Below are 50,784 nucleotides of genomic sequence, written 5' to 3' on the forward strand. Positions count from 1 at the left end.
GGATAAGAATAGGGTTTGAGAGAGTTATACACAAAATCAATATTAAATCCATTGCAAACAACATTGACTACATAGAAAAAACGACAGAAAACCTGAAAATAATAGATCATCTCAGAAGGACCCTTGATTACAAAATCCAATACGCAAGAGGAAAATTGTTGAGTTTATATCCCCGCAGAAATAGAAGAGCATTAGTTAACGCTTTAGGATCAGTAATTAAACTTATTGCAGGCAATCCAGATAACGATGATATGGAAATTATAAATCATAATTTAGAAACGTTAGAAAAGCAGGGAAACTTACTCTCTCAATCTTTATCAAGGCAAATAATTATAAACGAAAGAATTCAGAATAAACTGAATAATATTACAGATATTCTCAAGAAAATAAACAAACAAATTGTAGACCAAAATAATAACTCACTTACGACCAATACGGACTTGGAATACATTAATCTTATTATGAACCTTGACATGTTAATTCAAATTCTCACTAGCGTAGAAGAACAAATCGAATTTGCAAAGCTAAACATTTTGAATAGAAACTTATTTTCATTAGATGATAAATTGTACATTTATAACAGACTTAAAGCACAAAAATTGAATCTGGATTACTTAGATCAAATATTCCAATACAGCTCAGGAAGCGTAATTGTAAAAGGCGACGAAATCCTAATTTTGGCGAAAATACCCATCCTAGAAGACAACGAGTTCGATCTGATCAACATCCAGACGCTCAACTTAAACAACACACGAATCAGTACAGACATAAAGCTGGTGGCAAAGCACAGAGACATTATCTATAAACAAGAGCACATTTGTGACATCTGCGAAGCAACAACTCTTATCGAAGACGACTGTATCAACAACCTTTTGAATCATTTGACACCAAAATGTGTCCTAAAACCCGTCAGGCAACATATCAGAATACAAGAAATCAAAAAAGGAATCATACTATTGGATACGAATCAACAAGTATTGATTTCAGACTCATGTAATAACTCGAGATTAGTCAACACCCCGACTATTGTCGAAACAGACAATTGTACGATTAAGGTGATGAATCTCACATTTAATCGTCAAAAGCATCTAACAGACCACGAAGAATACCTCATACCAATCTATGGAAGGAAATTCATTCAACTCAACTACTCGGAAGAGCGGAATGAGATCACCCACATCAAACTGGAACACTTAAACAGTCTTCAAGAGATAAAGTTGGACCTGCATCGCTCGAAGAGGACAACAACCATCGGAGGAGGAATTCTCCTCACACTAACCTTTTTCTGCTCTTTTGCAATTTATATCATCAACAGAAGAACCAAATCTAAGGAAGATACCATCCTGAAAATCCATAAGCATGCTGAAACCACCACGGAACCTAAAGGAACCATTGGAAAAAGAGAACCCGCAACCTTACCGAGGCTCGTCCTTTTCAAAAAAATCGTCCGAGGACGGACGACAATCTAAGGGGGGAGACGTTACTCCACGACCGACCGGCCTAGGCGCACCCGGAGCCGAGACGTCAGCAAAAACCCAGCTGAGGCCCGTAGCAACAAGCGGAGGAACCAAACCAGCAACGAAACCATAAATTGACAATCGATGACGACTGCAGGATTCGATCGAACCACGCGGACAAAGGCTGCATCAGAATTGAACCACCGGAGGAACGACGAGTCAGCGGATTTAGTTTATTTAAGCTTTCTAGATTTAATTTTCAATTCAGTCTTGTGTGTAATTCAGTAAGTGATCGGACATTAAAGTGTTAATCGTAGTAATAAAGTTTTTTTTAGTTCCCGCGATAAATCACGGCATAATTTATATATATATATATTATATATATATATATATATATATATATATATATATATATATATATATATATATATATATATATATATATATATATATATATATATATATATATATATATATATATATATATATATATATATATATATATATATATATATTTGTATGCTTTTTTATATTATTGATTGTTATTAGCTTTCGCAGTTAAGTTAATGTAATTGTAGAAAAATTATTAAACCTACTTGTGAAGGAAAAAAAGTCATGAAACAAAACTTGAATTAACTTAAAACTATCTTACTGACTATAAAGTGAGCTGATCGTTGCAAATGAGGATTGCAACCAGGAAGCTCTAGAAGCTTCAGTCGAATAGCCTTCTGACTTATTAGTTCGAATCATATTTGTTACTCTGAGTAACTGATGAGTAGTGGAATGTCCATGGCGAAAACCAAACTGCTCATTTGCAAAAATAGAGTTCTCATTAAAATATGTTATCATTCTATTAAGAATTATTCTTTCAAAGGTTTGCTAATAGAGGAAAGTAAACTAATTGGTCGATAACTTGATGCCTCAGCTGGATTCTTTTCGGGTTTTAAAATTGGACTGACTTTGGCATTTTCCCATTTTGTAGGAAAATGTGCTAGTGCAAAGCATCTGTTAAAAATTTTTACCAAGAAATTTAAAGAGTTTTCGGGAAGTCTTTTGATGAGGATATAGAAAATCCCATCATCTCCTGGTGCTTTCATGTTTTTGAATTTTTTGAGAATAGTTCGCACCTCATTCAAGTTTGTTTCCAATACCTCTTCGGAAAGAAATTCTTGGGTTGATCTGATCATACTTTTGGTTTACTTCATTTTCAATAGGACTCATTACGTTTAAATTGAAATTTTTGTTCATTCGTAAGAAATATGCGGTCACCGTTTTTGAGGACTGGAATGGGCTTCGAAGGTTTCTTAAGAACCTTCGAAAGCTTTCAGAAAGGTTTTAGTTGTTTAACTTAACTCATGAAATTCTCATTTCGCAAGACAGTGAATATTTGTTTAATTTCCTTTTGTAATTCTTGAAAAATAATTTTCAAAGCAGAATCACGAGATCTTTGGTATTTACGTCTCCGTATGTTCTTCAAACTTATAAGAAGTTAAAGTTCACTGTCAATAATTGGTGCATTCAATTTCACTCGAGCCTTAGGAACTGATAAATTTCGGGCATTGAGAATTAAGCTGCTAAAATTATCTAATGCTCTGTCAATGTCAGCACTGTTTTGTAAAATAAAATCATCATTCAAATTTTCTTCGATCGTAGAACGATATCTATCCCAATTAGTCTTGTGATAATTTAACACAGATCTAGTGGGATTTGAAATAGTAAATGCTTTTCTTGATAATGGCCTGCACTGTTATATCCGAGACACGAGCACATTTTAAAGGCGAATCTACGCAAATTGTTATTAATCAAACCTTCCAGTCATATTTGTGGTGGCTTTATTCTGCTGAGAATGCAAAATTCGTAAACTTCATTAAAAAATCTAAACATATAAAAATGCAGCTCTGTCTGTCTGTCTGTCTGATCCATATAGGCTTGGAAACTACAGAACCGATCGGCGTGAAATTTTGTATATAGGGGTTTTAGAGGCCGAGAAAGGTGACTAAGATAGTTCGAGTTAAAAATAACTCGAAAACCGATGCCTTTAGAATGTTTACTACCAAGAGCTTTTTGATTTAAAATGACTCTCTGCATCTTTTAAAATCATCAGAATACAAATATTTTGAAAAACGTTTGAATTAGAATTTTCATAAAAAAATAAATCTACCATAAAAAAATATTTTTCATTACTCCATCCTGGACTTTTTTTCAAAAGTTGCGTATTAACGTCAAGTTTCTTTAAAAAAAAAAAAAAATTAAAAAAATTCAACTCTTTTTTTTTTAATTGAAATTTAATGTTTATTTTTTTTTTGGTCAAAAAATTTTTTTTTGTATGGTGTATATTTTTTTTATAGTGCATTTTTAATCCCCTACAACTCATTCTCTGACAGTTTTTCTATACAACCAACGGTTTCTGGGCTAAAACGCTTTGAATAAAACCTATGCCAAAAGGCATACGCCCTTTTAGAATGTAACTCATGGGTGTAAAAAATCTCTCCATCTATGAAAAATGCTCAGTTTGCTAAGCCAAATACGTGTGCAAAAGTTTCATTCAAATCAAAAATGGTCGATATTCGACCATAGGTCATTTCGCGCGATCTTGCTCTTATGCGTATATTTGTTGCTTAAACGATAAAAATGCTTTTCTGCGAAAGTTATTTTTAGAACGTATGTTTCATTCAAAGAACGTTAAATTGTCTTAATTGTTCATTTTCGGGGTGATTTTTTGTGCTGCTCCAAATATTTTGGTTTAAAAAAGTGTTCAGCCGACTTTCGAAATTATTCACGTGTGATTTTTTACCGTTTCAAGGTTACTACCCAAACCCTTACCTCCCCCCCCCTCCCCCCTCCTCTCCGACCGAAGCATAATTACATAGGTGTGTCCCGTATTGGAGCTTTGACTATCTGGTCGCTTTAATGTAAGAGAAACTTGTATATGTCAAGTTTGGTGGAAATTGGTTCAGACATTCAAGAATTATGTTGGAAAATACATACAAACATTGTCTACTTTTATATAAATAGATAGTTACAAATATAGATATCTCTGAAATTTGTTATTAAACCCTCTACAAACAACATGTTCTTTCAAAGAGGTAAGTTAAAGTTTGATATCCGAGACACGAGCACGTTATGAGAATGCAAATTCATAAAATATACTCATTAAACTTCATTAAAAAATAACAGATAATTTTCAATGCCACTTCATGCAGTTTTTTTCCGAAAAGACTCTATGTGTTCCAAAAAAAATCGATGTTCAAAAAGTCGAGGGGCTCAACCCTAAATAGAAAGATAATGTTATTTATAGTATTTTTGTAGAACATTTCGACTTTCTAAAAAAATGTCAGGTTGCTCTAACGTGATTTATGAAAAAAGTAGTTTTTAAGCTACTAAACCACTGTGAATTTTTATTATAATTTTTAGATAAAACTCTCTTAACACATATAAAAAAATCGGTCAAAAAATGAAGTTTTTGCTGCAAAGCAGGATTCATGACGAAAATTTACATTTAAAAAGATCCTTGATATTTTATCGGGGGGCTGAGATATTCGCATTTTTACATGGGACGGGAAGCATTTTCGAAAATACCACCAAAGCTCAATATCTCAGTGTTTTATTATGCCATTTTTGTGCGATAAATGAAATAGTGATTCAAATCTTGAAGTTTCAGATATTCAAAAATGCATCTTTCAATGTAGACATATGGGTGATCAATCCATCAATAAGTGAGATAGAAAATTTTAATCAGATTGAGATAGACACTAGGTGTTTTTGACCAAATTTTAGGTTATTTGAAAACAAGAAACTTTACCCAAGACGTCATCTTTCTAACTCTTACATGTTACGAACGACACAAAGTTTTCTATGATGAGGCACTAATAATCACAATTTTCGTTCTAACTTCTTCCTCAGATTTTTCAGAAATTTTAAATCTTCGACTCAATTATCAGGCATCCAAAACTGCATTTTTTCTGAACAATGTTATTTTTTATCTCCCAAAATAAAAAAGTTATATGACATGTTTATAAAAATGTTTAGTTTTCCATCACATACAAAAATGCCAATATCTTAGCCCCCCGATAAGATATCCACGTTCTTTTCATATGTAAATTTTTGTCACGAATCCCGTTTGTAGTAGAAATTTCAATTTTTGACCGTTTTTTTTTTTGAGGGTTTTATTTCAAAATTATGGTGAAATTCACTCTTTTGCGATGTTTAATGGGCTCTATGATTCAAATAACTGAATACGATACCGAACTAAACAATGTAAAGTATTTATAAATAACCCTACAACAATAAAAAAGAAATACATGGAAAAATGTGGGAATCGAATAGAGTTGCAAAAAGCGCCAAAGAGTGTGTTTGTAACTTAAAAAAGTCATTCTTTTCATAAATCACGTTTGGGCAACCTGAAGACAATTTTTTAGAAAGTCTTCATAAGGAACACCTAGAAAAGTTTGTATTAGTATCCTGTTACCCAGAATCAGAATTATTTTTGATAAGTTGCATAAATTTAGAATGATAATATCAAAATTTGTGTAGAATGTAATCCTCATGTCTCTTACACACATCTATGCCCCCCCCATAGAATATTTTTCAGCAACAACAATCACTCTCATCAACCAAACGGTTAAAAAAATCTATTTGCTGTTTTATGTCCAGACTAATGATAACCGCAGCATATTCATGGCAGTAGGTACATGCTATAACATCATATCTTGAAAGCAATCTCTGCCGGAAAACAAAAATATTCTACGCTGCGGTTTCGCATCAGCACATTAGCCAAAATAACATCGAACCGCGCTTTATCGGAGTGAAGTTCGTTCACCAAGATTCACTAGTGAAATATTACATTGTGTGAACAACTACTAATTTAATTTAATAAGCTCTTTTTTGTCTGGTTCGAAGCGATACATAATGGATCAAATGGAAAAACGATTCACCATGATCACACAGTACAAAGCAATAGATTATATTTTAACGGTAGTTTTAACGGCGTGTTAGTTAAAACAATACTTACCAAAACTAGATTCCATAGGAACAAGATTACGGATTGTTCGCTACCCGTGATATAGCAAATAGTCTACCTATTGTGCTTTCGAAAGTAGAAGAAAGGTAGGTAATAGTTTCTCTTCGCACTTCGGCAACGCGTGGAAGATTCAAATAGTTCGCCGGCTAAAAGTTCCCCGCTTTGTGGACCTATGTTTGCTACACTTCATCTTAAGCGGCAGTGTACGTTCATATGTTGAAAATACTAACTGTAATCCGAGATTATGCGCATTCTTTTCATTCGTTTCAACGTTGGAATAAATTGATCTTTTACCCATTTCTACAGTACAGGTATTACCGAACAAATGGTTACTTGTCGCTTTTATTTCGAGAGAGGAAACAGAACCTTTCCGGTTTGCTCGCTTACTCTCGCTCTCTTTATTTTTCAAATACCAACCAAGAGAGTGAGAGCAACTAGCACGTTGCGTTTGTGCGTCCCTGTTCGTCCTGTACTCTCCACTAGAGGCGGTGAGTGAAAGGCAAGTATAAACAAACCGCGGGCGGTCGCTCTTTATTCTCGCGCTGCATAATAGAGAGTGAGCGAGTTGAAGTTCGCTCCTCGTTTGCTCATCTAATTCCATTCACAACAAAAATTCAATCACCCATCCATCCTCGAATGAGCTTCTTTTAGTGTGTATCGAGATCTCAAAGCAAGTCAGACGTGTAAATGGAGTGCTGTGAAGTGTGATTACAAATATTTTTTTTTTATTTCAATTTATATTTTCCTTTCCTCTTCACCGCTCGATGACTGCTCCGAAATTCGTATTGTGCATCAGTGTGCGCGCTTAGATCGAGCGGGGTTTGTCCGTACTGCTATTGCTAGTGGTGGTGATTGTGTGTGTGCTCGGTACGCTGCCGTCTGTCAGCTGCCGCCGTGGAATACTGTATCTTATCCGGGAGGTATTACGGAAATTTACTCTCGCAGCGATTGAAATTAAAGCGAATCACGAAAGCGGCAAATCATAAATATGGATAACTACGTCAAGAACTTACTCAACGGCTGGAATATGTCAGAGCTGATCAAAATTTTCCAAGGTTTGTGTGCTGTATTTTCAATAGTGTACTACCGGAAGTTAGCTACATAGAATTTTATTTGGGTTATTGCAATCGAAGGCAAAAAAAAACAGATTCATGAGGGAGTAGGAAATTTATGCTACTATGTATGTTATTTAGTATCTATTGTGCAGAAAACTAAACGGGGTGGTAAACGTAGGAAAACTAAACGGGGTGGTAAACGTAGACACATGTTGAAGTAAGGGGAGCTGATTTTCCATGGTTGGTTATTACGAGTTCCTTCGACTTAATGGTTGACTTACTGGTTGGTTGGCTGACTTTGGTTACCTCGGTTGCTTCGGCTTAAGTCGGTGGGTTGCTAGTTAGGCCCGCTGGCTTTCTGCTGTTGGCACGGTGCTCCATTGTACGGTGTGTATGTGTGTGGCTGTGTGCGCCAGAGAGCGAATGCTAGTCTGGTTACGAACAGTGTTGTGCAGTATAAATATTATGGTTTTATACTAGAGCTTATTCGCCGAGTCGCTTGGCATGTACCGTAATATTTTCAGCGATTTAAGAGCGATTGTAGGAAATATGCTGTTGTAACACAAAGTTTCTTTCGTGTTTCGCTTTGAGCTACAGGAAAATGATTGCGTTTACTTTTTTTTCCACCGCGCACCGAAGCAACTCGGAGCCCCTCGAATCGAGCTTTACAGGGCCAACGATATTCAGACTGCTGACGGTTTTAAGCGATTATAAAAATGTGGTACTTCGTAACGGTTTTGTAATGCAGATGGCTCGAAGGTGGGACACATAATCGGTCGTGATTCAATATTAAATTGAGGGTTTTTTTTTTTAAATTGGATGATTTATAATCGAGCATTATATTTTCGTGATTCATTCCACCAGTTTGTGTTGAAAAGAAGGAATCCCCAGCGCCATAAGGATATGTAATCCACTTGTTTTTTCCGCTTTTTAAACAGACAACAATCTATTTCCGCTTGTTGTTCCGCTTGCACATGATTATAGATGGTAGGACAGGTGCATCATAAATGGCACTATTCCATTAGCGCTGGAATTAAATTGCACTGAATTTGATTCAGCCCAATTGAAACCATAACCAATGAAGTACTGTAATAAAAAACTCGTTCGATTTACTTGTCAAACTCAGACACTAGTCTGAGGCACTTCACTTTGGTGAAAATGCCATCCAATACCAAACGTACTCTTCCTCTTATTAGAGCAACAACCTGTTAGCACTGCATCGCAAAGGTCCCTCAATTACAAAATATTTTCCGATAGAAATCAAGTTTAATTTCTGCACTTTTTGATTTAATTTATTATAAGTTATGTAGAAATTAAGATTTTTTATGTTCATTCTTGAACATTCTTTTTCGAAATTCTTCTACAATTGTGTTACAATAATCGCTACAGAAAAGGCAAATTTGGCAATGCTACCAATCCATAAATCCATAAATTTGCTAACTACTATCGAAACCTTACAAAATATCGCTGAATATGTTCTGCACATTATTTCCGGGATACCTGAAGGGTTTGCTCTCGTTCTTTTGTATTCTTAAAATTCAATTGTGGTGTATTTTATCTTCAATCTATGAACTGATATACCAAAATTTGTTGAATTATCCTACCTGTGCAATGTTTACAGACTTTTACAGAAAAAGTTTGTTTCGTCAATTGAAAGTCTAAAAATACTTATTTTATCTTATGGAACTGCCACTTGCGAAGGATTTCACAATTTGGAGATCGTTAAGATGAAAGTATCCCCGAATATATCAAAATATGTCAAATTACTTTTTATTTTAAAGAACAAAAAATAATGTGTAGCAGAAACATGCATTTTTGGATAACTGATAGTTTTGCATGAGGTTAAAAATTAAGAAAAATCTGGGAAAAAAGTTAGTCTGGGACAAAAGTTTCTCGTTTTAGAATCACCTAAAACTTTGCCGAAGACACCACGCGTCTGTCTCAATTTGATGAAAAAGTGAATTTTCTATCTCACTTTTAGGTGGATTGATCACCCATATTTTTACATCAAAAGATACGTGTTTAAATATGCGGAAATTTCTCCGAGCATACGTTATGGCTGTAGTCAACATTTGAATTACTATTTAATCATTCGCCCAAAAAAACGGCAAAAACCGTGCGATGGTTGAATTTATAATGTAAACTTTATCCAGAATTGTGTTATCCTACATAGAGTTGAACAAAAGTACTTAAACAATGAATCTAAATAGAAAATCAGTTCAACCTGAATTTTTTTGATTGGAATTAAATGGTGAAAAAATTGGGTGGAAAAAGTTATGAAATCGTGGGCAGACAAAATCGAGGCGTGGTATAATCGGATGATTCCTGTATATCAAACACGTCAAAAATATTAAAAATGTCTGAAAATGTGCTTTGTTGGCTCCAGTCATATCTAACAAATCGCAAACAAATAGTACACTGCACAGGTCCCAAAATATTTTCCTATAGAAATCAAGTTTAATTTCTGCACTTTTTTTAGAATTTATATGGACAGTTGTCCACGGAGGGGGAGGGGGGGAGTCAAAATCGCTAAAAATCTGTCCACGTGGTATGTGGATGGCCCCTTATAAGTTATGTAGAAATTAAGTTTTTTTATGTTCATTCTTGAACATTCTTTTTCGAAATTCTTCTACAATTGTGTTACAATAATCGCTACAGAAAAGGCAAATTTTGGCAATGCTACCAATCCATAAATCCATAAATTTGCTAACTACTATCGAAACCTTACAAATATCGCTGAATATGTTCTGCACATTATTTCCGGGATACCTGAAGGGTTTGCTCTCGTTCTTTTGTATTCTTAAAATTCAATTGTGGTGTATTTTATCTTCAATCTATGAACTGATATACCAAAATTTGTTGAATTATCCTACCTGTGCAATGTTTACAGACTTTTACAGAAAAAGTTTGTTTCGTCAATTGAAAGTCTAAAAATACTTATTTTATCTTATGGAACTGCCACTTGCGAAGGATTTCACAATTTGGAGATCGTTAAGATGAAAGTATCCCCGAATATATCAAAATATGTCAAATTACTTTTTATTTTAAAGAACAAAAAATAATGTGTAGCAGAAACATGCATTTTTGGATAACTGATAGTTTTGCATGAGGTTAAAAATTAAGAAAAATCTGGGAAAAAAGTTAGTCTGGGACAAAAGTTTCTCGTTTTAGAATCACCTAAAACTTTGCCGAAGACACCACGCGTCTGTCTCAATTTGATGAAAAAGTGAATTTTCTATCTCACTTTTAGGTGGATTGATCACCCATATTTTTACATCAAAAGATACGTGTTTAAATATGCGGAAATTTCTCCGAGCATACGTTATGGCTGTAGTCAACATTTGAATTACTATTTAATCATTCGCCCAAAAAAACGGCAAAAACCGTGCGATGGTTGAATTTATAATGTAAACTTTATCCAGAATTGTGTTATCCTACATAGAGTTGAACAAAAGTACTTAAACAATGAATCTAAATAGAAAATCAGTTCAACCTGAATTTTTTTGATTGGAATTAAATGGTGAAAAAATTGGGTGGAAAAAGTTATGAAATCGTGGGCAGACAAAATCGAGGCGTGGTATAATCGGATGATTCCTGTATATCAAACACGTCAAAAATATTAAAAATGTCTGAAAATGTGCTTTGTTGGCTCCAGTCATATCTAACAAATCGCAAACAAATAGTACGCTTTAAAAAAACTCAAAACCCGCTGTGCCTCAGGATTCGCATTTGTGTCCACTTCTTCTCATTTTGGCTTTTCTCTCCTTCTTAAAGAAATAAAAATATTAATTTACGCAGACGACATGAAACTCTTTATGGAAATTAGCTACACTAGCGACAAAGGAGAATTCCAGAAAGAAGTCAATTCATTCTACATATGATGCAATAAAAGCCTATTCCAACTCAATGTCAAAAAATGTAACGTAATAACACAGACAAACAGACGTGCCACTCGATTTTTCAAGATTTTTCTTCGAAGAGGCACGTCTATTTGTCTGTGGTAATAATATTTAGTCGAAAAGTTGAAACGCCACATATTGTAACATTTCTAAGAAATCAAACTTTACAAAGATGCAAGATTTTCAAGGACCAAGGAGTGATTCTAGACAGCAAGCTAACTTTTGCAGAACACTATAATTCCATCATAAGTAAAGCAAATAGTATTTGTTTAGGGCTTTATGAAGCGGTTCTCGATCAGTCAGAAATATTAGGATTTTACCAAATCTTGATATTTCGTTACAAACTTTTTGTATCAACTTGTGTTCTAAACTTGGTCTCGTTAATAGTTAATATATCAAAATTCATTTTAAAACTACTTATTGATTATTGCAAATTATAACAAGTTTTGTAAGATTTTTAGCAAAAAAGGATCAGAATTAGTTAGAATGTACAATAATTTGTTAATTGAATAACAAATTTTGTTTTAAATATGCTCTAAAAACACACTTTTGAACATTCAAGTGTATGATAACAGAATTTGATATAATTCTGTACTTTTTATCATTCTGGCATATCAAAAATATTACAGACTTTGTTATTTATATCAAGTTCAGATATATTTGTGTTACCCATTTGTTATAATCATTTGATCGGTTTAAATCACAATTTTCAAGACCCGTACAAACTGTTGTATATATCATGATCTATTGTGGAATATTGTGATCGCATCCTTATGGCGCCGCACACAACAATTCCTTTATACCTACGCGCCTTGCAACTTGAATTGGACTACATTTTCTTGCCATCGTATGAAGCTCGTTTCATGCTTATTAATCTTTAAACAATCAAACAACTCCGTGGATTTGCAATGCTATTCTTCATCAATGGCATTATTTCAAATTGTATAGATTTGGAACACCCTTACGGCATCTTATAAAAAGAATTTTTTTTCCGAAAATCAGTGCAGAACAAACTATGCCAAAAATGGTCCCATGAATCGCATGATGCGTCAGCATAATCTACATTGCAAAACCATTGGCATAACAATGTCAAAATAACTAATAAAAACTGTCTGAAATACACTAGAATAATAAAAATCAGAACTGCGAAATTCAGAAATTTAAAAAAATGCTCAAAATATTCCCTGTAATGAAAATATTAATATATGAAGCATTTCAAAACAATAAAAAATAATACAATTATCCAAAGTATCAAAAATTTTTTAAATAACGGAAGAAAAAAATGTCCAACTTTTCAACAATTAAAATTTAATAAAATAGTTATAAATAATTATCATATCACAAATGTCGCGAATATTGAATGTTACAAGAATGACAAAAAATCAAAGCTGTAGGTATTGGTGAAAATGAAAAAAGTATCAAAAATTCGAACGAAATTGATTATATGCAAAATAGTCAAGTATTTGGAAGGTCAAAATTTTCAATACGATAATACGAAAAATGTCAATGAATTAATCATGAGCATGAGCATTGACGACCGCATACATCGTAGTTGCACCTCCGTGATTAACCTAAGCTAGTGAAGTTGCACAGGGAACCACAACGATAGCTTTTGGGTTATTAAACCATCCTCAATGTGAAACAGTTCAGTAGCTTCCTCTACATAAAGATCAATAACGGCGCCGGCCACGTTCTTACGGTCGTTAGGGACTGTTAGGAGAAGGATTGTTAATTCGACATACGCTTTCACGAGACCGAGTTTCCCTCTGCAACTCTACGTATGTCACGTGATGGTTTGTGTTAGTATGGTAGGGTAAGAGAAGATCTGGATTCGCGATGCGATCAGAGAAGGAAAAGCAAAATATACATATATGATCATACATACATACATACACATACATACATTCACATTCACATGTATATCGGTAGTATCGATTGTGGAGATCGATTCAAATAATCGAAACGATAATACAACCTTTATAATAACTGCAAACGTCATTATGTGTAGGGGGCTCAATAACGCTTTCTTTGAGTCCCCCTACAAATAATAACGTTTGCACTTATTAATAACGGATCAATAAAATTTTCTTTATGGGAGCTCTATAGCCGCAAGGTTACAGAGTCCACTTTGATAAGCGGGTGGTCGTGGGTTCGAATCTCAGTAGAATCAGGCCATTTTGGTTGTCAAAGGACTTTAGCATGGGTTTATTCTCAGGCTTCCCACCACGTATCCTTCCTTTAATCTGAATTCTACAGTATCCCTATTTAATCTCTCCTTCTAACAACAAAAAAGTACCTATTATAATAGAACTGGTGTTGAGTAACGGATGAAAGTTTCCTACAGGAAATTATTAATTGGGCGATATTGTTAGGATTGACAGAGGCTCAGTATAGTAGTGAGCAGTAAGCTTGAAACGGAAAGGTAAAACTTACACACAAGCACTATGATAATATGAATGATAAGCGTATCACTTACTTCAACAGTGATACTGTCAATAATATGAAGTGCGGTGTACAGAAAATACCTGGGCAATATCACAATAGATCTAATCTCTGGTCGCAGTGATGAGTCCACACAGAAAAAAAACGTTTTCTTAGTAGTCAAAGTTTGTATAGCTTTATGCAAGATCGTATATATATATATATATATATATATATATGTATATATATATATATATATATATATATATATATATATATATATATATATATATATATATATATATATATATATATCTTTTTATCTTGGATTATAGCTTAATGTGTATGTTTTGAACTTAAAATCAGTTATTCATTGAATTATTATTATCAAGTTAGTTATTATTAAAGTTATACTTAAAAAAGTAAAAAAAAATTGATCGCCTCTCTTAAGCTTCGAGCTCAAACTTCAATATTCTTCAAATCGTTTAGAATCCCGTCGAGAGGCTTCCACTCCATTCCCCACGTCCAGTAATTTGCTTCGTACACTTATTCCACAATGCTGAATTAATTCAATTTTGAAATTTAAAATCTCAGTTTCCAGGACAAATGCCTCAGCCATTGTTCGGTAACAGCGTTGCCAGTCTCGAAAAATATCAATAAAATAATCAATGAGAAAAATAACACATACGCCGAGAACATCAGAAATGCTACAAACGTTAGAAATGCCAAATTACAAAACTCAAAAATCGTGATATTGATAAAAATATCAAATATGTGAAAAATGAATATATCGAAAATTGTAAAAAATATCGAAAATGTCAAAATTGAATATAAGAAATGTTTAAAACTTCCAATATCACAAATTAAAGTAATATAAGTCTAAAATCGAAATCTATCGTGACATTACTTGGCTGAGTGCTAGCTCAAAGGGAACACTTTTTATATATGTAGATTATTAAAAACATTTTTTTCTTACCAGTAGCCATCCACTATATCTCCAGTGATCAAATAGGATTCTTTCCGAAGCGATCTCCTTCCTCTCCACGCATTTCATAATCATGGATGCTGGTACCCAAATTGACGCTGTTTACTTGGATCTCAAAGCTGCGCTTGATCGAGTGAATTAGGCATTTTCGAAGCAAGCAAGATTGGAGAAAATCGACATGCTCCCCGCTTCCGCACAATCTCAGGGATTTTCCAATCTTTCTAGGGTACCCCAAGGAAGTAATCTTGAACCATTGCCGTTTGTACTTTTATCAATTAAAACAACATAATGGTGCTTATTACGGGTTCACTTCACAGTGAAATTAGAGTGAAGTGCATACAGTCCTATTATGGAACTTACGTAAGTGAGAAAAACATCGAAAAGTGACATCTGCCGTGAAATCTGGGTTATTATAAGTGTCATATCCCTGAAGTGAAAACGGAATAAGCGACGTTTCGCGTGGTACTATTTCACGATCATTCTGAACAGTGAAATGATTCCAGGAAGATGGGATAAGTATCGAAAATTGATTACTTTGTGATCTAATGGTAAATATTGGATTTATTTTCTAGTAACGAAACGAATCAGAGTTCAATCCGTACCTTAAAGCGGTCAAAGCTTCAACTTCTTGACCGATGAAAATGCACAGTAGTTAGTGAAATTTTTGATACCAAAAATAAAATTTTTATGCCAAATGTCTGAGAAATGCAGTAAACAGTAAATCAACTTTCTGGGACTTAGAAACTTTTAAGCTGGGAAACATTCTCATTTCACTTGTCCTATTCTCAATTCCACCTTACAGTCAATCTCACTTCACGGAGGTTCTTTTTGTCACCTCACTTGAGGTGGAAACAAGAATAGGTTAGGCCAACATCGTACCTCGAAACCAGCTGGGAGGGTTAAAATTCAATTCATTTTATACATGATGCAATACAAGGCTATTCCAACTCAATGTCAAAAAATGTAACGTAATAATATTTAGTCAAAAAGTTGAAATGCCACATACAACACATACAAACTTTACTAAAATTCAAGATTATTAAGGACCTAGTAGTGATTCTAGATAGCAAGCTAACTTTTGCAGAACACTATAACTCCATCATAAGTAAAGCAAATAGTATGCTGGACTCTATGAACCGGCTCAGCCATAATTCTCAAGACCCGTACACTATAAAACTTTTGTATATTGCATATGCAAAACCTATTAAGGAATATTTTAATCTCATCCTTATGCCGCCGCGAAGAACGCGTAGAATCAGTTGCAATTTGAATTGGACTACAATTCCTCTGCCATCGTATGAAGCACGTTGCATGCCTATTAACCTGCAAACAGTCAATAAACGACCCGAATTTGCAATGCTATTCTTCGTCATGGACATTATTTTAAATCGCTTTAAACTTTTATAAACCCTTACGGCATCTTAAGGGGTTATATACCTTTTTGGTCAAGAAAAATGGGGGAAGTGTGAATATATTTTTAAGTGCATAGCATAATTGCATCAAAGTGGTATTTTTCTGAAAGCACAGTTTGGCAACAACAAAAAAATACGCAAGATATTGGAGTAATGCCGTTTCCCCGAAACGCTGTTTTTTGATCCTGATAGAGACTCAGCGGATCAACCTAATCAAAAAACTCATATTATTTCATTAGTTTAGAAGTGTGCCGGGTCCTTGAACGATCGCTTTTATGAGTATTTTGTTTTCAGTGCAACGGGAATGTTTTTCCCATAAAACGTTTTGAGCGCAAAAAATTGCATTGAAAAGTTTTTTGCGGCAAAATGTAACTGTATGTTTCAAAAAGCGATCGTTCAAGGACCGGCGAATTTTATAACGAAAATTAAAAAAAAAAAGATGAAGGGAATCGGTTCAGTAGTTTTCCCTCAATCAGGATCACGGCAAAGTCATTTTCCGGAAAAAACTATTCCGAGATAGTCGCGTGTAAAGTTTCAAGTTTAGCTTAGGCGGCCGTGGCGAGGCGCGTTGCAAATCGCTCTAACTTTCTTCCTATTGCTCAGATCTTTATGAAAATTTGAGGAAATATTCTCATTCTATATTGCGAAACCATTGACATAATAATGTCGAAAAAACCAATTAAAAACTGTCTGAAATACGCTGGAATTAATGCTTAGTACGTAAGAAAAACATTGTAAACAATATAAGTAACAACTCTAATAAATTATTTTATATAGTCTACATTGGCTTGATGAAATAAATGAATGAATAAATAAAAACCATAAATTGTCTAAACTGTAACAGTTGTCAAAAATACCAAAACTATCAAAAATTCAAATTATGAATGTAGAGATTATGCTAAATATATTGAAAATTTAAACATCGAAAATACCAAAAATATCAGAAATGTCAAAATTATCTAAAAGGACAGAAATGCAACAAATTGTAAAAATAAATGTAAAATATTTTCCAAGTTAGCACTAGCAACAAAAATGTTGAAAATGCCAAAAATTTCAAGCTTCTCAAAAATATTCAAAATGCCAAAAATCACAACAGCGAAATTTAGAAATTTCAAAAAATGCTGAAAATATACAATGTACTAAAAATATTAAAATTGTCAAATATTTCAAAACAATCAAAAATACTAAAAATATTCAAAGTATCAAAGATCTTCAAAATAACCAATGACCAAATTTTCAAAAATTAAAATTTAATTAAATAGTTAAAAATAATTGACATATCACTAATGTCGCAAATATTGAATGTTACAAGAAAGAGAAGGGCTGCAGATAATGGCATAAATGACAAAAGTATCAGGAATTCAAACGAAATCAATTATCTAAGAAATATTCAAGTGTTGGCTGACTCGGCAAACTTCGTCCCGCTCATTTTTTTCTTTATTAAAATAATTTTGTACATTCCAAATTGATTGATTCTATACGATTTATTTATGGTCTGCAAATGCATGACGAATCGAATATTGAATACGATCATGATTGAAACACAAATCGTTTGAAACGATTGGTTTTATAGGAATGACAACATCATCGTCTTTTGGCTTCTGTAAATCACCTGGATTCTGGAAATATCCATATTGAATAGTATTCGGTCATTTCCTGCTATTTTTTTCAGAAACCGAAACCACCATGAAACAACAGCCAAAATGGTGCCTGAGGTCGATTTGTGGCTTCAGTGTAGTTTTTGCTCACTTCCGGCTGTTTTTCAGAAAGCGGAAGTCGCCATTTTGGATTCCTGAATAGCATTTGGAGATAATTTCTGGCCTTTGAGCGTCATTATGGTTCCAGAAACACCCATATATGGTGGTATTCGGTCATGTTCAGCTGTTTTCCAGAAACCGAAAGTTTCCATCTTAAACTAAAAAATGGCGTCTGGAGTCGATTTTTGGCTCCTGTGCATTATCCCGTGTAACCCGCTTCCGCCCAATTTCAAGAATTTTCCAATTCTTCTGGAGTGCCCCAAGGAAGTAATCTTGGACCATTACTGTTTGTACTTTTATCAATGAAATCGTCATAATCTTTCCAGTTGGCTGTCGAGGGTTTTACGCGGATGATTTCAAAAGTTACACGAATTAACGGATACGAAAATTCTCGCAGAAATCTATCTCTACGCGTCTAAAGAAATATTTTGAAAAAGCAATTCTAATCCGATGATTCCTGCTGGTAATATCAAATAGAGTTGATTGATTGAACGAGTTAAGACGACAATATTGTTATCCGATGCGAGTAAAGCTTTGCTGGCTTGCTTCACGTTATCAATGATTTTTCGCCTGAAATGTATATCAAATGGGTCGTTGACTACCTCATTATTGAGAAGTTGTAACACCAAATTAAAAAAAACTCCGGAATTATTGAAAGGCAAAATGACTGATTTTGTGATTTTTTTCTGATCCTTCATGTTTTAAAAAAAAACCAATATTTAAGAAAACCGGTCTTCAGTTATTTCGCAAAATTTATATATTTTTTTATATATTTTTTGGTATTAACTTTTCATAAAAAAAAAACTAATAAAAGATGAATGTTTGATTTTTTTAATAACATTTAATTGTATTGAGCAAATATAATTTCCAGATCAACATTCCCAATTACTGGAAGCAATTTAAAATATGATATTCTGTTGAGTATAATTAATATGATTTTAATATAATATTTTTAGAGAATAAAAAAAAATTGTTTAAATAGTTTCAACATCCGTGAAACACTTTTTGTTTATTTTAGAGTAATTCTTTTACTCATCTTCAAAAATCGAATGTTTGTACCAATTTCGACATTCAGTTGACAATTAGTGAGTCCTTACTTTTAGTGATCATTTTCCTGTTCTCAATATTTTGCTTTATTTTTTTAATCATTCGAAAAGGGTTTGAAAGTGAATAATGAGTAACATTTTTTTGCATTATAAACTAAAAAGGTTTCTAACAATTGAAAAGCAGGTTTAAGTAACGGTAATAAAGCAATTGAATGAGGTTAGTAGTACGAAAAATACTACCAAATTTCCAGTTCTGCAGTTTTTTAGTTATACCTTTAAACCTATTAGATAATCGCTGACAAATTGCAAGCTTTTCGTGAAAATTATAAATTGTTTAGTTTTGTGGAATATATTTTATTGAAAAAAAAATCGCTTAAACTTCAAGCACTTCTCAATTTTGGCTAACACACTTCTTTGAGAATAAAGTGACCATGGATGCATTTTTAATTTTTTTTTTGTACAGCAATAATAATTCTTGACTTGAAGAAAAGGAAGACCACGTGGCCTTTTTGTTAACCTTCCAACCCCCCCCCCCCGCCTGCGTGGCATTTCATGGTCTTTTGACAAAACTCCCCGACTCCCCTCTCAATCACCACGTGGTTCAGAAACGGGCCCCAAATAATAATATTGAAAATGTTAAAAATCTCCGCAATATGAACATTCCAAAAAGTTTCCTATGTAGAATATGTGAAATATAATATCAAAAGTATTTCAAGTATTGTATGTGACATGTTAAATATCATCAAAATGTGAAATATTAAAAATATCAAAAAATTTCAACAATTGTGAAGAAAAAAAAAATTCAGCAATTTACAAAATGTCAAAAATACCTCCAATGTTGAAAAAAGCAAAATCGTCAGAAATTTCAGAAATGTTCAAAATGCTACAAATTTTAGGAATTATTTGACAAACGGTAATGTTGGTTGTATATTACAATAAATATAACATCGGATTTCTTGAATGAGTTTTACTATTCTTCTTTGGTTCACGCAGCTTACTAAAGGTTTTTAAAACAAGCATTTGTACCTTGGTGTTAACATGCGAATAAAGTGGGAAAATTTCGATAACGACATGGAGGAATCCATAATTTTACGAAGTGCCAAGCTAATGGTTATGGAACATGTAACTGCCATATGGTAGCAAAATGTATGATTGGTGGTGACTCTCACACAAAGGACATCTGTTCTTTGAAAGAGGCCACGGGTAGTTTCAAATGTGTAAATTGTAAGGGTAAACACTTATCTGTTTTTTCTATTGTCCTGTTAGGTAAAAAATATTACATCTAGACAACGGAGGTATTCAAAATAGCCTGCTCTCAACACTTATCACGTGAGATATCAAAAGACTTCTATTACTGTTCAGGAAAAACCAGTATTTCCTAAAGCTGATTGCAGGTATTATTTCGAATTGAAATTAGTTGAAGACAATTAATTCTATCAAAACAAAATGTACTCACACATTTGTGTCATGTCATAATTTACAAAAGCGCACGAGAAATAATTCAAAATATTTTAACAATCAGTGATTTTAATAGCATATTCATATACTTACCTACATGTTTTTCTTCTATGAGGAATCCATGCATAACTGTTTTGGTACTAACAAACTAAGGTGATTCACGCAATGATTTATTAACCTCATGCTGATTTTAATTCCGATCATCTTCCTATATTTTTCAATATCTAGTCAAATTGTTTTGAATTGCACTAGTTCTGTGTTTAATTATCACAAGAAAAATTGGGATAGGTACTGTTTTACAATTGGGGAAAACTTTCTTTATTTTAATTCTGAGTGGAGAAAACTATTTGATGTTATGAAGCAGTCAGTAGATGAACTTAGTCTGAAGAAGTGTTGTAATGTGCGCCTGTGCAGCTTAAAAGAAATAAAACAAACTTGAATATTAGTGTAATATTTATTGAAATCGATAATATTGCAGATTAAATTTTTTTTTTCTGATTAACATATTGTAAAACGACATTGATAAAGCAATAGGCACACTGTAATAATGCGCGAAGACAAATCCAGCGCTATAAAATACCATCACTGTTTTAAATGTTAACGTTGCATTCAATTAAATTAGGGTTAGACGAATCCTATTGATATTCGTGTCACCGAAAAATCGATATTCTGTTCCAAAAGCAAACCGTCAACCGTCAGCTGCCCCTAGTCCCTCCGGCACAGTTGGTATTCGAAATGGAATTATTCCCCACTAGGGAAAATCCTCGCCGAATTCTCCAAGGAAAGTTTCTTCGATCAATCTCACCGCTGCTCGGGACGAATGCGCAGACGCTCTGCCATAATATTACTGCTATTCCAATTGATTATAAAATATCACTGCTCCGTATTTTTTCACAACTCGACATGATTCTCCGGTCTTGCGTAATACCACCATCGGCTGTTCTCTAGTGATGACCGAACGAGGGCACCAGCACCGGGACGAGGGGTACTCTATACAGATATACATAAATGCTTTGATGAATGTTCTGATGATTCACATAAAAGAGGAAACCTTCGAACAATTGGCTTTTGAACTGCCAGAGTCCATAGTAACCAAGTTCCAACACCCCTCCGTACTTCTTCACTTCCCTGCTTGCTTGCTTGTAGAGTACCGAAAAGAATCCAGTGGAAAAAAGTTTCCATTTCAACGGCAAGCATGAGAGCATAAAAACTTTGTCTTATTACGAGAAATTCTGCTGCGCTCGAAAAGATATTCGTCGTCTTGCTTCAGCATTACGTGTTTTTATGCAATATAAATTTTTCTTATGTTGCTTTATTCTTTCAGAGGAGGAAATCGATGAAAGTGCATTCAAGTGTCTGAAATACGACATGATTAAGGAGATAATCCCGAAGGTGGGCAAACGGGCCAAGTTTGTCCAAAAGTACGAGGAATATAAAGAGAATCTAACGGAACGGCCGGCATTTAGCGAGCTGCAGCTGGATGAGAAGGTATTATACATTTTATGATCTTTAATTCTTTCGTTTCTTTTATTGCACTTCGCTACAATGAAGCATTGAAATGTTGATGAAACTGGAAGTCTCTCTAGACAAAAAAAATAACGTAAATCCATACATACACACTTATTTGAAACAGTAATGGGAAGTTGTAGCCTCGTGGTTCACTTCAAACGGAAAAGGGCACCTAAACATATTGTTGCTGTTGCTGTTGCTGCTGCTGCTGATGTTGATGATATTGACGAGAGTAGCGAAAGCAGTAACTGGGAGAAACTTCGAGGAATACATAATTCGAGATAGTACCAACAGATGAATATCTTGGCGGTTGGTGTGCGGAACGGAAAAATAAGCGGGTTCGAAAACTCAGCCCAGGCAGAGTCTCTGGTGCCGTGAGCGCAAAATAGAAGGGGGAATGGAAAAACGAAATTCTCCGTTTCGCTTGTATTTCTCATGAAACGTACAATGACGATGGTATTCCGAAGTTCATTAGACTTGAATATATGTTATTTACGTTGTTTTTGCTGCTATTCACGATGACGCTAGATGTGGTGTTATAGACCGGCAAGCCCAGTTTTAGGGGTGTTTGAATTTTCACACTGGCTGGCCGCTTGTCACGCTGCCTGCTACCGGACTGTTTTTTTTGGAGAAACATTAAAAATCATTTCTAATGCTTGCGAGTGTGTGAGTGCCGCCGCAAAGACAAGACTGTCTAATCGGTTTAGTGTTACTTATGTATGTAATTGCGTGTAGCATATTTACAACGTCATTGGCACAATTTATATTTATCATACTAGCTACGAGGGTACGTTATTTTGAAACAAAATGTTTTGTTTATTCCGCAACGTTTTGCTTCAGCGGGTATTCGAAACCAACCACTGGATAGACAGGTTTTCAACTACAATGTCAATTAGAGTGAAAATACATCTTGCCTGTTTCTTTTAATTATCAGGTAAGATAGCAAAGTGCTGCTGGTAGATATTTCACGAACAAGTTTCTTCTTGCTTGTTGACTCAGCACAAAATTGGCTTTATTTCGATCTTCTATTTTTTATTCGATACAAAAGTAAAATGAAGACTTGGTAATTATTTCTGATCAGAACCTTTTATAGAAATTGTTTCAAGTTTGTAGAAGATTCTGATCTTGGAATATTTCTATATTTACTTCGAACTTCAGAACAAAAAAATCGAAAGGATTTAAATATGTATCATCTAATAGGACCAAAATTATTATATTCTCCGAATACAAACTCCAGTCAAAAACTTACGTTTTTTAGAAATTCGGTAAATACGACCAGCTTCGACATAGGGTGACCATAAAAACGGTGTTATTCGATACATGTTATTTTCAAAAATTCATAACATTTGAACCAGTTGATTGATTTTCGATATTTTCAGATTCAATTGAAGGTAATTGCTCTCAGTTTTGCGAAAAAATATCGAATTAAATCCATGTGCTTACGAAGGCAAAATGTATGACATTATTACAATTTTTGTTATGTTTTCAAATTAAATTTACTCAAATATACTGCCTAAAATCGCATAATTGTAACATTTGCAAAATTGGTTGTTCGAGCAAATGACACTTTTATATTTTGACCTTAAATGCTTTGTATATTCTTACAAATAGATGGTTCAGTTAAACTAAGTATCATGAAGAAAGCACTACTGTACACTACGTAAACATTGAACATTACCAGGACCGGATTCAGGATTGTGAGAGCCCGGGGCTCAAGTATTTTGTGGGGGCCCATTTTTCAGTTTCCGAAATTTCAATAATAGAATATGTTATACAAAAATATAAGTTAAAGAAATATTATAGAAGGATTGCGCAATTTGTTTTCAAATTTTCAATTATTTTAAAGTGTCACGCAATTTCATGGATTTTTATTTTACTATATACAAATTTAGTCATGAGTCATGAGAAGTGAACTATTGTAGGGGCTTTCAGAGTGTGGTGCCCCGGAGGCCATGGGCTCCCTGGACCCTCACCCTCCAAATCGGACTGTGGTGATGCTAATTGCTGTCAACTTTTTTTGTGTAAAAAATGCTGTGGCAGCGGTTATACTTCCGTGCTAAGACAGAAATTAGATATTTTTGACTTTTAACTAGGTCTTTAAACAAGCTTCTAAGGAAGGGTGTAGAATTAACTTTTGAAATCATAAAATGAAATAATTTTCGTCCAATATCAAATGCTTATAACTCGGTTAGTTTTCAGTGGATTTCCTTCGTATTTACAACAACCGGTTGCCAAATTAGTTACGCTTCCACCAGAATGCGGAAAATTGTAATTTTATAATGCTAACTATTGTGCTATAAAAAACTGTGGAGCCTTTGTTTGAACAAACATTTCGACCAATCTTAGATGCTACCAACAAAGTCGAATATAACCAAATATGTGTGTTTTCGAAACCGGAATCCGGAAATTGATCCCAGATGTCATATTTAATTCCAAGATGACTATTTCCGGAAACGCGATGATGCCCAGAGGCCAGAAATCCACTCCAGACGTCATTGTGAAACTTAGGATAATGTGTCTTCCGGTGTCCTAGAACATACAAAATTGGCCGAACATCATTAAATTCAAGCATTTATGCAACCAAAATGATGCACAGAATCCGGAAATATATATTCGAAAGTCACAATGGCGACTTCCGATTTCCAGGAAACAGCCTAATATGACCAAATACTATCCATTATGGGTGATTCTGAAATCAAAATAAAGCACAGAAGCCAACAATTGGGGTCAATTGAAATCTTTTGAAATCTAAGATGGCCACTTCTGGTTTCTGTAAAATAGCCAGAAATTGGTATTTATCAATATGTGTTTTTCCGGAACCAGAATGATGTCCATAGGCCAGTATTCGATTCTATTCGTCATTTAGTAATTCATGATGGTGACTTTCGGTTTCCGCAAAACAGCCATAAATGACCAAATACCACTTAACATGGATATTAAGGTAGCAATTATTATTATTATTATTATTCTTGGTTTATTAATTCATCTGACTACATTTGTCCACATGAATAAAACTTAAACTATTAACTATTACAAATACACTTAAGCGGCCAAGTTGAATAGTTTCAGACGGTTTTTAAAAATTTCACAGGATTGACAAAAATCGAATAGATGGTACACTTCGTTAAATTCTTTACAAATCGCTAAAACAGGTTCATTTTTCCCGTAGTTAGTTTGTCTGAAGTTAAGTCTTAAACAGTAACTAGATCTTAAAGATACTACCGGCACATTCAGGTTGATTTGCTCCAGAAGGTTCGGAGAGTCAATATTACCTAGCAACAACTTGGCAGCAAACAGTGCTCTAGCTGAATTCCGCCGACACTGCAGAGTTTCCATGTTAAGGAGACGGCATCGATCCTCGTCGGGTGGTAAGTTCGTTGGGTTACTCCAAGAAAGCAACCTTAGTGCAAATTTTAAGAATCGCGACCGTATAGCTTCGATTCTAGTGGCCCAACAGTTCATGTAGAGGCTCCAAATGATTGAAGCTGTTTCCAGTACTGAGCGAACAAGGGCGTAGAACAGTGATCGCAGGCAGTAGGAGTCACGGAAATTTTTGGCAGCTCTAGTGATGAATCCTAAGTTTCTGTTTGCTTTAGCAATAATATTCGAGTAATGATCTCTGAACGAAAGCTGTGAGTCCAATAAAACTCCAAGGTCTCGCACAACACCAACTCTGACAACCGGGCGTCCGTTGATTTCGTAAGCCCACTCAATGGCAGATTTCTTTCTCGTGAAGGATATGACACAGCATTTCTGTACGCTGATGATAAGCTGGTTCCACATGCACCATTTCTCGAACATTTTATTCAGTCGCTGTAGTTCAATGCAATCTTCTACTGATTCAACAATGACGAAGATTTTGAGATCATCAGCATACGCTAGCTTACAGCCAGGAGGTAGGTATAGCAAGACATCGTTGAAGAAAATCGAGTACAGTAAAGGCCCCAAGTTGCTTCCCTGCGGCACTCCGGAGCTGTTTGTGAAGCTGTAAGAGAAAGTCGATCCAAGTTTGATGTTCAGCTTACGGTTGATCAAGTAGGATCCCAACCATTTAACGAAGTGCGGAGAGGCACCTAAACGATCAATTTTAGTTAGCAACAATTGATGTTCAACACGATCGAAGGCAGCCTTAAGATCTGTGTAGATTGTATCAATTTGATTACCGTCCTCCATTGCCTTGATGCACAGTGATGAGAATTCTGCGAGGTTAGTGTCAATTGACCGTCCCTTGAAGAAACCATGTTGAGCAGGTGAAATATATGAACGGACTGCAGCAAATAGAACATCTCCAACTAAAATTTCAGAAAGCTTAGATCCAGTGCATAATGATGTTATCCCTCGGTAATTGCCGACATCACGCTTGTCTCCTTTTTTATGAATAGGGAACATAAATGATTGTTCCCACATCTCCGGGAATTTCGCCTGTAATAGTGACGCGTTGAAAATGATAGTCAGCGGAGTTGCAATAGATTCAGCACAGAGCTTCAGTACAATGGATGGTATACCATCGGGCCCAGCTACAACAGACGATATTAATTTTCGAATTGCTGTGCGAACCTCTTCTACGGTGAACAAGAAGGTTGTTATGTCAATAACATCGCGAGGTACTGATCCCAACGCCAAATTGATGGACTGTTCGTTAGCGGGTTCAGCACTGAACACGCCGGAAAAATGGTCTGCAAAAAGATTGCAAATTTCCTCATGAGACTCGGCAACTTTCGTACCAAGGAAAACATTTGTTTTACGTTTTTCATTCATAAAGCTCCAAAAGCTTTTGGGGTTGCGCTTCATATCATTTTCTTTCCTTTGTACATATCTGTTGTAAAAATAACGATTCAAAGTCCGGTAATTGCTGCTTGCGATGTTGAACTCACGCTTCGCGAAAAGACTGCGACAGTTGGTATATCTTCTCAATGCAGCTGCTCGTAGGCGTTTCAGTTCGCGAAGTTGACCATTTGACCAAGGTGGTTTCCTTCGAGGGCGTGACAGAGGTACATATTTGCGAACAAGCTGGCTAATGTAGGTTTCAACGGCTTTATCGATATCACTATCTAATAATCGGGACCAGTTGAGGCTTGCAATAGCGCTACCAAGTGACAAAATCAGCTTTGCGGAAGTCGAACTTCATATCATTAGTAATATCATTGTAGTTAATAGTGTGAGGGCAGTTCAAATTGCAAACAAGAGTCTGGAGCAGGGGCTCGACTGCCTCTGACACGAAACACTCCGAGGCGATTTCAGCGTTGATAAAAATAAGATCCAATGTGCGATCTCTGATGTTTCTGATATCGTTGATCTGTTTCATGTTCAGCAAAGCCATGCCATCGACAAGAGCAGAACCTGACACCGAAAATCTCGATTCAGAAGGGTCAGCATATAGAAAATCTGAAGGAGAGCTCGTCCACACTAAGTTTGGTTGGTTGTAATCCCCAAAAAGCAGATGATAATCACAAAGCCTTAACGAGTTCGATATGTTGGTAGCAGATTCTATGTGTTTTTCAATAAGAGTGGCATCAGTTGCAAAGTCAGGAGCAATATACACCACTCCAACAGCAATCGTGTTATCGGAACCGTAAACATTCACCCAGAGATGTTCAATACTATTGTCGACTCGAGACGAGGATCAAGAGGAGCAAAGTTTCGTAGATACTGCTATTAGCACGCCACCACCTAGCTTTCTCCTTGTGGCAACGGCATCACGATCATTTCGATAGACAGCATAGGTGTCACCAAACAGTTGAACGGAGTTGATTTCATCGTTTAACCAGGTTCAGTAAGCACGATTATATCGTAATCCGCGCTTGTGGTAGCTAAAAACAAGTCTTCGATCTTCGTGCGAAGCCCTCTCACATTTTGGTAGTAGAAAGTAAATGAGCTCTTGGTGGGACAATGGTTAGAACCAGTAACCGGTGTCGTCGTCACGGTGATGGATTCTCCTCCTCCAGTTGCGTGTGTGGCAGGTAGTGAGTCCCAATGCGGTTCATGCAGGAAAAAGTTACTTTGAGTGTGTGTAGTATCTACAGTAGCTTCGGGCAGACATATACCCATTGTACAATTACCAGACAGAACAGATGGTCCCACGTTGTCAGATATAGCGGATGGCGTCAGAGGTCCGTTAACTTCAATTGCGTCCAAATTATCTGGTCCAGAGCAAGCCCACAAAGATTGTGTGCTGTTTATTGGTTGCTGTATGGCGTAGTCAATATAGCAATGGCTGTAAGGGAGCAGTTCTCGCTGAAACTAGGCCACTAGGTACACAAGGTCCTTTAAATTTGATATAAATGCACATTTATTAGAAATAAAAAAAAATATTAATGCCATTTTTTTATCGAATTTGTTGACCCCTCGGTCACCAAGAGGTGAAACAGTTTTCAGAAAAGTTGAAATTTTAGCATTTTTTGTTGTTTTATTTGAGCTATATCTCTGAAATTCGTTACGCAACCTACTACATATAGCACTTTCCTGTAAAGAAAATTGTTAGGGCTTTCATCTTAACCCTCTAGTGCCCAAGTTTATTTTTAGACGGACTTCAAAAAAATCCCTATGAATCTTTATAAACATTTTTTAAGTATTGATTGAAGCTTTTTAAAGGTGTGACTGAAGACCGTCCAAAGGCAGCACTGGGCACTAGAGGGTTATGTGATCAAAAGTTAGGCCGCCATCTTGAAATTAGCCGCCATCTTGGATTATATAAGAAATATGCTATTTTAACTGTGTTCGCAACTACCGATTTTCGATCTGAGACCATTGAGAAGCAGTGAAAAAATGCTATGTAATGCAAGAAAAAAATTAGGTGAGCATCAGTGTCAACTCATCAATTAAACCTATTTTTCGGGTTGAGTTTCAACGTACACCGCTCGATCAACGTAGTAACCTGTCTACTGAAACCAAGTGGGTGCACATTAGGCTGTCCAAAAAAATCTATGTTGAAAAAATCAAGGTGCTCAGCCCTAAACTGAAAGATTGTTGTAATTATAGCATTTTTGTAGAACATCTCGACTTTCTAAAAAATTGTTTTCAGGTTGCCCAAACGTGATTTATGAAAAAATGACTTTCCCGAACTACAAAACCACTCTTTTCAAATCTGTTCGATTCCTACATTTTTCTATATATATTCTTTTATTTTTGTGAGGTTGTTTCTGAATATTTTGCATGGTTTGGTTCAACATCGCATTGAATTATTTGACTGACAGAGCACATTAAACATCACAAAAAAGTAAATTTTTCTTATAATTTGTCGCTAAAACCCTTCAAAACACATATAAAAAAAATTTTGATCTAGAACTGAAATTCTTATTGCAAAGCAGGATTCAAGATGAAAATTTACATGAAAAAAGATCCAAGATATATTATCGTGAGCTGAGATATTGGCGTTTTTACATGTGATGGAAAACCATCCATTTTCACAAAAGTGTCACTAAAGCTCAATATCTCCATTCCACAGTGTTTTATTTTGCCGTTTTTATGCGATTAAGTGAATAGTGATTCAAATGTGGATTATAGCCATAGGTATGTTTCGAAGAAGTTTCGGAGAAGTTTTATTCAAAAATGCATCTTTTAATGTAGAAAGATGGGTTATCAATCCGCCAATGAAAGAGATAAAAAATTTACTTTTTAATCAGAATAAGATAGACGCAAGGTGTCTTCGACAAAATTTTAAGTTATCTTAAACCAAGAAACTTTACCGAAGACATCATGTTTCTATCTCTTTCATATTACGAGCAAAATTGAGTTTGCTATTAGAAGGTACTAAAAATCACAATTTTCGTTCCAACTTTTTCCTGAGATGTTTCCGAGTTTTTATACCTTCTACTAAGTTACCGAGTTTTTATACCTTCTAATAAGTTACATGCAATGCTGAACTGAACCATGCAAAATATTCAAAAAGGACACCACAAAAATAAAAAAAACTGCAGATTAAAAATTTCTTTTTTTTTAATAAATCACGTTTTAGCAACCTGAAAAAAAATTGTAGAAAGTCTAAATGTTCTACAAAAATGCTATAAAAAACATTTTCTTTCAATTTAGGGCTGAGCACCTTGACCTTTTCAGCATCGATTTTTTTGGGGCACCCTAATGCAAATGTATAATCCTACTAGCTTAATATATCATAATCTATCTTTTTGAGTTTAGTGAGAGTAACGAATACAACATTAGCATGTTTGATACTTATAAAGCGATAGGTACGATAGGCTACTATTTATTTTTGGTTATTTGTAAGATATTTTGTGTATCAGAACAATTTGAATATTGTTCAACAGCTCTGTCTATCGACCTCGCGGTTCGTCACCCTAAAAGGTTTGAGGATATGAATAACTTGCCCCAGCTCAACTATCGTAAAACGAATTTCGAATTGTTACGAAATAAACTGTCTCAAATCGACTGGAGTACTCTTTATGATTTTACCAATGTCGATGATGCCGTGGCGTATTATGAACGAATGCTAAATAACTGTCTCACTGCTGCTGTACCACCATATCGGCCAACAAAAAAACCGCCATGGACAAACGCGAGGCTTCGATGGTTAAAAAGATTGAGGGCCAAGGCTCTAAGAACTTATTTTAAAGCGCGGTGTGCATTGTCCAAAACTAAATTCGCAGTTGCAAGCAACAATTATCGCATCTACAATAAATTCCTGTACAACCGTTACGTTCATCGGCTCCAGCAAAATATTAGAAAGAACCCCAAACAGTTCTGGGCGTTTGTTAATACGAAGCGGAAAGAGACCGGGCTTCCATCATCGGTATTCTTGAATGAATTGTCTGCGAAAGCGCCTTCCGAAAAGTCCAATTTATTTGCGAAACATTTTTCTTCCGTTTATAGTCATATTGCACACACTGCAACACAGATTCAGCAAGCTTTGAGCGATGTACCGGCCGATACGCTATGCATGGACATTTTTAGAGTAAATGAGCAATCCGTCTCGTCAGCAATTATCAAAGTAAAGTCGTCGTTTTCGCCCGGACCTGGCATAATTCCGACAGCTATTCTAAAACAATACTCTGACTACCTAGTGGATCCATCAACATGCTTATTCAACTTATCACTACAACAGCAACGCTTTCCGGTGGCATGGAAAGTTTCGTGCATGTTTCCAGTTTTTAAGAAAGGTGATAAATGCAACGTAACGAATTATAGAGCTATAACCTCCTTGTGTGCCGAGTCTAAAGTGTTCGAGACAATTATCAAGGATACATTATTTGCGGCCTGCCAACAGTATATCAGTACAGTACAGCACGGTTTTTTTCCAAAGCGGTCCGTAGAAACTAACCTGGTAAATTTTGTATCTTTTTGCACGAAAAACATGAGTGAAAAAGCTCAAGTCGACACAATATATACAGATCTGAGAGCAGCTTTTGATAATGTTAGTCATACAATTCTTTTGAACAAGTTGAACAAGTTGGGTTGTTCTACGCGATTCTGTAAATGGTTGGAGACATACCTCGTGGACAGGCAACTATTCGTACAGCTTGGTAACTGCCGTTCCAGCGCATTCATAAATAGCTCTGGTGTACCGCAGGGTAGCAATCTTGGGCCATTGCTATTCATTTTGTATATAAACGACGCAGCAATACTACTCAACCGAGGTGGAAGACTATTTTTTGCGGATGATCTGAAAATCTACTTGGTGATTAGGCGTATTGAAGACTGCAGAGAATTGCAACGACTTCTAAATTTGTTTGGTACTTGGTGTATGAGAAATTGCTTGTTTCTTAGTGTGGAAAAATGTTGTGTCATCTGCTACTATCGAACCAGGGATGCTATCCGCTTCGACTACAAAATCTCTGGAGTGAAACTGGATAGAGTAGTCTAGGTAAAAGATGTCGGAGTTATACTTGACGAGAAGCTAACTATGAAGTCTCACATTTCGGCTACGATCGATAAGGCAAATCGAAGTCTTGGCTTCATTTTCAAGATAGCAAGCGAGTTTTACGATCCACTTTGTTTTAAAGCGCTGTATTGTTCCATCGTTCGTTCGACACTAGAATTCGCAAATGTTGTTTGGTGTCCTCACGAGATAATGTGGTCGAACAGAATTGAAAGTGTCCAACGTAAATTCGTCCGTTATGCGCTAAGGCAGCTTCCTTGGAGAGAGCAACAATTTTTAACCGTATGAAGATCGCTGTCGGTTACTGGGCTTAGATACGCTTGACAAACGGAGGCATGTGTCCCAGGTCATTTTTATCTCCAAATTACTGACTGGCGAGTACGATGCACCAGATCTACTGTCACAGATTGGGTTTTATGCTCCCACGCGAGCTTTGCGACCGAGAATGATGCTGCAGGAGGGAAATTATTCGACACAATATGCTGCCAACTCGCCTTTAGCTTCGATGGTTCGCCAGTTTAACCGACATGCAAATTTGTTTAGTTTTAACGTGCCGTCTTATGTGTTCCGACAACGTGTAACTGCATCTGCCAACCAATTATATTTAGTTAATTAATCTTAAGCATTCATTTAGACACATTCAGTCCGATGAATAAATAAACAATAATAATAATAATAATAACATTGATAACGTACTCTCGTTGCGGCAAAAAAAAAACAATGATACATATACTGCCGTTCCAATCATGTCGTTGTCCCATGTTCTACACAAACCTTATGCACGCTGGGACAACTATGCTTGGAACGGCAGTATACGTTCCTTTAATTGTTGAATGGAAGATAATTCTTATTTTCAGTTTTGTCTTAGCTGTTTCGTAATCTGTGTTATCTATGAACTCAAATTTCATTGTTCTTCGTTGTTATTTACCGCCCACTCGTAAAATGATAGTGCATTTGAAATTAACTTGTCTCTGTTTGGAGATAAGCTGTATAAATAACTACTTTTTAGTGTAATTTTTCTGCATTTTCAATAAATTTAAAATTTTTAACACAGCCAAATGTTAGTTCCACAAAATAATTGTCAGAATTCGTGATATAACTTCTCAGGCTACTGCGTTGATCACGTGGTGTTCGTTAAATATTTTAAAACTCAGTTTGGAAAATAGGTTCAGGTGATGGATTAGTACTGATGCTCACCTAATTTTTTGACGTAGAATATGTCTTACGGCAACATATACAGGGACCCAATTTCAATACAGTGATCCAATTTCAAAACCGAAAACATCGGGAGCGTCACGAAAATTGTCCAAATTCAAACATTTTAAACTCAGTCAGTTTCCAACCGATTTCTGTCATTTTTGTAGCAATCGATTGGAAAATCATTTAAGCACCCGTCCAAATGCAGAAAATTGTAATCTGATTGTTCGAACTATTGTACTATTGAAAATTGTTCAACATTGTCGAAACGCAAATGTCGACTTTTGATTGGTCGCTTGCTGCCTTTCCCCAAAAAGGACGACAGAATGGAATACCTAGTTAGCCGGGAATGCACTCTTTGCCTCTTCGTAGGCACTGCCTAAATTAAGATATCTTAGTACAACTTGATACAAAAGACAATTCAATTTCATTCTTGTTTTGGATACGGCAGCAAGTGAAACCGCATTGCCGCACATAGCATCTGCTGTTTTTCATTGTCGTTACTAGTGCCATCTATAGAGGTAAACGTCATCTAGAGCAGAGGGTTATTAAATTAGATAATCCCAATTGAGTGTATTCCCATCCCTTTTCCAAGAAATACATTGACATAAGACAGGCTGTCGTATTCTACGTTAACTCTGCGGTCGTGTCTTATAAACAACCTCTTCTACTTTTTCTTGCATATTATAGCATTTTTTCTCTGCTTTCCAATGCTGGTCTCAAATCGAAAATTGGTAGTTGCGAACACGGTAAAAATTGCATTTTTTTTATGTAATCCAAGATGGCGGCTGATTTCTTGATGGCGGCCGAACGATCACTTAAGATGCTCAAATAAAACAACAAGAATTGCCCAAATTTCTACTTTTCTGTAAACTCAACCCTTGGTGACCGAGGGGTCAACAAATTCGATCAAACAAAAATGACAATATCATTTTTTCCTTATTTCTAATAACTAAGTGCATTTAAATCAAATTTGAAAGACCTTGTGCACCTAGTGGCATAGTTTCAGCGAGAATTGCTCATGGATAAAAATTTATCATCGAATTTCAAAAACCGACCATTTACATTTTGGTCATTGGCCCAAAGAATGATCTGTGCAAAATTTCGGCTCAATCGGACATGATTTAGGGATGCCTCAAAGCACTCAAAGTTATGATTTATCGACCCTCGAAAAAATACCAAGGGGGGAGTAGATGACATTGGGAAAATGGAAATTTTCTTTTCGATTCCAAATGAATTAGAAATGCATAGAACGTCGAGATCTAGTGTTGTCTCGAAAAAAAGCTGAAAATCGACTTTCTGGAACTGCCGTTTTCTGTGTAAACGAAGGCCTAATATGGTATATTCTATTATTTAGGTCCATTTATTTTTTACTTGAGTGGCTTCAAAAACAATTAAAATGAAACTTATTGTTTTTGAATAGGAAAAAACAATCCAAGTAGGTCGAAAAGCGCTTTGAGGCACCCCTACATCATGTTCGATTGTGCTGAAATTTGGACCAAACCATTTTATGGGCCAATAAACAAAATGTACATGGCCGGTTTTCGAAACTTGACATGGCCCTTTTCGTGCCACCCTAATGAATATTCCTGGAACTAGAATGATACCCAGAAACTGGAAAACAACTTCAGACGTCATTTTGAAAGTCAAGATCGGGACTTCCTGGTTTCTGGAAAACATCTAAAAATCACAAAATACTACTTAATATGAGAACCGGAATTGAAATAGAGTTTACAGACCGGACATCGATCCGGTTCCCGGATTTTGTCAGAAACTGCAAAGCTCTAGTGAACACAAAAAGAACAAAGTGAAGTTAAAGGCTAAAGGCCAAAATGGAGCTAATTGCTAGCTTTCCACAATTTTTTTTAGTTTAAATAGTTTATTTGACACGGCACGATTGCTTTCCACAAGTTCTGATGCATGTTTTTTATCGAAAGAACACCCAATAAATTCTATGTTTTTACTTGTGGCGAAACTCTTTCTCTAGCTAAAAGTTACATTTCGCAAGTTAATTTCATCATTCAAACGTGAAAGTCAGTCATTTGGAGTATCCGAAGGATAATATTTCCCACACAAACCCATTCCATAAATTATAAAAGAAAACGAGAAAATGTAACACCTTCTAATGTCGTCATTGAATTATTGGATTTGTTGGTCACTTTCAATAATCACTTGCAACTGAATAGATTCGACGTCATTCCAACGGCCGTAATCATTTCTTTCTGTGAATAATTCATTCCCACACAGTAAATATGTATAGCATTCAACTGTATCGATGAATGCGTTCAAACATGAGATAAATTCTAGTTAGAGAGCATGAATCAGTCATTGAGGTAAACATTATTCGATATGATATCATCTCTCATAACGCTGAAAAGAAAAATTCTGCTGTCAAAATCCGTTTTCAAAGTTAAAATACAACAATATCGATTCGGTTTTTGCGAATCCCTAACCACACCGATAAAGATACAGTTTATCGTTCGAAAAGCCATCCAACACATTATACATTCCAGCACTTATCGCACACGATACACTTTCGGTAACTATACTATACACTTGAATGGTGTAGAGTAGATGTTAGCAAACGCGCCGAACGTCGGACATATTCGCTTTCGAATGTTTTAGTCCGTGTTTTTTTTGTTTTGCTATCTACTCCATTCTACCACCGGAGTCCACCAATTCGGTTCCATTTCTATGGGTCCATTATTCCTATAACGTTCGAAATTGATCGGTTTTTGTGGTTGTTGCTGCACCAGGCGGTGGAGTTGGGGTGACGAGGGGTGTCCATACACTTGGTATAGCTGCTGCTGTGCGTGTATTACCGCCATATTTCTGTGCAAATCCAACGCTCTATTTCAGCCCCGTATCGGGTGGTGGTTGGATATGCGCATGTATTATGAAGTTTCTTCTGTGAAAAATGTTCAACTTTAAGCTCGCTTCCAACGAATTCTGCAAGATACTTTTGTATGTTTTTTTTTCACTGCTCTACGAGGTACGAGAAAATTACTGCAACGTGTGTATAGTTGCACATATTGTTACCTGCTGCAGCCCGAGCAGTGGTTGGTATGCTGCTCGATCGACTTATGATGGCACTGCATGCAGCAGGCAGGGAGGGTGGCTTTGTTTTCGTTCGTGCTGCCCCTTCTGCCAGTGGTGGAGACAATTGCGCGAATTTCTCGCGATCAGTACTTATCGTCGTGGAAATTAGTATTCGCGTTGTGCAATTTGGTTTCGGAATGGGAGCGATAGTCAAGTGATTAAAGATGCATTGAAATCGGATCGTAGAAATATAGATTTTAAAAGTACATTTGACAATGACACTTTGATACTAATTATGCCAGCGATTCGGAGCGTCTATAAGGTTGTACTAAGAATTGTTTCAATGAACTTTGGATAAGGTCTTGCTGTAAGTAATTTTTATATCACGTTTCATATCGAACGTTCTCAGTTAGCTGAGAACCCGCTGAAGAAATATCTCTGGCTCTGAAACTTATATTCATTTAGACGGATAAATAGTGAAAATCATACTCCGTGTATTGGAACTATTTTCGTATTTTCGTATATGACAGACATCAAAAGTAAATGAATAGCATTAATTACGATAAACATAAAACGCAATAATGAATTGCATTAAACGGCCTCTGACTGTTTCCTTTCAACCCAATGATTGCGCATTTGAAATTTAGGTTTTTTTGGGCATATAATTCATAAAATTAAGATATGATATATAATTCCATGCAAGTTGGTATAACAAACCTCATAAAACGAGTGTTTATACGTAATTAGCAGTATCCTTTAATCTTGTGAATATACCTTCAATTGAGCGTCACTAACAGAGCCCGCTTTTCTTCCTTCCAGGACCAATCAACCAAGGCCTCGCAGAAACCCCCGCAAATCAACTGGCCTCGAATCGAACGGGTCTGCGGCCCGGTACCGATCTACCTCAAGAACCTGCTGAAGATGTGCGGCTACGAGCAGGAGAGCAGCCTGCGAAACCTGAACGACGACGATTTCGTCGACATGGAACGCTTCGCTCGGGAGGAACTGATCCATCTAGTGCCGTCGACGCAGTTTTACTTCCACATTTTCTGCAACGATCCGGCCCGAGAGTTTCGGCTCGTACCCGGCCATCGGAAGCTGCTAATGCAGATGAGTGCCTACCTGAACTACACGAATGCGACCAGCGAGCTGCAGCGAGTGGATCCGATCATGAACAACCGGATAGAACGCCCCCCGCCGGTCGAGCGGATCGAACGGGTTGAGCGACCGGACCGCGTTACCGATATCAATCTGGTGCGTGAATTACGAGAGCAGCGTGCCCTCATGCAGCAATTACAGCTGCAGCAGCACCAGCAACAGCAGGACCTGGCCAATCAACCACCAGAGATTCTGCAGGACCACATGCCGGAAGTGAAGAACATCTCCACCAAAAATCCGCCCTTTGCCTTTGAGCAGGCCACCGTTTATCCGCCACTGAGTGACGAAGCTCGCGTTAAAAAAATCCAAAATATTATCATCAAGTTAATCGAAATGTGGAGTGATAAGCAACCGATCAAGCTACAGCTAACAGATGAGATGATCAACGTGACGTACGAGCTAAACGGCTACAACGCTTTCATCAAGTGTCCAATGTGCGCCGTGCAGATCAAGGTGTCCAAGTTGCCCACCAAAAAAGGCGACCGGTTTGTGATCTCAAACTTCTCGAAGCATGTCATCAAAATGCACTTCTCACAGCAGCAACAGCAGCAGCTGTCGCAGTCTCAGCAGCAGCAGATGAACGATAGCAGCCGATCGAGTTTGGAAAACTCGGCGTTTTTTGGCGGTGAAAACTCCGACAGCAATAACTATCCGTACGACGAGTTCGCAATCAAGCGAGCCAGGATGGAGGAAGAAGAGGACGACGAACCGGACATCCTGCCGCAAATGTTGCATCCGTACGTCAGCATCAAGGATGAGGTGATAGAACTGGATGCATAACTGCGGCTCTCAAAGTTTGTCTTAGGGTTGATGCAATCCAATTTGTACTCGGTATACTGGAAATAGCTAAATTAATAGCGAAACAAGATGGAAGCTACAGAGGACTCACTAGATTTAGTGCGAGTATTTAAACTAATTTACACAAGATAGAGAATAGATTTAACTGTTACATGTATAAGTGACGCATCATGGATCATGAAAGACTTTGCCTTTTTCGTTTAGTATTCTGTTTCTACCGTTAAGGCTATGATGTGTAAATAGGCTGATAGGTTTAAAGCAATTATTACACTACACAACTGATTCCATTTTATCATCTTCCGAATATAATAAAATGTGCACCCTTTTGTAGAGTATGGTTTTTGGCTTTACCATCGTGATATCCGTGTTAGCAGAGGGTTTACGTTGTCTGGTCAAGTCATTCCCTACATACTGCATTTCGGAAGTTAAAAAAAAGATTAGCAAATGGTAACCGCCATTAATGGCAAGTAGTGATCGCTTTCGAACGTTTAGAAATCAAATCTTGATTCATAAAAACAGTTTGAAGCATATGAGTGCACTACCGTGGGCTGGGATTTTGAAGTATGCGCCAGAAGCATGATATCGCTCTAGAAGCGATTTATTCTAAGTCGTCCGCAAATTCAGAGAAGCGTGTTATTACGCAATCTGATCTGATAGAATCTGAGAAAATATGTTGAAAACCGTATCCCATTGCTTTGACACGTTTATTTATGTAAATGCATTGAGTTTTAATGCAAACGTCACTTCTCCTGCAAATTGGCAAAACCATTTCAACGTTTTGCACGAAGAGTGACGGATAAAAAAGCAAAGCTTTGGTGCTACTACATTCCGATTCGGAACTTGAACTTCTGTTTTACTATACACTGATTTCGCAGCCAACCGTTAAGTGTATAGGACAATTGCGGGACTAGCGCTACGATCCTACAGTCTCAACCGAGTCAGGACTCGAACCTACGACGACTGGCTTGTTAGGCCAGCATCGTACCTCGAGACCAGCTGGGGAGGTGACGGATATAATTAAAATTAAAAAACTTACGCAGCGGTTAGCAAATTATCGTTTAACATTTTAGTATTGAATACGACAAGCTGAAAACATTCACGGTTCAAATAATCGAATATGGCCTCGCGAACTTCAACATCCACGTGACTTACCTTCAGCGGAAAGACCAAAATTTAGGCAGAATCAAAAATCAAAGCAGATTACTGAAAATTCGATCGCCTTATCCCGGTAGACTTACTGAATTACCCAGCATTCCGATCAGAAAGACAAAACAAAAATATATTATATTCGATCCCGTTAGGTGTTAAAATAACAGAAATCATAACAAAAATGATTCTACTAGTATCAAACTCATATCAAATTTCGTCACTAACGTATCAGTTTTCTAACAAAATAAGATAGCATGTAAAACAGGTTGATAACAACCATTGTTAGAAACAACAGCTTCTGATAGAGACGAAATATTCGGAAGATTTGATTCAGGATAACCTCGTTTCAGGATTTATTATCATATCTTTTTAGGATTAATTTTTGTTATCAAAAACATATTGGAAAATTCTAAGTCGTATCAAACTATGTTATTTGTATCTCGTGTAGACAGAACTTTGAAATTCTGTAGTTATGCTCTTCTGATCGGAATGGCGGAAAGGTTAGAAGACAAGATAATGAGTTGCAAGCAGAGATTTTTTTCCAGGCCATTGGATAAGCTGAGCGTAGCAAGTCTCAACTCCTACGTTGAATTATTTGCTGTGGAGGCTATGCTTCTCTTGCATCTCATGAAACATTTTATGTAAGGCTTCGTTAGCTGTGCCGAAGTCAAGCAAATTTTCATTTTTTCTGCATCTATAAAATAGGTTTTTTTGTAAGATTATTATGATGCTCATAATGTCATGGCACTGGAAATTAATGAAAAGCTCTCAGATCAAATCCCCACGTACATTGAACTAATAACGTTTGAGCCTATGCACAGAATGTAACATCCTATTTTTTTGTGTCAGTGAAAAATTCGACAGAACATCCTCGTCCCAACATTTCAAACTTCGGTTTTATGAACCTATAAGCTAGTTGCTTACTCAAGCAAACCACACTGGTGGGAGACGAATGTTGTTTTGTCATATCTGACGATGGCTGAATAACAGTACGCCGAAACGTCATGTAAAACAAACATAGTGTGTATATTTCACCGAGAAAGATCAACCATCCAAAGGGAATATGCAACACAGTTTGTGTCAATTGTGCATGTAGTTGCCGAGTAATACGAGAAGGAAGATCATTTTTCGAGGTGAAGTCTGATTTTTCTCTGTCGGGAATGGGTTAAGAAGTTTACATCTATTTTGTAAAAGATTTTCTTTAGCACTAAAATGGTTTATTTTTTTCGATAGATATTTATTCGAAGATTTCTTTTCGTGAGACGATATTTTATGTATTCGTAAGACAGCTAGGTAATTAGTGTTTTCGTTCTCGTCATTGAAACTGTCGATGTTGATCAAAATTCATGATTTGGAGTCTCTGCACCACTGCTTAAAACGTTCCTCATCCTGCATGTTTTCCAATAATGCTTTTTTCATATTGTTTCAACCTTTTGTATAAAAATTTAGTGAACTTAAGGAATGCATTCACAAATAGGAAAACAACGGAGAAGTAACTTACCTATATTTCTACTATTCAAATAAATCGTTGGTATGGGAGGCTGTCAAAAACTTCCCAAAAAAAAAAGTGTGGACAGAAATGCGCAGATTAACAGATGACACAATAGAGCCCTCTATCTGTGCAAAATAGATTATTTAAATTTTCCACTCCATTAAGGTGGAAGTGTGTTGAACCCGTAAATGGCCGACTTCGAGCCACCACGTGGTCGACTTCGAATTTTCAAATGCTTAACACTCAGTAATAGTTCATACGTCACTTGTGGAAACATATAATCATGTTTGTTATGGTGACGAAAACATAAGAAAGTGTTTTCGTAGATAACGCATTAACTATTCCCGAGTGTTAAGGCACTGAAAATTCGTGGTCGACCACGTGGTGGCTTCTACATACTACCACCTCAACAGTCATCGAACGACAATATCGTTTGGGGCGCTGTTGTGCACTGTTATAAATTTTTTACGGTTTTCCAACTTGACAGACATATGCAGATATGCTGGCGCTGCTATCGATTCAAAAAAAAATCACAGGAGGGTTGTGTGCAAAGCCACGACCGCAAGGTTGAAGTAGAATACTTTTACACAGCTCTACTTACGGCTGTACATTAACCTACGGCCGGGCGAATCGGTTCGTGCCGCTTTTCGCGTTTAGCCTGGCAGAGGCCTGATGCGCACGGCCAACGCAATAGAAAAGAGTTTTCACATTGAAAATTAGACACGGCTTTACTGGAGTAAGTGTTGGCAAATGCATCTACCGCTAACACCGCCGCTCTCGTACGAAAGCACGTCGTTTCATGTGGGGAATACTATCAACAACGGAAAATGACGCGCGTCTAAGCACACCCGAACTGTTTCGCCGTGCCGCTTCCATTTGCTTTTTATAACATCGGCCTCAGGGAAGTAACGGCTGCATCTACCGCTGAGGCTGTTACCATACTGCTACTGGTACCCAAAGCTATTAACTCTTCAAATTAAGTGTTTTATTTGTCCTCAAAAGAACAATTGTTCAATTCCATATCGGATATAATGCAAACGCATCAATGTAATATTACCGACAGTAAGATTCTTCTGAACAAAATGATCCAACTTTTCCATTAGAGGAAGTGCCGGCTGATGTACGGCAAAAATCTCGCCCGATCGCTCGCGTTGGCGTTCAGGCTGGCAGAGGCTTGAGACGTGAAGACCAACCACAGGGCAAGTGATTTGTTTGATTTGAAGGCAGCCACAGGCGCAACCCGCTGTTATCCTCTGTTACTGCTGAGTGCTGATATCTGCTGCTACTGCTGTCAACTTTGTGGACGGTCCATCCAGCTCACCTTCCGACTAATGAATGTAGCTAGTTTTCCCAGAAATACTTTTTAATAGCCGAAGGGTGCTACGAGATAGGCCACGCCTTTCAGTTCAGTTTTTCCATTCCCTAATGTTCTTCAGACGAATTATTCCACAATTCGCATATGATTTTTGTATCCAGCGAATAAACACCGATGGTGCTCTCACACACGCAACGGTTTTAACCCGTATCTTAATGCGGTTTGTAACATCAAGCGATTTCGTTTGCTCGCTGTTGCGTGTTGCATCATATTGCAACTTGGCAGCTGGTAGACAACTAAATTCTGTTCATGCTGATTGATTGAATCGACTTCATATTAGCTCTGCATAGTCGAACTAACTGCTTTTGTGAATGCGTTCTAACAGGGCAGTTTGTTATTCGGTTATGCTGAATGCAACCTTTGCGCTGCCCATACAGTGAGGGGTTTACTAAATAAAGTAAAAAGTAGACAACTACAACAGAATTTGATTGTATTCCGCAAAGAATGTCCACTTGTTTCGATGCCAGAAAATTATTAACCTTCAATTATTTGTTTATTTGCCTTGAAAAAAGCATTTTGCGGTTCAAAATCGGTTGCTGATCGCAACCTTTGAGCTGCCCTAACATTGGGAGGATTAAGATACACGGACAACATGCACTGTGGAAGCTATTTCTTATTCCGTAAATTAGACGGGTGCGACAAATTTAAACTGCTAGGATCCAACACGAAATGCTTGCTTGCGTTGTCAAAAATAATTAACTTTCAATGACTTGTTTATTTGCCTTGAAAAAGGCATTTTGATTTTCAAAATTGGATTTCCTGATGGCAATCTTCATGCTGCCCCAACACGGGGGGAAATAATGGCAGTCTGGCGACACACGCAGAGAAGAACCGCGCTGCTCCTGAGACGTGGTGACCAACCACAGGGCTAGTGCTGCTGCTAAGTAAGGACGACTGCTGTTGTCGCTGTCTAGAACTATTATGAGCGGCTTCGGCTGAAACAGGCTCTTATATAGGCCAAATAGCATGTTTTCAATTGCAAGGTATATGATTCTGTCGACTGTGCTTGGGAAGCAATCATATAACGACCAATCAGAGGTCGAATTTTTCGTTTTGACAAGGCTTGACTATTTTCAATAGTACAATAGTGTGAATAATAATATTACAATTAGCTTCTTTTGGGAAGAATCTTAGAAGATTTTCCAATCTATTGCTGCAAGGACGAAGGAAATCCATCGAATACTAACCGATTTATTAGCATTTGAAATTGGACATATTTTTCACTTTTTTCGGTTTTAGATTTTCATTTCACATCCCTATGTAGCCGAACTTCCTGAGAGAAGTATTCTACTTTAAAATTACAAGAAGGTTGTATGCAAAGCCACGACCGCAAGTTGAAGTAGAATACTTTTACAAGAAAGATAACCTGGCTGCTTGCGTGTCAGTCATTTTTTCTAGTAAATAAATGTTAACCGTTCATTGGCAGTATTGTAATTTCTTTTTGTCTGATATTTTGAATGAAGTTCATTGGATATTTTTAAATTTTGTGCAAATGAGAAGTTGAAGTGCTGCCGAATTGTAATATGCACATTTAATACAACATCATTAAACGGGAACGGAACAAAGGCTACGGTTATGCAGAACGCGAATGCCGGCGCGATGCGATTCGCCTTACCGTGGTGAAATGTACAGCTCTTTTTAAGGCGAAGTAGAGCTATACATTTCAATAGATTTCGTCTTGCCGAATCGCATCGCGCCGTTATTTGCGTTCTGCATGACCGTAGCCAAACACTAAGCGACGCAAACACGTAATAATAGTCAGAGTATGCATGTAGATGAAGATAATTAACTTTGGATTAAAGCGCAAAACGAGAAAATATTAACTCTTCATATAATCATTTGTGTTCTTCAAATTTCAGTTGTTCAATTTAATATCCGATGAAATGTTTGTTTATTATCTGATAAAGCTCTTATATAGGCCAAATGATGCATTCCCAATTTACTAGGTCCATAACTCTGCCGACCGTGCTTGGGAAAGCGCGGTATAACGATTAATCGGAGGTCGAATTTTGTGTTTTGACAAGGCTTAAGAGTTTTCAATAGTACAATAGTTCGAATGATAAAATTGCAATTTCATGCATTTGGTAGGAATCTTAGAAGATTTTCTAATCGATTGCTGCAAAAACGAAGGAAATCCATCGAAAACTAACCGATTTATTGGCATTTGAAATTTTCTCACTTTGTTCAGTTTTAGATTTTCAATTTACATCCCTATGTAGCAGAACTTCCTGAGAGAAGTATCCTAATTCAAAATTAAATCTTCATTAATTCATTTGTTGTCCTTATAAGGACAATTGTTCAATTTATCATTGATAGTGAGGACTAAGGCGCACGGTCAACACAATGAGAAAGGTGTTTTCACATTGAAAACTAGACACGGCTTTACTGGAGGAAGTGTTGGCAAATGCATCTACCGCTAATACCACCGCTATCATACGAAAGCGCGTCGTTTCATGTGGGGAATATCAACAACGAAAAATGACGCGCGTCTAAGCATAACCCGAACTGTTTCGCCGTGCTGCTCCCATTTACCTTCACATCGGCCTCAGGGAAGTACCGGCTGCATCTGCATCTACCGCTGAGGCTGTCACTATACTGCTATTGGTACTAAAAGCTACTAACTCTTCAAATAAGTGTGTTATTTGTTCTCAATAGAACAATTGTTCAATTCAAAATCGGATTTACGCAATCGCATCTCTGTAATATTACCGACAATAATATTCTTCTGAACAAACTGATACAACTTTCCCATTAGGCCTCTGCCATAATAGATGCGAAAAGTGACGCGAACCGATTCGCTCAGCTGTAGGTTAATGTACAGCCATCAGTAGAGCTGTACATCAACCTACGGCCGAGCGAATCGGTTCGCGCCGCTTTTCGCGTCTACTATGGCAGAGGCCTTCGAGAAAGTTGCTGGCTGATGTATTCACTTCATGCAAGCCTGCTGCTGATGCTTTCCGCTACCACACTGAAACAGCATTTTAGTGAAGGGAGTGTCGTTGCATCAGCTGACCCTGCTACTATCGATGCTGATATACCCGCTGCAACAGCTACGCTATGCATAGCCATGCCACAGTTGTGGCCGCTATACGCTGGCCTAACTGCTGAGCAACTGCAACGCTATCCGTAGCCATGCCACAGTTGTGGCCGCCATTGGTATCCGCTGTACCTGCATCTGCTGGCCCTGCTGCTATCGATGGTGAGATCCGCTGAAATTGCTACGCTTATTCACAGCCATGCCACAGTTGTGGCCGCTATCCGCTATCGATGGTACCCACTGCTCGCTCCCGCTGCTGCTAAGGGAGGACTGCTGTCGTCGCTGTTCAGAACTACTATGAGCGGCTTATTATTATTATTGATTTTATTGAGGTTTTAACATAGGAGTCATTCACCTCCAAACACCTCCATGAGCGGCTTCGACTAAAACAGGCTCTTATATAGGGATGAAAATAGGAATGAATTATTTTACGTACGTAGTGGAATGATATAACTTGAAAAATATGTGTGACTTCATTCTGGTTCAGAACGATCATTTGATAAGCTCCACCTCTTTTTTCAGTTTCTAAAGTTTTTCCTCAGTTTCGTAGCACGGATGCCCAAAAATGATTTCTTGTCGAACCGGACCGATAGCACTCTCATTGAAGCAACAAAATAACATGTTTTGTGTCGTGTTACGCAGCTTCGTTGAAGAAAATGTTCCCGTCCCCGTGTCGCATGTAAGCAGATTATTGCGTTCAGTAGACAGTAGATAGTGCATCCAGCGAATAAACACCGATGGTGCTCTCACACACGCAACGGTTTTAACCCGTATTTTATTGCGGTTTGTGCGGTCAAGCGATTTCGTTTGCTCGCTGTTGTGTGTTGCATCATGTGACAACTTGGCAGCTGGGAGACGACGAAATTCTGTTCATGCTGATTGATTGAATCGTCTTCATATTAGCTCTGCATAGTCGAACTAACTGCTTTTGTGAATGCGTTCTAACAGGGCAGTTTATTATTCAATGTCGGTTATGCTGATCGCAGCGTTTGCGCTGCCCCTACAGTGGGGAGTTTACTAAATAAAGTAAAAATTAGACAACTACAACAGAATTTGATTGCATCCCGCACAGAATGTCTGCTTGTGTTGATGCCAGAAAACTATTAACCTTCAATTATTTTTTTATTTGCCTTAAAAAAGCATTTTGCTGTTCAAAATCGGTTGCTAATTACAACCTTTGAGCTGCCCTAACATTGGGAGGATTAAGATACACGGACAACATGCACTGTGGACGCTATTTCACATTCAGTAAATTAGACGGGTGCGACAAATTTAAATTGCTAGGATTCAACACAGAATACTTGCTTGCGTTGACAAAAATTATTAACTTCCAATGACTTGTTTATTTGCCTTCAAAAAGGCATTTTGATTTCCAAAATTGGATTTCCTGATGGCAATCTTCATGCTGCCCCAACACGGGGGGAATAATGGCTGTCTGGCGACACACGCTGAGAAAAACCGCGCTGCTCCTGAGACGTGGTGACCAACCACAGGGCTAGTGCTGCTGCTAAGGAAGGACGACTGCTGTTGTCGCTGTCTAGAACTATTATGAGCGGCTCCGGCTGAAACAGGCTCTTATATAGGCCAAATAGCATGTTTTCAATTGCAAGGTATATGATTCTGTCGACCGTGCTTGGGAAGCAAGCATATAACGACCAATCAGAGGTCGAATTTTTCGTTTTGACAAGGCTTGACTATTTTCAATAGTACAATAGTGTGAATAATAAAATTACAACTATCTTATTTTGGGAATCTTAGAAGATTTTCCAATCTATTGCTGCAAGAACGAAGGAAATCCATCGAATACTAACCGATTTATTAGCATTTGAAATTGGACATATTTTTCACTTTTTTCGGTTTTAGATTTTCATTTCACATCCCTATGTAGCCGAACTTCCTGAAAGGAGTATTCTACTTCAAAAAAAAACGCGGCGGGAAGATGGCCCTGGTGTTACATATGTTAGGAATGTTCGTATTATGGAATGGATGACTTTGATAAACGGTTAAATTCTAATAGTGGAAGGGAAATGGCTCAATTTCCTCCACAGTTTAACACTACAACTATGAGTCGATAGCGCACATTACTTGAGCCACTAATGGTTGATACAAAAATAAGAAGTACTCAAATATAGTTTTTTTCGTAGTTTCCATGAGCATTTTCGAAAGCAGTTTTTTGGGGGTAAAATGAGACTGGGACACGGTTATATGGAAAAAAGCGATGGTGTTACGTTTTCGCTCCCATGCACTTTTCGTGTTCCTTATGGGTCCTATACAACTGTGTAACTTTTTAGATCGATCGGTGAAACGACCGATTTGCGTCCGATTTTTAAAGCTTCCATACGATTTTATATGGGAAAAACCACTTTTTCAAAACTTATTCTATAGCGATGTCCAGTTAGATCCTAAAAATATATCAGTACATGATATTTATAGGAAATTTTCCTGGGAAAAACTCTTCTGAAGACCGCAAGGCGCTACCTTTCTTGTGAAAAAAGATTTTCACCCCAGACTGAACTTATATCTGACGAACGGCTCACCATTGAATTTTACTAGCAATACTGCTGCAGCATGCTGCTGTTGCAAGTTCAACCATGTGATGAGAAATGATATCGCTTAAATTTATCTTGGAGGCTTTCCCGAAGATGCTATGAGCAAAAATCACACTTTGAAAATTAATTCCACGCGAAATTATTTTTCATACTTAAGCAAATTTGCAATAGCAGCATGCTGTAGCAGTGTTGCTGGAAAATTTCAATGGTGAGCTGTCCGTCAGACATTTAATCAGATTGGGGAGAATAGCTGTTTCTACAAGCATCGTAGCGCCTTACGGTCTTCAGTAGAGTTTTTTCCAGGAAAATTTCCTACAAACATCATGTATTGATATTATTTTAAAAGCCAACTTGACATCTCTAGAAAATAAGTATTGAAAAAGTGGATATTCCCATATAAAATCGTATGCAAAGTTTAAAAATCGGGCGCAAATCGGGCGTTTCACCGATCGATCTGAAAATTTACACAGTTGTTATAGGACCCATAAGGTACACGAAAAGTGCATGGGAGCGAAAAAATAACACCATCGCTTTTTTCCCATATAACCGTGTCCCAGTCTAATGGGTATTGCTAAAAAACTCAAGGTTTTCATCGGAATTGTCCAAAATATCAAACAGAGGTACAACATCAGAACCTACAGAATACAGAAAACACCGAAGCAAATCGCGGAACAGCATGAACGGGCCATAAATTACAAAAAAAATGTTGCTTGTTATTTCACTAAAATTGCACTGTAGCATTTAATTGAATGGCAAAACTTATTGCAAACTGGATACAACACTTCCGAGTCTACAATACTTCAATGCAAATGTTGGCAAGCAAGTTTGGCAAGAAAATGCTAGTAGGTTTATAGCAGATCATTTGTTCTTGTGGAAAAAAAGTTGCTGACGAGGCGAGCAAAATGCTGTAGTAGGGATCGCGACTTAAATTTTGCTGGTGACAGCTGAGTCACGATCTAGTTGAGCTGCTCGTCCATAATCTGAAAGACCCGTCATCTGTAACACTAAGATTGATCAAGCGAGCAATTCGCCCGCTCGCCTCGTCTTCTGTAATAGGCCCCTATTCAGTCCCGAGATGTGTGATGTCAAAATAAAAAACAGACTCGCGAAAATTGAAAACAAATTGTTCGTCGAGCTGTATCCGAAAAAGAGTTTTAGTGGTGCTTATTACGGGAGTCACTTCACGGTGAAATATATTTCACTCTCACGCTCACTTCATTTTTTAGACCTATTCCCGATTCCACCTCAAGTGTGACAAAAATCACCTCCGTGGTGTGAGATTGACAGTGAAGTGAGATTGAGAATAGGACAAGTGAAATGAGATTGTTTCCCAGCTCAAAAATCTCTAAGTCCCAGAAAGTCGTTTTTCCGTTTTTTTAGATAACACCAGATCTTGACGTGTTCTGCATTTCTAAGACATTCGGCATCAAATAAAATGTTTTTGTTTCGGTATCGAAAATTTCCTGAACTAGTTTGCATTTTTTCATCGGGCAAAAAAAGAAAATTTGACCGCTTTAAGGCACGGATCAAATTCTGATTCGTTTTGTCACTGAAGAATAAATCCAATATTTACCATTAGATCACAAATCAATCAGCTTTAAGACTTATGGAATCTTCGTGGAATCATTTCACCGTTCAAAATGGTCGTGAAATAATTCCACGCGAAACGTCGCTTTTCCGTTCCCACTTCACTGATATGACACTCATAATAACTCAGATTCCGCGGCAGATGTCACTTTGCGACAGTGGCGTAGCTATGGTTTAGTGGGCCTGGTGCTATGGTTTAGTGGGCCTGGTGGTTATTTATTCCGTTTTCCGCAAAATCGAAAATAAGGTTAATTCAGATACTCACTTTCCGTGCTTTTAATTGGCAAAAGCAGAAATTATATAGTCACGAGCGAACGCGGATTTTTTCCCTCGCTCTGTTTCATGTTAGAAACACAGCAACTCAGATAGGGGAACTGTTCCATTATTCATCTCAGGCCATAATTATAAAACGAAAACTCTATTGAAAACTAGAAAAAAACGCATATTTGCTGACTAAACCAATCATTTAATCCATGAAATGGATTCTTATTAATTCACTTTAGATATCTCATGAAGTAGAATCCTCCAAAACCTACCTAAAATCTCTGAATTTGTTATTATAGTCGGGCATCCACAAAAAAAAAACACATTTATTTCGATCATCTAACCAAGAAAACGAAATCGACTCATTGCTCTATACGGCTACAACGGGATTCATTCAGCAGCCAACCGAAGTTTTTTTCATCATTTGCAGACTACATTTTGTATTCATCACTAAACAAAATCACTCATTACATTAAGAATACATTAATCTTCAAAATGTTCACCTCAAATTTCCAAAAACAAGCTTTAAATTTGAATAATTCCGACGTAATTGACATAAATCTACAGCACTGCAGTGGATACCTAGACTACCAATTTGCGCGTAAACAGCTACAGCGGATACCTAGGTAACCTACTACGACGGTATGCGGCTACGTTCATTAACAAAGTGATTAACTGTGTAATGAATATCAGGGGGGTCGGGAGATAAATTATTGAGCAGTGGTTTAGGTTTTGAGATGGGTATGGGAGTGTTGTGAAAAATGGTTTGTTTTACAAAATTCAGGATAAAATTTGCTATGTTTACCAAATTTCCATTGATGGGCGATTCTATGAGAGCATGTCATCATATTTTGTTTATATGGTCAACGATTTCGTGTAAATCTGGTGTTTACTCCATGTATTCTTCGTGAACATTGGCCTAATAAGATGAATAATTAAACAAATACCATAGACAGCTTTTTCAGCACCGCAAAACATCGCTCCTTTGTTACGTCTTCCCACGTTGCATCGAATATTTTCAGTGATCGGAAAACATTCAACTTGGACGTCAGTCGAATTACAAATCATGTTAAAAATGAACATCGGTATCACGTTTACTCTGTCCGTTTGGATCACGAGAGTAGAGTGGCGAGCACAAATACATGAGGTTGAGCTCAGATGGGCATGTTGACCGGTTCAGTGTTCGCAAGATTTTGGGGCCCCTTTGAGTGGTAGGCCTGGTAATAGGATTTTGTTCACTTAACTCTGATTTCACCGTGAAGTGATTCCCGCAATAAGCACCAGTGTTCAA

General features: G+C 36.9%; 1 protein-coding gene across 1 annotated transcript; it reads left to right on the plus strand.

Moving 5' to 3' along the window:
* The first annotated feature begins 7,111 nt into the window (after nt 1-7,111).
* LOC129724984 (uncharacterized) lies at nt 7,112-38,370 on the plus strand. Its single transcript, XM_055680322.1, has 3 exons — nt 7,112-7,532; nt 21,835-21,998; nt 36,904-38,370. The coding sequence occupies exons 1-3, from the start codon at nt 7,466-7,468 to the stop codon at nt 38,020-38,022; spliced, it is 1,350 nt and encodes a 449-aa protein (XP_055536297.1). The 5' UTR covers nt 7,112-7,465; the 3' UTR covers nt 38,023-38,370.
* The last annotated feature ends 12,414 nt before the right edge of the window (nt 38,371-50,784 follow it).

Source organism: Wyeomyia smithii, chromosome 2, assembly GCF_029784165.1.
Source record: "Wyeomyia smithii strain HCP4-BCI-WySm-NY-G18 chromosome 2, ASM2978416v1, whole genome shotgun sequence".
NCBI lineage: Eukaryota > Metazoa > Arthropoda > Insecta > Diptera > Culicidae > Wyeomyia > Wyeomyia smithii.

Coding starts and splice junctions, on each gene's coding strand:
- LOC129724984 (XM_055680322.1), top strand. CDS start 7,466: ATGGATAACTACGTCAAGAACTTACTCAACGGCTGGAATATGTCAGAG. Junction 7,533..21,834: donor GCTGATCAAAATTTTCCAAG/GTTTGTGTGCTG, acceptor TTATTCTTTCAG/AGGAGGAAATCGATGAAAGT. Junction 21,999..36,903: donor AGCTGCAGCTGGATGAGAAG/GTATTATACATT, acceptor TCTTCCTTCCAG/GACCAATCAACCAAGGCCTC.